The sequence below is a fragment of the Prionailurus viverrinus genome, chromosome A1 (genome assembly GCF_022837055.1).
Source record: "Prionailurus viverrinus isolate Anna chromosome A1, UM_Priviv_1.0, whole genome shotgun sequence".
Classification (NCBI taxonomy): Eukaryota; Metazoa; Chordata; class Mammalia; order Carnivora; family Felidae; genus Prionailurus; species Prionailurus viverrinus.
The window spans coordinates 75,947,312-76,019,400 of NC_062561.1; positions in this window are offsets into that span (position 1 = coordinate 75,947,312).

Genomic DNA, 72,089 nt, shown 5'->3' on the forward strand with positions numbered 1-72,089 from the left:
TTCTCTATGTTGTGTAACTTCTTCCCGTGCTTTGTCGTCCTGTTTACATGAAACTCACCACCACCTCAAGAAACATGCAAGCACTCATATTCAGTTTCGCAAAGATAAAATTAAGTAGATAATCAATGATGTCCAAGAATGTGTGCCAAGACTATCATTGTTATATGAATATTAAACAAGAATAAAACATTATTAATCATTATAAACAGAGCACCACCAGTGAGCAATTCCCTTTAATTTTCAGGCAGACACTTCTCATTTTCTAAAACTTGGTATTATTGACATGAAAAGTTTCCATGTTGCAAAACTCACAGCACATGGCATCTGTAAATAAAGAATATTTATCTTACTTATCTTACTTACTGATATCACATTTGTCCTTAAGGAGCGTATAATTTAGCTGGGATGACAAAAATAACAAACAGGATGCACAGCATGATATTAAAAAAAAAAAAAAAGAACGTGTTGTGAAATATTGGGTGACACAGCTCCTACCACGAAATTTGCAGCTGCTAATGAAGGAGGCAAAGAGGAACCGATGCCCCTGGAGGTGTGAGATGTGAATGGGCTGTCAAAAGATAGGATTTTGCTAAAGAGGGGGAACTGAAAATCCAAGGACAGAGGAAGTTGAAGCCACCTAAGTGTCAACCGTGTGTTAGGGATTAATGACTTGCTGAGAAGCAGCTAGATCATGGACAAATTCACTTCATTTTTTACAAGTGCATCAGGAACTTTCAAAATTCTTACAGGATTAGTAGGGTGGCTTTTACCCAGGTTAACTGGGTATTAGACGCCTTAAATGTATGATAGTCCAATTGGTGAGAACAGGGTCTTTCAGTATGTGAAGAGTTATAAAATTTCCATGACTAACTGATCCATGGAAGAGAATAGAAGGACTGAAGATCTTGAATCTCATCAGGTTCCAGGTAAATGAAAAAAATATAAATGGCACTAACTAGCCTATTTCAAAAATCATCTTTGTGTTCTCTTCTTCCTTAGTATTTATAGTTTTCAAACAATTTGTAGTTCTTTCTCAGGGCTGGGTCACCATGAGACCAGTATCTGTGGACATGAATTAAAAATACAGAAATTATTTCTCGGGGGGGCAAAAACCTTCTGAAGTGGCATTATTAGAAAATTTGGGGAAAATGAGTTGGTTTCAGCACTGTTTTCATCTTGCAAGACTAATCTTTGATTTTTGGCATCTTCACTCTGAGAGTTCTTAGACATTTCATCAATCCCAAAGAAAAGGAATTAATGGACTAGCTGTGGGATTGTGCTTAGAACCAAGTATTTTCTCTTCATTTTCTTCTGTATTTCTATGAAGTTAATTGTAATTAGTATGAGTTATAGTATTTATTCGAAATCAGAAGCTAACATTTCAGTATTTCATTAAAATCGTACAAATAGAGTAGCTGAATGATAGTAAGTTTTATCCTATTTTTTTAGAGCTCTTTGAATGAGTCACCGTTCTTATTCTTTCAGACACTCCTGGATGGAGTGGACGTACAAACGTCCAAATTCTTTCATCGTTAACTGCAGAAGGAAGACGTTCACTCTTATGTGTCCTTTCATTTTTACATGGAGCTTAAATGTCCCCCAGTTCCCCCCAGACTGGGTATACCGATGTTAGTATATTCACATTCACACATGTGAATATACCCTGTATTTACGTACTTGAATTTCTTTCCCCAAACGGCCGTTCTCAATTATTTTGGGGAGACCAAAGGTGTCTTATGAACAATTTATCCCCATTCCTCTCATTGCTGTGCACCCTAAATAGGCCCGATGGTGCTGTGTTCAGTTCAAACATTGCTGGAAGTTTGCTGTAGTCAATGAAAACAAACGAGCAAGTATTTCTTCTCCCCACTAAGCTTTACTGTGATGTTTGGTTCCCAAATCCTACTAAGTCGTCTTTAGCGTAATGCTGGTTTCCCTTCAATAAAACTAAAGAATAATGATAGAACAAATCAACTCAGTGACCTTAATGCACATGGATGTAATAACCTTGTCCCTACACACATGTGAATACATACACTTAGCCCTTCCTTCCTCCTAGATGGTGTTTTAATATCATATTCTGTCCTGCCAATCTCCCTTCTCTCTGAATGTGAAAGCCTTTCCCCAAGCAAAGGGATTTAAATTAGGTTATACCAGGATGGAAGTTTTCAATCTCAACAGCCAACACTAATCTAATCCATGTCAGGAATCATGCCTTTTATTGACTGTACTCAAATATCAAGAGAGATTGCAACTTTTTGAAAGTGAATCAGCATCTCCTAGTTTTTGAAGCATTGGTTAAATGTGTCCAGGTACAAATGTTCCTCATCCTTGAGGAAAATTATCTCCGTGCCAATGTCATGACCCATGTAACTGACTTATTCTTTGTTTTCTGTTTATATATGCAACCCAAAAAATCATAGCAAATGGCTATGTGCTGTTTTTACAATATCCAACCTGAAAAAAAAATAGGTTTGGACCTCAGGACCTACCTAGCCTGTCTTTGACAATGTTACTGTGGAACAATGTAGCATTTCACCTAATATTTCATTGCATTCCTTCAAGAATCATCTGCTAATCATCTCCTACAGTTGATCTGTGACAGTTGAGGCATTGTTTCTTTTCAGCCCCACTGTATCCATGTTACAATTTGGGCTAAAGGCATGTAACCTCATAACATCATGGGGAGAGCAGAGAAAAGTTATCTCTATTCATTCAGTCATTCATCTCTTCACTCTCGGTCCTGCACTTTATATGTTCTGGACATGATTACACGCATTTACATCTTTTGAGAGCAGAAAGAAGAAAATGAGAAGAAGGGACCTGGGAGACAGGGAGGCAACATGACCGGAACTGAGGCAGTATTTCCACAAATTTAAGCCAGTTTTGTAGACCTACTGATACCATTCATGAGTTCTCAATGATGCAGTGGAAGAATGAAGCAGGTACAACCACCGTCTTCATTTCACAGGTGAATAAACCAAAGTTTCGTGTGTTTTTGTACTCTTTCCCAAAGGCCGGCACGGCGGTGGAGCTCTGATTTGAGCCAAGAGTTATCTGACTCGTGAGAACTCTAGCTGAACTAATGAACATATGAATGAATGGCTTAAAAATGATTTTGTACTGGACACATCAGATTGTAAGCTCACTCAGACTTTTAGCAAATACATATTTTGGAATAGAGGCTGATAAATAGAAATGTGGATAGTATGTATTTTAAGCGAGGCAGGCTATGCGGTCTTTGTGATAATTACTCAACTCTGTGGTAGTTACTCAAAGTCCACCTTTGTAACAGGAAGCCAGGTATACACAAGCCGAAAACATGTGAATATGTGGCTATGTTTCCATATACACTTATTTACAAAAACAGTTGACTGCCAAGATGAATTTAGGAAACACCAGACAGATGACGAGGAAAAGTCATGCTAAGAATAGACTGTGAAGTCTCTATAGGTTACCATGGAAGCTCAGAACCGGTGTCTTTAAATTAGCCCTCCCATTTTTAGAACTTCCTTCAACCAGCCCAAGGGGGCCCTCTTTCCTTAAAATATGTGACTCAGGTGTTCCGTTCATAAATTTTTGGAACAAAATGGCTGCCTACGCTCTTGGCTTTCACTTGTCCAGGCTAATAAGAATTTTATAATGTCGAGGATTTTTTTTCTTTCTTCAGATCAAAAGACATTCGAGTCGGATGTATTTCTATCTTAATCCAACCCAAGTGTTAACCAAGCACCACTTTTAATAGTGAATACACTTACCATACAATATCCCACATCAAAAACCTTGGCAAAGCTCAAGCCGTTTTGAGACGACATAACAATTTACTGTGGTTCAGGACCTGACCTTCTACTGACACTTAGTTCACCAGAAGTCAGGTGTAGTAATATAGCCTTGGAACCCTTTGGGATGGTGGCCTCCGTGACAGCAAGACAAAGGAGTACTTACCCTATATGAAGCACTCACCTTTGAGACCCATCAGTTATAAATAGCCCAGTTGCTGCTTCAGTAGCTGGCTGGCAGCCAGGAGAGAGAGGAAAACAGATTGAGGTGAGCCACAGGGATACCATAAAGGTGGGCAGAAGGCTATCCAATATGAAAGAGACAAAGACATATAAACAAGGGCATTTAAGTGATTAAAGCAGGAGAAAAATCTTATATTGTTATTTTTCTATTAACCCGCTTGGTAATCCCACTTTCTCTCAACTGTACAACATCCTTCATACCCATGGAGAGAATTAACGAGAATTGGAGGAAGTAAGATATGAAGCCGATAGTAATAATACAACATGCTTTGGCAATGAATACCACCTTCTGTTTTTGGAATAGTAGCCGGGGGGATGTAGAGGAGAAGAAAGGAAACAGACAACCAGACACACAGTGGATCCCGAGGGCACAGGAAATGCTTAGTCAGTGCACATATGTTGCAGAATTTATGGGACATCTTTAAAAAGTAGCTAAGCCTTCCGCACATGTAACAGTGGCAACTCTAATGCGGATACCAGCGTCAGATAACACACAACCACGCTTCTTAAAAAAAACACTGTTTTAATCGGTTTTCCATTTTATCAAAAACAAAGCAAAAGGAATCGCATTACTCTTGAGGGTACAGATGTGTTTAAACTTTTCTTTGATGTTCTTTTATAGCTTAACTGTACAACGCATGAAAAAAAATACTGAGACATAAAAATATTTTTACTGGCCTGTATGAATAAATGGAAACCAACCTGTTGTGTATATAGCTTAGTTACTATTTCTTCCCAAATGAAATATTTTAAGATCAATCCGTTAGCGGCTTTCTTTGTGTACAAAATACAGTACTAGATTCTCCGGAGATATATGAAGAAATATGAAGACATCCTTCACAGAGTTTAGAATATGGTGGATTAGGATGTTTCTACCTTTAAACAATAACAAAGTGATAAAATGTAGAGCGTGGTTGATCTTGTGGTACTGGCCTGTGAGTTTAAGAATTAAGCCAGGCAACTCCAAAGAGAGGGTTTAACAACTGAGACGAGATTGTTGGCTCATAGACGGTTTTCCAAATTCATAGTGTTTAGCACGCTAGCAGTTGAAACGTGCTTATGTGCAACTTACGAGAATGACAGTTCAGAAGTTAATATTCCTTAGAGACTTACTGGTATTATCCAGAGATTTCTCAAATAGCAATAATTCCTTTTCCTTTCCTTGGAAAATAATTTATTTTCCTGTGGAGTGGTAATATTAAGGTATTCATTTAACTGATTCAAAACAATGCATGGTGTTGTATATACAAAATAATTTCTACATCTGAAATATCCTACATTTTCTGAAAATTCTACTTCTTCGAATGTCTTCTTCAATTAGTGTGAAATTCTTACTTTATAGTTTAGGAGAAGTGTTAACATGAATTGATCTACCCGTATTTACAGAGCTTAACTAATAGCAAAGAAAATACTGCATTTAACATTTTCTAATTTCTGTTGTAGAATTCTTTCTACCAACTGTATAAAGCGAACTTTCTTACACAGTGACAAGGTATTTTAGCATGTAATTTAGTAGGTAATTGTCCAAATTTCTCAGAAATGGAATATACAGAGGACCATCTTAACTGTCAATAAAAGGTGAAGTCATATATTGGGTTGTGACTCAGGTCTACTTAAAACATATGTATAGGGGCGCCTGGGTGGCTCAGTTGGTTGAGCGTCAGACTTCAGTTCAGGTCACGATCTCGCGGTCCGTGAGTTCAAACCCCGCGTCGGGCTCTGGGATGATGGCTCAGAGCCTGGAGCCTGCTTCCATTCTGTGTCTCCCCCTCTCTCTGCCCCTCCCCCGTTCATGCTCTGTCTCTCTCTGTCTCAAAAATAAATAAAACGTTAAAGAAAATTAAAAAAAATAAAACATATCTATAATCACAGAAGGGACTACATTTACATAAGATTTCAATTAATATGTAAGACCAGAACAATATGCGATGTTTTTTATACTCCGAATCTTCTGCTTTTTTTATGAATATCACTCTGTATATCCTGCTTTTCCTTTTATATATCTTTACAACCGTCTCCGTGTGACCATTATTCACTGATCATCAGACCATTCACATCAGCACCCCTCAAAACAAACAAACCCTTAGATGTAAACCTAACACAATATGAATAAGATCTGTATGAGGAAAATTGCAAAACTCTGATCAATGAAATCAAAGAAGACATGCATAAATGGGACGATATTTCATGATCTTGAAAAGGAAGGTTCAGCATTGTCAAGACATCAATTCTTTCGACTTGAACTATAGATTCAGTTCAGTCCCAATCAAAGTCCGAGCAAATTATTTTGCAGGTATCGGCAAAGTAATTCTGAAGTTTAGAGGCAACGATTAAAGAAAATAAAAATAAACAGAGCAGCCGACACAATATTGAAGGGAAGAACGACGTTGGAGCACTGACACCACCAACTTCATGACTTCCTGCAAAGCCACCATAGTAAAGACAGTGGGGTACAGGTGAAAAAAATAGATCGATGGAACATAATAAAAAGCCCAGAAATCGATCCCCATAAATGAAGTCAACTGCTCTCTGACCAAATGGCAAAGGCAACATAATGGAGAAAAGACAGTCTCTTCAACAAAGAGTGCTGCAACGAATGGACATCCGCATGCAAAACAAACAAACACGGTGTAGACATAGAACTACACCTTTCACAAAAATTAACTCAAAATGGGTCACAGACCTACGCGTAAAGTGGAAATTTATGAAACTACTAACACATGACATAGGAGGAAACCCAGACGGCCTGGGGTATGGTGATGAGTTTTTAGATATAACAAAGACACGATCCATGAAATTAAAAAAAAAGAATCGATTAATTGATACGCTGGACTTCATTAAATGAAAAACTTGTGCTCTGCAAAAGAAGTCGACGAATGAAAGGATAAGCCACCGACTGAGAGAAAATATTTTCAAAAGACACTAAAGAATTGCGATCCAAAATATACAAATAGCTCTTAAAACTCAACAATAGGAAATGATGCGATGTTTTTAAATGAACCAAAGCTCCGGACCCCTCACCACAGAAGGAATAAAGATGGCAAATTAAGCATATGGAAATATGCTCCATGACATAAGTAATCCTGGAAATTCAAATTCAAATGGCAATGAAGTACCACGACACATCTGTTAGAATGGCCAAAATCCGGAACACTGGTAACACCAAACGATGGTGAGGATGTGAAGCAAGAAAAACTCTCCTTCATTGCTCGTGAGAATGCAAACCAGCGCAGCTACATTAGAAGATATTTGGGGAGTTTCTCACAACTATACAGGCTCTTACCACATGAGCCAGCAATCATGCTCTTTGGTACTTGCCCAAAGGAGTTGAGGATATACAAAAATGTCCACACAGTAACCTGCACATGGATGTTTAGGGCAGCTTTATTCATGTTAGCTCAAACTTGAAAGCAACCAAGATGTCCTTCAGTAGGTGAATGGAGAAACAAATTGTGCTACATCCAGACAATGGAATATTATTCCACACTCAAACGCAGTGAGCCATCAAGACAGGGAAGGCACAGAAGAAGCTTAAATGCTTTTCACCAATGAAGCCAACGTGAAAGGCCACATATGGTATGATCCCAATTATGTGGCACTCTGGACAAAGTAAAATGATGGAGACAGTAAAAAAGATCAGTAGTTTCTGGGGTGCCTGGGTGGCTCGGTCAGTTAAGCATCCGACTTCAGCTCTGGTCATGATCTCACGGTTTGTGGGTTCGAGCCCCTTGTCGGGTTCTGGGCTGACAGCTCAGAGCCTGGAGCCTGCTTCTGATTCTGTGTCTCCCTCTCTCTCTCTGCTCCTGCCCTGCTTGCACTCTGTCTCTTTCTCTCTCTCAAAAATAAATAAACATTAAATTTTTCTTAATATAAAAAAAGAGATCAGTAGTTTCAGAAGCCACAAATAAGGAAAAATAGAAAATATCATAGTCATTTAAATACCTAAAGCAAGATAACAATGAGCATTTCAATCGGCGACAGTTGAGCACAAATTAGCAGTGAAATAAAAAAAAATTCTAAAAATAGTAGTAGGTCAACATAACTATAAGCATGGATATTTTATCTTGAAACACATTAGAGTCATAATACAGCTCAAGAGTCAACTACCACAGACGAAGTAGAGAGAACAGAAAATACACAGCGTATATTTATTTTTCTTTTATTTTTATTGTTAGCATGTTTTATTGTTACTAACATATTTTATTGTTAGCATTAATTGCTATTATTATTCTGTTAACTTAAAGTTGGCTGAAAATGCATCACGGCATTCATACGAGTATATGGTGTGGCTTCCAATTAGTAGGATGAAGTGGAGAGTGTGTAGGAACTAAGATGATATAGCATTGGGTCAGTATTTCCAGCGAAGGCAGCAGACAGGTTTGGGATTTGGACTAGGAAACGTAAGTGTGAAACAGAAACGTAGCAAGGATGGGGAGGGATTAGCCACTTGCCAGGTGTTTTCCAACAGAAACAAAGAACGGTTGTCATTATAAAAAAAAAAAAGACAATTAAAGACATGCTTTGTAGAAGGGCTTGGAACTCATCTGGGAGCATTGCACAGTCAGGAAATGTGTGCGCTTGCTGTGGAGGAAGGGACATGGCTTATTTTCCAATAAAATGCAGGCGACCTTTATTATGCAAAGGAACACCGCCTGTGCAAACCAGACTACAGCTGCACCAACTTCACGCACTCGGCATGAGAGTCCTGAAGGAAAAATACAGGAACAGCTGGACATGGTAACATTCGCCCAAATTAATGCAGCAAAGATTCTAGGTTGGGTGGGAGGAGCGAGGGGGCCTTCAAGCAGAAACGGGGAGAAATAAAGATAATAATTTGGGCTGAGGTGAGACAGAAAAGACAAAGGAAAACACATATAAGGAGATCAGCAGGGCAGAGAGGTAGGTTACAGAGAAAAGGACAAGGACACCTCAGCTGGGGGGATGGGGGCGGCTCTTGTCTATGGTCCCAGGTGAGGGAGACGAGGAGAAGAGAGCAGAGACAATGAGCAGAAGCCAAACCAAATGCAGGAGAAGAGCAGGACCAGAAGAACCTCCCTTCCCAACAGGTTAAATGCAGGAGGAGATAAACCAAAAGAAGTACGGAAAGAAACGAGGTGTCATTCAAGGGCACAAAGGTTAACCGAGACAAGTTCAAAAGGATGCCTGAAGAACTTACACAGAAGCACAAAGAAGGAATGATGTCCTGTATCAGAGGAGTCATCAGAGAATGGGTTCCATTCAGCTTCCATTGTGAGAAAGTAAATGAATTAAATTCATCAAAGTGACCAGAGGCGAAAACAAACTACAGTAAAAAACAAAACAAAACAAAACAAAAAACAGAAACAAAAAGCAAAACAAGAAACAAAGGGAGAGGAAAACAACATAAGAAAGGAAGGGGAATTCGAGGATGGGTGGAGAAAGAGGACAAATACAGTAACAGTTTGCACAGACAGGTGTGCTTTGTTTTGCTTTAGGTGTTCTGGGCTACAGTTTCCTCACATGTTAAGTGACCAGATGGGACTTCAGGGCGGCTGAGGTCTCCCTGTCCTCCAGCCTTCTGGGGGTTTGCCCTTCCATTCTGGCCATGCGCAATACGGAAGAAAGAGAAGGTCAAAGACACTGACTCTGGGTCTGAGGAAGGTCGTGTTCAACCAGTTCGGAAAAACATTTCAGTTTGAAATGCAAGGATTCAGATAGAAGTGAGAGAAATCTCTTTAGTGCTAAGGTGCAGGACGCTTTCCAGTGAAAAATAAGGGCATCTAGCCGCACAAAAGTTGGATTTATGACCTAGAATGGACATTTCAAAGGTTAGAAATCTGTAGGGGGAATTTGATGACTGGGGAGGAAATTTTCCCTGCCTTTTAGAAAAATTCAAGTAAACGTTAACTTTTAGAAAAATTAAGCCAACGTTCATGATAATGTCAGTCTGTTAGTATGTACCATAGAAGAAGGTGCACAGAGATATACACGTGAATCGTCTGAAATAGAATTATACCAAGTTGAAGTATACAGAAGAATCGACAGGGTGTATAGGAATGGAGGATAGTAAACTCTAAAGAGAAAAATATCACTTTTTCGGATCATGATATTGCAATAGCTAAAACTAATTTCACACAGTCCTGAAAATTTGGAAGTCATATGGAGGATGTTAAAAAAACTTCTGTGAGAACAGGAAGACATTTAAATTTTTAATATAATCAATGGGAGAGAAAACTTGCTTTCATTTTAAGATGTCGCTGGTTGCATAACTGGGTAAAACCTGCCATTAAATATAAGAAAAGAAATGGCAAAATAGATTCTTTGTTTTTGTATTTAGTGACATACTTTGCCTTAAAGCAAAGAACAAGAAACAGAAATAGGACTAGCAAAGAAGAAGCTAGGAGGGGAGAAATGAGAGATACCAAAACCCGAGCCAGCATAATAATTCAGGGACAGATTTGCAAGAAGAGCTTCCCTGTCCAGATACGTCTTACAGAGCAAGGAACAAAAGGATGTTGGTCAGGGGCGTAAGAGATGTACGGAAGGGGTGGCTAACAGAGCATAAGAATCCACAGCGTGAAAGGAAATGATGTGAGTTGGCATCCCAGCATCACTCAAAATGTAGAAGGGTCAGCTGGTGAATACAGGGAAGTTCTACCCCATTGTGGTGGCCTCATTTCAAGGAAATTTGAGAAAGATCTCAACCAACCACGGGTTCTGTTTGCCGAGGCATGTGAGAAAAAGGGCATTCTAAAACAAGAACTGCTCGTAATAGAGCTTCAAAAGGGGAGGGACCATTGGGGCGCCTCGGTGGCGCAATCGGTTAAGCGTCCGACTTCAGCCAGGTCACGATCTCGCGGTCCGTGAGATCGAGCCCCACGTCGGGCTCTGGGCTGATGGCTCAGAGCCTGGAGCCTGTTTCCGATTCTGTGTGTCCCTCTCTCTCTGCCCCTCCCCCGTTCATGCTCTGTCTCTCTCTGTCCCAAAAATAAATAAACGTTGAAAAAAAAAATTAAAAAAAAAAAAAGGGGAGGGACCATCAAAATGGACGCTGTAGATCATGAGTCTTGTTAACCACATAGAATGGTACTTACCTCTCACACATCCGCAGACCTAGTGAACTGTGTTATGGTGTAGATTCTTTGACCCCCGCTAGGAACTCGTTGGTATTATAGATGCAGTGTTATTACGGTTACGGTTATTGTTAGACGCTCAAATCCCTCATCTTGGGCGTATTGGAAACCCATCATGACCTATCCCATGTCTTTTAATGTGACTTCCTTAGATGTGGGGTTGGCTTTTTGTTTTGTTTTTGTTGTTGTTGTTGTTTAGTATTTCTTGCTTTTTGGTACATTTCCTGGAAGCATCACACATATTTTCTTCCCCAGACTGGAATCACCTTTCCTTTAAATAGTGCTGGTTCTTTTTGGTAGGGGGTACCCAGAGCGCACATTTCTGCTGGATTGCCCTTGACTCTCCAGTTCTTTAACCTTTCACAGAGCTAATAAAGACATAATTTAGGGGAAAAAAAAAGAATTCTTCCTGATATTTCCAACTGAATGGATTTTCTTGATTTAATCACTTAAATAATTATTTTCTCTGTGTGGATATATTACCCGCTCCACATGCAGCTAAGTTTATTCATTACGTTTGATACCAAATTTCTGTGGATATCAATTTTATTTTTGATTTGATTTGATTTTTTTTTGCATTACAAAAAAATTATGTGCTATCATGGTCAAAATAAAAAAAAAAAATCTTTGGAGTAGTCTTGATTCAATTCCTATTAACTCAACGTTCTTCTCCATAACAAGCTTAAATTCCTTATCCTGGCGCTCGTAGCCAAGTTGGACCTAGTTAGCATTCCAGACTCATCCCTTATAACTCTATAACATAAGCTCTAGCTAAATTGGACTATGAATGATTTCAAATGTGCCAAGAACATATCCTACTTTGTGATTCTTCTTTAATGCTGATCCTTTTTTCTGGAATGCAGTTCCTGCTTCTGTCCATTTAAAAATTCTTGTTCTTTCTCCAAAGGCCATGATCCTTAACTCTTGGTAGACTATTATCACTGTTTAAATCCCCATTTTATGGCGTATGTATTTCTTTTGAAAAGTGTTGAGATGGCTTATAGCAATGATCTTTTGTAATATCCTGATGAGTAAAAAGTAGAGAAAAGAGGTGAAAATAATAGAAATACAACATTTCAGCAAAAACAAGAGTTAGTTTTATATGTAGGTATTTTGTCTTCTCAGATTGCAAGCACTTGGACTGTGGGACGTAGGACATACAAACGGTAGATGTTTGACAAATAAATAATGACTAAATGTCATGGCATGTTCCCAACATCCAGAGAACTTTGCACACAGCAGGTTCCAAATTTCCTTGTTGATTTTCTAGTACATGAAGAACTGTAAATAGTTACATTTTAAGTGATATTTAGGCCACTTTAGAACACAAGTTGTTAGATTGTGTGCAAACATTTCTTGAATGGCTTTTTAAATAATCTATTCCCATGGCGGTATTTTTGGTGCCTTAGATTGGAGTCTTCGAACAACACCTTAAGGAGTGAAGTATGTATAGGTTTCACTGGGGGATGGTTTTAGGAGCTGCACCGGTGAGGGAGGAAGACAAGCAGGTGTTGGGGTTGGGGGGGCAGGGGCTGACCCACCATGTGGTTCCACCTGTTCTATAGTAAGCTCTGAAGTTGGCATGCTTGATCAGCGTTATTGGAACTCACACATGGGTGCCAGACATGGACATCCCACATCAGCCAATCACTGGGTACGAGCCAACTCCATGAGGGAGGGCTTGACTCAGCCTCAGCTGCCCTGCCCTGCTCCCAATTGCCAGAGAAAGATTGAGCTGTGAGTCCTCAGCGGGCATATTCCCAACACATGAGCATTGGAAGCAGGAGCTTTGAAGATGGCATGTGGGCAAGGCACCATGGTAGCCACCACATACAATGTTTTTATCATGATGTTTGAGAAACAGTTCAATTTTATGCAATAATTTTTTAAGCCTGACATTTAAAGAGAGTCTGTAATGAACAACACTCGTTAGGCCTCCAAATGTGCCTGTGTGAGTATCTCTGTTCATGTTAATTATGTATGGTTTCTAAAGTTAAGAAGAGGGGTGCCTGGGTGGCTCAGTCGGTTAAGTGTCCGAATTTGGCTCAGTTCATGATCTCATCGTTTGCGGGTTCAAGCCCCACGTCGGGCTCTGTGCTGACAGCTTGGAACCTGGAGCCTGCTTCCTATTCTGTGTCTCCCTCTCTCTCTGCTCCTACCCCGCTCATGCTCTGTCTCTCTCTCTCTCTCCTTCAAAACTAAATTAAAAAATTTAAAAAATAAAAAAATAAATAAAATTAGAAAGAAAAAGACCAGAAAATGAATGGACGTCATTATAGTATTCTTATCATTGTTTGCTTTTACTATTTGGAAATACACATTATAAGTTGCTGGGAAAAGACCCTTTAGAAAAAGCCTTCTTACACCCCGTTCAGGGAGAAAAAAGCTATATAAATTCAAATAAAAGCAAATTAATTTTCTCACAGATGTTTTGTAATATAAATAAACCAACATGAGAGACAAGCATCATTTTCAAAGGTTTTTGAATTCTTTGGGGGAAACGAAGCATAACAAGCTTATTTTGAAACTGCTAAATATTAATCTTGTATCTCATTCTTTCCTTCAAATAAAGTACAGTAAGTTGCCATATTCTTGTCCTAATGTCTAATTTATTTAAACTTGTTTGTCATTGCATCCTCTAGTGAACCAAAATGTTTGCATACACTTGGAAGATAGCTGACGAAACACAGGACCACAGCAGCCTTTAGAACAGGATTTGTAGGGGCACCTGGTTGGCTCAGTCAGTTAAGCATCTGACTCGTGATTTCTGCTCAGGTCATGATCTCACAGTCCATGAGTTCGAGCCCCGCATCGAGCTCTGTGCTGACAGCTCGAAACCTGGATCCTGCTTCGGATTCTGTGTCTCCTCCCTCTCTCCCTGTCCCTCCATGACTCGTGCTCTCCCTCTCTCAAAAATAAATAAACATTAAAAAAAAAAAGAACGGGCTTTGTAGACATGGGCCACTCTCTTCCCTAGAGTTCTTAAAAATAGAATCCCAACGGTTTAGAACAAGTTTAATAAAATTCTGCCAGGGTGTAGAATATATCCTCATGTTTTGGCTCTCTGCACTCTCCCTGTAAAGAACAACCTCTTGATATTCTATTGAATTCTAAAAAAGAAAGAAAGAAAGAAAGAAAGAGAAAAATGTTTTGGCTTTGATTTGTATTTAATTTATTAGTGTACAAGGAGGTGTTAGTTTGTTTTAAAATGTTTTTAAGTAGATGTTTATTGCCAAAATATATTTCCCACTAGATTACTTCGGTCTAGAGGAGGCCACCTTCTGGTTTAAATTAAGGAGGAGGTACCCCTTGATTTCCTTTTTCATTTCGTAATTTTTGATTTCGATTGTAACGGTGATTTCTAGGATCCACAACATAAAGTTTATTCACCAAAAAGAAGTATATCATCAGAAAATCCAACTGATATGGTAGAGGACGACCTTGTTAACACACACCTAAAAGGAGTTTGTGTGTGTATGTGTGTGTGTGCGCACATGTGCTTAATACATGATCTTCATTTAGTCTGTGTTCTCTTTTCTTCATGTCCTACTTCTTATTTTCATTGTTTTGTGTAATGTGCCCAAGGCAGATGCTGGACATAGTGGTGACACAGAGGCTCAGAGTCACTGGAAATAGCGTGTTTCCGGATCTTGTATCACTTGCGATGATATCGGAATTTTAAATGAAATTTCAGAGTAAATACACCTCACACAGTCTTTCAAGCGTGTTTATTGTAAGTGTTTCAAACTGGCATTGGGTAAAAATACACGTTTTTCATAAAAAAGAGTTTTCGCCACCATGAAACATTTATAAAATATAAACAAGGACAAATGGCTACTTAATCAACCGAGTCAATGGACAATTTTGAATTGCAAGTGGAGAAAAGCAAGCTAGAGATTCTCACTTCCATAGTGGCTGATCCGTTTCATCATGATAATCATGAATAGGCTCACTTCATTCTAACACTTCCCTCTCACAAATATATTCATATCGGCCTCACTGCAAATGAATAAATAAAAATTGAGACTACGCATTGTGTTCCGCAGAGCTTGAAAACCCTAGAACTATGTTCAGTCTTATCTACTGTCTTTCGTTAACAAAAGTGTCTATCTAACCACCGTTTTTATTAGCGTATTTGAATGGCATATTGATCCTCATTTGATGTAAATTACGATATAATCACATAACAGACTTGAGTATAACCGATTGCAAGCAAATGAGAAGCACATGATGAGACAGAGCATGTGGATTTCAGTGCCCAGACCTTATGAACACATGTACATGTTCAGGAAAGCCCACTGGATAAAATTTATGTATTGCTAATGATTTTTATTGGCCCCTTGGCCCAAAGTGGTGGCAAGGTGCCCAGGAATTTGAAGGAATCCTGTTTTCGGTTAGTAGTCAGAATGCAAAGAGTAATAAAACTCAGAAAAGGCATGGTGAAAGCTAAAATGCATTTATCCAGGTACAACAAGTCCAGCCAACTCAGGACTGTGAGTCCTTCGCCTTTTTGTTCCCCTGAGGTTACGGAATTTTATTCTGTCAGGGTATCCTCGAGAAAGGATCGTTTTAACAAAGCGCTGCACAATCCATTTGTGTGTGTGTTTGTTTGTGCTGTGTGCCTGCACAGCGTCATAAAAGGACTAATTCGATCCACAGCCTTCTTTTTCCTGCTGAATGAATGATCTCTTATATTCCTGATGGAGTTCAGGCAAACCACTTTGCTTCTATTAAAAGCAGGCATTCGGATAATCCAAGAGTTACATATAATTGTGCACATGATCTCTCTCTTTAAAGGTAAGGGCAAATTTCCCATGGAATTGCATTCCACACAGCCACGGGAAAGAGATGATACAGTTACAGACGGCACAGTATTTTTTTTTTCAGGCCGCTTATTTGTACTTCTCATTACTAATTAAAAGCTTCATTTTCTTGTGATCATTCCTAGTTTGCAATATATAACATGCATTATGTTTGACTCTGATTCAAACAATTATTGGGAGTGTGGGTGGGTGTTTGGCAAACTTGAGTAGTACCTGGAAAACTGATAATATAATGATATTTTTAGAGGGATAATGATGTAATTATGTTAGAAAATAGAGTTGTAATTTAGAAATACGTAATTAGGTATATTAAATGAAACTATGTGTATCGGGGATATTTGCTTTAAGATAATCAACTGCAGGGATGCTTGGGTGGCTCAGTCCATTAAGCGACCAACTCTTGGTTTCGGCTCAGGTCATGGTCTCACTGTTCATGAGTTTGAGCCCCGTGTTGGGCTCTATGCTGACAGTGTGTAGCCTGCTTGGGATTCTCTCTCTCCCTCTCTCTCTGCCTGCTTCGGACTCTCTCTCTCTGTCTCTCTCTCTCTCATTCTCTCCCTGCCCTCCCCAACTTGTGCTGCCTCTCTTTCTCTCTCAAAATAAATAAACATTAAAAAATAATAATGAACTGGAAGTCAGGAGAGAGAAGAATGGTTATTGGTATACACCAAGCAAGATTAGCTCTGAGGAGATGTATTGGTCAGCGTTCTCCAAAGAACCTGAACTGAGAAGATATATAAAGATACATATATAAGGAGATTTATTACAGGAACTGGCTCACATGATTATGGAGACCAGGAAGTCCCAGCATCTGCCCTCTGCAAGCTGGAGACCCAGGAAGGCTAGTGGTGTAATTTAGTCTGCATCCAAAAGCCCGAACACCACAAGGGCTGTTGCTGTAATTTGTAATCTGAATCCAAAGGCCTAAGAACCAGAAGTGCTAATACTAGAGGCTAGAAGAGGACAGACCACCCAGTTCAAGAGAGAGCACATTCTTTTCATCCTCTGCCTCTTTTCAGGTCCTCAGTGTATTGGGTGATGCCCACTCACTTGGGTGAGGGCCATCTTCTTTTCTTTGAGTCTACTGACTCAAACGCTTATCTCGCAAAATCATCATCGCAGACACACCCAGAAGTGGCATTCTACCAGCTCTCCGGGCATCCCTTAGCCCAGTCAAGGTGGCACCAAAATGGTCCATCACACTAAACGTAGGGATTCGTATGGTGAATAATAGGTACATAGGGATTCGTATGGCACTCCCCTTACTTTGTATATATTTGACATTTTCATAGTAATGGCTATATTTTCCCTTTCTTTTTTTCAGTGTATTTATTTTTTTAATATTTTTAAGTTTTATTTATTTATTTTGAGAGAGAGCGAGCCTGTGAGCAGGAGAGGAGCAGAGAGAGAGAGAGAGAGAGAGAGAGAATCCCAAGCAGGCTCTACACCATCAGCACAGAGTCTGACACGGGGCTCAAACTCACGAACCGTGAGATCATGACCTGAGCTGAACTCAAGAGTCAGACCCTTAACCGACTGAGCCCCCCCCCCCCGGGGCCCCTTTTTCAGTGTATTTATAAGACAAGGAGGACTATTTGGTCATTAAGTGTTGCTGCAAGGCAGGTGTCCAGAAGTTTCAATCAATGCGTGAGATATTTTAGAGATTTCTAAGCTAACCTGGGCTGGCTTCCAAATACACAATCCAGTGGGTGGGGCACTTGTTTCTGAGCACAAGCTCAGAAGTTAGTGAGACAGGGAGCTGATGACCTTTGTTTCCAGAGATGTGTGAATTAAATCCGGTCCCTAACCAGAAGTTATAAAAGTATAGGAAAGCAGTGTCTGAGTAGAGAGGGTGGAAGAAAAGGCTGCTATGAAAAGCTAAGTAGGGAGTACTAGATGTTAGCAAAACTTGAGTATAAAAAGAGGACTCACATTTTGGTTAAAAGAAATATAAGGCACTCAGATATCCAGGCACATACTAGTCACAACAGAGCTAGAGGCTAGCATTCTCCACGCAGCCTGGATAGTATAATAACGACAACTGGGTAATACAATCCAATTCCTTGGTGGTGGAAATCACCTCAATATATCATCAGGTATAGTTAAGATTATCCCAGCGATTGTAAGGATTTGGACCCGTTGAATGAAATTCTCAATAGTCATAAATCTTTAGGCTCGTACAAGTAAAGGCTGTCCGTTTCTGTTCCTCTATGATATTTGTGAACTTGTCCTCGTTGTGTCCATTACTTCCGGGACCGTCCCGATCAATGACATGCCCCGTGGGAGAGCCAATGCGTTCGTTATGTGCAAGTGAATACATCGCATTCTTTTACTTATCGTTGCAACCCAATCAGGAATCGGAGAATAGCAATCAATGACTTGGGCAGTGGGCACAAATGAAAGCACATCCTAAATGCTTATTCAGTGAAATAGTCCTAACTACCTTACAAGTGAACCGTATGTGCCACACGGCAGAGAAGAAGAGAAGGGGGTCCCCAGGAGAGGGACATTGAACATATGGCTGTTATATCTTACCTAAGCAGGTAGGAATACAGTCACAGGAAATAAAAGCCAATATTAAAAAAAAAAATGAAGCATGCAAAATAAGGATGATAAAGCAGCAAACATGATAGTCATAAATTCCCAGAATCCAGTCGAATGTGCAGAAAATTTAATAAGCCTAGCCATTATCAAAAGTGCTGACAGTAAGCAGGGACGCAGCTCAGGTGTAGGGAGCCTTGAAGGGTGGGGGCAGAACTGTCAGTGCGCAGACGCAGACGCCGAGGCTCAAGCTGAGAACAATGACCTTTTAAAATAGATACAAATGACCTACTTAGAGGGCACTGAAAAGACCCAAGTTTAAAGGACTAATAAGAAAAGCTCAAACAGCAAATATGAAAACCCTGGAATTCTAGACAAAATCCTGTACCGCAGGATGAACAGTATCCACAGATGTGAACGCAGTTGGTATGTAGAAGAGCTAGAGAAGGAGGGAGGGAAGAAGGAATATCCCCCAAAGTAATAGTTCCAATTGTTTCTCAAGAAGCAAACCATTCATGGAGCACCTGAGTGGCTCAGACAGTTGAGGCTCTGACCTGGGCTCAGGTCATGATCTCACAGTTCGCGAGTTCAAGCTCCGTGTTGGGCTCTGTGCTGACAGCTTGGAGCCTAGAGCCTGCTTCAGATTCTGTATCTCCCTCTCTCTCTGCCTCACCCGCTTACTCTCTCTCTCTCTCTCTCTCTCAAAAAAGTAAGTAAAAAACATTTTAAAAATTTTAAAAAGAAATCAAACCATTCACTTAAAAATGAACAAACTACGGATGACACCTGAAGACGAGTTCTATCAAAAGCAGCATGACACAGGAACAAACATGGAGTCAGAGTGGCATAAGTTCTGTCCCCTAATCGGTGGGAGACAAGAAAAGCGCCTGGGTGGCTCCATCACTTGAGTAGCAGGCTTCGGCTCAGGTCATGATCTCACGGTTCATGGGTTCGAGCCCCACATCAGGCTCACCACTGTCAACACAGAACCCTCTTCAGATCCCCTCTCTGTCTTCCACTCGCCCACTCGTACTCTCTCTCTCTCTCTCTCTCTCTCTCTCTCAGATAAACATTTAAAAAATCTAATCCTTTTAGGAGGCTTTGTGTTATCATTGATAAGTGGGGAGAGTCATACTTCATCCCTCTCAATGGCCATGGGCCAATAAACAAGAGAATATCAAGGAATAGAAGTATCATATCAATGTTTGGTAATGTTTATCTCCGATATGTTTGAATCTCAGATAAACAGCAATGACATCGATTATGAAATATTTGTATGCATAGAGTCCATGTAATATTTGCTGAATTTGATAGCCAGTTTGTGTGTGTGTGTCTATGTGTGTGTGCAGGTATATATCTATATCTATATCTATATCTATATCTATATCTATATCTATATATTCAAAATTGAGATTTGTTTTGGCCAATGTTGAACCAAACAATTATATAACCATCAGGTAATTCCCACTTGGTCAGAAGCTCTGAGGTCTGTTCCTGCTTCACTCCCGCTTGTTAGTATGAAGACAGCCCAAAGCAAGGTACTTAGCACACAGGGTGTAGTTATTTTTGGTAACTTATTAAACAAATGAATCATTTCCACCTTTATGTTTCAAAATTGCCGTGTTCATATTACCTTGTTACTTAGAGTCTGTGAACAAAATTAATAATTCAGATATGCCATTGATAGTTTATTATGTAAATTTAGACCCAGTCTAACGATAAGGTTTTGCAATTTATAAGTGTAAATAGTTATATACTATGTATGGGGGTTCCTTATACATTGAGTTGAAATTTGTTTAGCATTAATTCTGATGATTGCAAAGAGTGATAGCAATTTATGGCACATAATAAAGATGATTTTGCTTTTCAACACTGGTTAAATAATTCAGAACCGTGACGTATCTTCATTTCGTAAGGATCAACATTTGTCAAATAAGAACCTCTAAAATATATGCAATTAATAGGAGGGAAGATTATCCATTCCCTTTTTTATATACAATTCAGCCCAGTTGGAATGTGAACATATAATGCAAATGGACACAGATCAAAGTCATATAAGAATTAGGGCATATAAACCGATGAAGTCGTGCTCTTATCCTGAAATTCCTAATACAGTAGTAAGTCCTGTAACTAAATAGAACATTTTCAGATAAAATTAGAAACTGAAAGATGATGCTGAGTATTCAAAGACTCTGATCATATTCTTGCTTGTGCTAGGAACACCTTTGACACGTCCCACCATGCAGGGTGTCTCATTTGACATTCCTAGTGTTTCTTAATCTCCTTGTATTTTTTTTTACACGGAGGGTTGTATGCCCGTGAGTTGTATGCCCAACTGGATTGCAACCTCCTGGATGACAGTTATTAAGTTAATATTCTTTTGACTTTTCAACAATGCTCTCAGGTAGTAGATGCTAACTAAAAAAAAAAAAAAGCTAATTGAATATAAATAAAACCATTAAAATTAGCAAATACAAGGGCACCTGGGTGACTCAATCAGGTAAGCCTCTGACTCTTGATCTCAGCTCAGGTCATGGTTCATGGGATCGAGCCCTGCGTTGGGCTCTGCACTGACAGTGTGGACCCTGCTTAGGATTCCCTCTCTCTCTCTCTCTCTCTCTCTGCTCTTCCCTTGATTGTGCCCTCCCTCAAAATACATAAAGCAAATATGCACATATACTATGCTATATATCAAAACCATTATGGTTACAGTAAACACCATTTCTCCATTGACTATTACTACATTTTAACATAAGCACCTTGGACAAGAGCATGGCCACAAAGCGATACAGTTGCCTCAAAAGGGTACAGCAGCCAATTTCCCGATTAAGGATAAGGTGACAATATACACAGCCTTTTAGGAAATTAGACAGATCAGTGAATGCTGATTTCTCCCGTGTCAGTGTTCCTCTGTTCTACCCGGTGCGGCAGACTCCTGTCTCTGGTCAAGACAGGACTGGGCAGAGGAACCTATGGCAAGGATACAGACCTGGGGACTATAATCTGGGAACCTTACCCTAGAGGTGTGCCGCCACTGAATGGTGGCCTATATCCTCAGCCGGGCTGGACGGAAGTGCATAGCACAGGGGGAAAATGAGAGTGGCTTGTCAAAGATGAGTAGAGTAGAAAGCAATCAGAGAGAAAGGAGACGCCAGGTACACGTGGAGGGGAAGGGGGGCTCACTGAAGGGGTTGACACCATCTAAGAGCACAGGTAGGCTAGAATTACTCACGCGGATTATACCCAGGGGAAGACTCACTCAAAGGCGCAATTCAGAGATGAGTAAGCACAGGGTGTATTTTACTGTGGTTTGTTTTCTCTTAAGTGAGTCCCGCTCTTTAAGAGTAAAAGGAAAGAAAAAAAAAAAACACCTAGGGTTTGTCACAATGATAGGCACATGCATGTGTCGGTGTCATGTGTCATTGATTCTTGTGTGTTACACAGCAAGAAGCACATTCCAAAAAGTTGATGGGCAAGTTGATGGGCATTTCTTCAAATGCTCAGAATTTGCCTGACGATCATCCTTCACCATCTTCAGCGCCTGCATCATCAAACTCTCCTCGGCCGTTTCCACATATTCTTCAAGAAAACATTGTTTTCTTTTGTGGGGCAAAATTACACTGCACAGCTTACAGTGAGGATCAATGACCGCATGAAAAATGCACTCAGAAATGGGTGGCTTGTCACATTACTGTGCAAAGTTCATCGCTTTCTATGAAAAGCGATCCCAATTTCACAGCCAGGACCAACCATCAACCATTATTAGCAATACATAAAAAGAGTCGGGAAGGACATCAAGGATGTAGCTAGCGATAGGGGCGCCTGGGTGGCTCAGTTGGTTGGGCGTCCGACTTTAGCTCGGGTCATGATCTCACAGCTTGTGAGTTCGAACCCGCGTCGGGCTCTGTGCTGACAGCTCGGAGCCTGGAGCTGGCTTCCGATTCTGTGTCTCCCTCTTTCTCTGCCCTTCTCCTGCTCGTGCTCTGACTCTCTCTCTCTCTCAAAAATAAATAAAACATTTATAAAAAAATTAAAAAATTACTTGAAAAAAAAGGAATGTAGCGATAGTTACTGAAATCGCAAAGGCAATGTATGATCTCAGTCTTGGACAGGAAGACTTGACTTGGGAGGGGCTGGCATGCTGGCGTGGCCTTATATGCTGACAAACAGCAAACAGGGAAGGCGAGAGGAGCTAAATAGTTATTATAGTGCCATTTCACACTTTTATTCTTGCTTTTATGTAAGTGTCATAATGTACTTTACATATCCTAACACTGGAAAGCATCCTAATGCAGCTGTGGAGCAGGGACAGCTTCACAGACCTTTGCATTATTACTCGCGAGTCATCAGCCAAAGCATTATGAAAAATTACTATCATGTTTCTCCATAGCCTTTATTAAGCATTTATGACAACTTTAAAAATCATATAATGTTTCATTTACCCTTTTACTGCAAAGTACATTAATATCACTTTCAATATGAGGACAATGAGGTACAGGGTTACAGCTATTTAGGGTTTAATTTAGCAGGTGCAGAAGGAACAGGACAGTCTCATTTCCTAAGCCAAGCAACCAAAACACTTTCCTCCAACCTAGTTATTATCTTTCCTATCCCTACAGATTTTGGAGATGCGCTTCAATAGCCCCCACAGAAGAGTCATTCCATATGCAGTAAGGTCAGGTGACGTGCATAACGTGCTACAGATTTTTCCTGTCTTTCTATAAACTAGTTACTCCTGTAGGTCAAAAAGTCGGCCATGTCTAGAAATGACCTCTTGATCTAGAGCCGTAACCAGCAGAAAACACATCTCTTACATCGTTGTCCCCAGTTGCACATTTTCTACTAGACTTCCATCCAGTGATTCAATCTTTGCATTGTGTGGATGAAAATACTAGCCTGGTGTCAACACCATGTTGAATCAAGGAGGAAGAGAAAGACTCGAGATCTTTCTGTCATTGTTACCAAGAAAATATTCCACAAGAAATTTATATGCCTACTACTGGTCCGTAGTAGGTATATATTAAAGATATAATTACATTTCTCACAAGAGGCAGGATTTGCCCTGGAGGACTCTGCCAAGATTCTAGAGTCTGGATGTAAACCAAGAACCTGGCATACCCCAATAGGGTAATATTCACCTTATAAAATAAAATTTATGTATTTACTTAATTATGCCATATGAATGTCCCTTCAAATTCATGGCCAGAGTTCAATTCAACTAAATTTCTTTGGGATGAGTGTACTTTTCAAGCTGAATGAAATAATTTACTGATTTTCCAATCACAAATGAATCAAAAATCGATTAAATGTACATGAACCTTTTGACACCGATGGTTAAGAAAGAGGCAGCAATAAAGCATTTCTAGATTTAATCAATATATTTCTTCAGCTGGTATTGAAAGAAGAAAGCATCAAGGCACAGTTAAAATCAATAATGTGAAACCCTTTTAATATGTAGGAAAGTCACTAGCCATTCTTATTGTTACTGATTCCAGACCTAATGATGAGGCTAAAATAAAAAACAAAAAAAACCAGCCTGTTGTGACATTTCCTTCCTTTGAAGTTCTGAAAATCAGGGATAATTTTGACTTCCAATTTAGTCACTATGTCCAGAGAACTGTTAATGAGGATTAATGACACTAGGATTTTCTTGGAAAAAAATACACATGCATATACACATACACATATACATGTACATGTGCATTAATTTTGTTAATAAGAAGTCAAAACAAAAAAGAAGAGTTTGTTACTGTTGTTTTGCAGTTCTTTTCTTTCTTCTTTTTTTGTTTTCCTTTCCAAAATACCATGGAATACTTCCCGTGGCCTGGATTCCCACCTCTTGACGATCCCATATGAATGGCGGCACCAGAGACAACTATTTAGATTTAGGATTTGAAAATAACAGCCTCCCTGGGACAACTTCTTTCTCTCCATCACCTTCTGCTCCTCCTCTTCCTCCTTGTTGTTCTTCTTTTGAATAATAACGAGTGGATTGACTAAAGATCCATCATTATTGACCAGAATGTGTTCACGAGAGGTGGAAGAATTAAATATTTTATACAACAATAAAACCAGGGAGACTGAATTTCCAGGGGGAGGTCATGGAGAGAGGACCAGGAAATGAAGACAAAAGGAATCTGGAGAGAGAATAAAGTGGTCCACCCAGAGATTATAAAATCTGTCAGCAGAAAAATTTAGGAATTCCTTATGTGGCACTTGCTGCGTTTAAGATAGGAGTCTGTGCTCTACCCGTGACGTGCCATGTTGAATAGTGGGACAGTGGCCATGGAAGCAGATAGATGCAGATTCCCAAGGAACAAGGAGACTCTCTCCTCTATTTTGAAGACTTACTGCCTGAGTTGTAGGGAAAGAAGTTGGGATTGCATGGATCAGCCGGAGCATGTGGAAGGGATTAGAGCAAATGTTATTTGAATTTCAAAGGATGGGATATTACAGTTGACATTAGAATTATATATAGGGAAAGATCACTTCTTAGATATTGGCTTTATAAGAAAAATCTAAAGCAAAGATCATCATGCTGAATTATTAAAATTTACGCAGAATGATTATTGATATTTTTATGGCTCGAGCTCACTATTTTCATTTGCTAATGTGCCATAGCTGGACATTTATTAATTTGGGGAGTGATTTTGTATTGTTGCTTCTAAAGGCAACTAGCGCAAACATATGTGATTTTTTAACTGGTAGAAAATTCTGTCATATGAATATATATGAATATTTTCTGTCCATCCGCAGTTGAGTGTTGATAGTATGGCAGTGCATTTGAGGTGATGCTGTTGTTGATATAATATTTTCCTGTCAACGTCCAGTGTTTATGTTGTTATGTGTAAGTCCTGTGTTGCTTTCCGCTTATCAAAGGCAAAGGATATCATGGTCTATCTGTTTTATGTTTATTTATTTATTTTTGAGAGAGACAGAGACAGCGTGAGCAGGGGAGGGGCAGTGAGAGAGGGAGAGAGAAAGTATCTCAAGCAGGCTTCATGTTGTCAGCACAGAGCCTGATGTGGGGCTCAAACTCATGAAACCATGAGATCCTCACCTAAGCCAAAACCAAGAATCAGATGCTTAACTGAATGAGCTACCCAGGCACCCCAATCATGGCCTGTATTTATTTTTTTAATTTTTTCAATTTTGTTTATTTTTGAGAGAGAGAGAGAGAGAGAGGGAGGGAGGGAAGGAGTGGGAGAGAGAACAAGGTAAGGACAGAGAGAGGGAGGAGAAAGGATTCCAATCAGGCTCCACACCGTCAGTGCAGAGCCCAAAGTGGGGCTGGAACCCATGAACTGTGAGATCATGACCTGAGTTGAAATCAAGAGTTGACTCTTAACCCACTGAGCCACCCAGGCACCCCAGGGTCTATCTATTTTTGGAGGAGACTTCTCCATTATTATTCTTTTTTCAATCTTGCTCTGTGTCTTTGTCTCTTTCCCAAACTTTTCCTCTATTTTTCTGTTTTTTTTTTCTCTCTCTCTATAAAATACTCTCTATGTATCCTAGTGGATGAAAATAAGACCTGGTATTTTTATCTTTACAATTACCCTGTGCTCCTGTCCAAAGCTCTAAACTATATATCACTCTCCTTAAGACTTTCAGTAGCCTTTTCCAGTGGTCATTGATCGATAAGGTACAGAGGTTGAAACATATTGGGAGTCTGTGGTGGTAAGTCAGCTGATAGAACTGATAGAACTGATAGAAATAACTTAGCTGTTAGTATCCTGGTTCTGCGGCTGAAGCCACAAACACTCAGGTTGAGTAACTTGCCTGAAGTCACATAGTTAATAAGTAAAAGAATTTATGGTTGATTCCAAAACTCACTATAAGAATATGCATTTGAGGGGGCGCCTGGGGCTCAGTTGGTTGAGTGCCCATCTCTTGATTTCGGCTCGGGTCATGATCCCAAGGTTGTAGGACTGAGCCCCCGTGCCAGGCCAGGCTGAGCGTAGAGTCTGCTTAAGACGCTTGCTCCCCTCCCCCTCTGCCTTTACCCCGTCCCCTGCTTGTGTTCTCTGTCTCTATCAATCAATCAACAGACAAATAAGTAAGTATGCATTTGACTACACCGGCACCTTTAATAATTATTCAGACACCTATGTATCAGAGAATCTGAGTGAATTTCCCAAGGTCACACAGCTACTTAACAAATATGTGTCTGTGTTCAAAAATTATCATGAAGCAAATTTCTGTTTTGTAATTGGTGAACAATTTCCTCAATTAGGAAGTGTTAATGCCGTTCACAGTCAAAGGGTGATGTACATACGTGTGCATGTGAACATGTGTTTTCAGAATACCTTGCTGCTGATCTGCCCACCCACCCCCATGAGTGAAGGACAGCCCCAGGAGTGAGGGCAAGAAAACCGTGCTCAACGCATTATCTCAGTCGCATTATTAACATGATTACATATACATACAGTTATATGTATATAAATATCATATATTGTAAAATGCTATGTGTAATTTACATGTATACAAAATATTTTCCCTGAGAAACGAAAAGATGCCTTTAGGAGGCAAAAATAAGTTTACATTTGATGGCATGCCACAATATTAATGGGAAGGAAGTTTAGGGGAAAAATATTTGACATCTTAAGGAACACTTTAATAGGGTTGATTTCTCGTTAGAGAGAAACAGCCACCGGAGAAGCCTGAAGCTATTTTATCTATTTTTTTTTCTTCTTTAGATGATTTTGGGCCCAGTGTCATCTTCCTGTTTAGTGGGCCAAAGAATGGAGTTGGTACGTCTCTGGTTTAGGTCAGGGATCAACAAAATACGGCCCCGGGACCAAATCCAGAACCCATCTATTTCTGTATATAAACTTTTACTGGAGCACAGCCAAGCTAATTCGTTTGCATATTGTCTACGGCTGGCTTCCTGCTACAAAGTAGGGTTGGGTAGCTGTGACAGAGACCACATGGCCTGCAAAGCCATAAATATTTACTACCTGGCCCTTTACAGAAAATGCTTGCCAAACTCTGGTTAAGCTTTCGCAACTCAAGAAATAGGGTCTCCTGTTTCCCTTCTGAAGCCAAATGCTGGGACCAGTGATGTGAAATGGCGTAAGACCCAGCGTCCCCATCTGTGGGTAGGTTATACTGCTCAACGGCACATTGATGTTGCCTTTTACTTTGCCATGCATAACGTTTTATTAATAGAACACTTTAGCAAGTACATTTAAAATGATGGCAGATACATTTTATTTCCTTAGCTCTCGGTAACACGATAGCATCAGCCTTCATATATATGCATGAAGATACGTAGAGATACAGATATTGATCAGTTCGGCTAAAGGTTTTGAAGGGGTTCTTGTCCTTCGTCTCATCTATATGCTACACTGTATAAATGGGATTATTAACTAATCTCAGCCTTATGGATAAAATCCAGCTACTTTTGCCCCTGTGTTGGAAAATGTATATACCCAAAGGGACAAATAGTTGGATTACAAAACTCTAACAAGATGAAGGTTGTATGATAGGATATAGAAATAAAGAATTGGACTCTCGGCCAATTAAAAGAAATGGACTCTTGAAACAGACAGGGCAATAAATATACATCACAGCAGGCCCACATACTGCCACTGAATTAAGATTTTCTTCGATGTTTACTGCCAGATGCAAAATTTACGAATGGAATCAGCCTAGATGGAAAAAAATCATGAATGGAAAATGAAACAGCACTTCCTCTGTTCTGCCCTCTTCCCACTTCCACTGTGGGCAGGAGTAAATCAACAGTATTTTTGAAATGTATGTCGAGTGTTGGCAAAATAGCACTAATATCCTTGAGTTTGGGGGTGAGCCTAAGGGGTCCTCGGGTTCCAAATTCTATCCTGGCTAATGATGGCGAAGAGTTTTTGGTGGAAGGAATTTTCAAAATCATGGCTATTATTCCCAGAAGTCAATTACATGTGGTAGTGATTCTTTCAGTAACAGAGTGAGCGCATCTCTTTTGGCATGGTAAATGCATGCAAATGCACCCAGATTCTTTTTTCTCCTGAGTAGAGAAAAAAACTCACCTGGAGCTCCTTTCTTACATACTTCTTTTCTCCTCTGCAGTTTCAGATGAGAACGTAAGTGCCGAGGATGGGTAGGATGACGTGTGTGCACGCACACGTCTTGGCGGCAGGAGGAGTGAGTTTGGGATACGCATAGCCAACCTGTGCACCATCGGGAAGAGAGGCCATCTGCTTCTCAGACTGTCCACCGTTGAAGCGAAATGATGCCATCCTTCTCCCAGGGCTGAGAAAAAGTTGAGAAACTTGGCAAGTGTTTTATGGAAGGGCTAGAAGAGGCATCAACGTGCAAGATTTTGGTTTGAGAATGTCAATCGGCAGGTACCGGGAAAGAGGGGTCACGTCGAGATGACCCCATACGCCTTTCGATCTGACTGTTCTCTCTCTGAGCACTCACCCCAATCATACAGAGCTTACTGCCGTCCTCTATATGTGACAGGCAATTTCTGGTCTCTTTGCTGTGTACAAGCTGGTCTTTTGACCTGGAGTACCTTCTCTGAACATGCCTAAAGCCATGTCCACTAGCGTGACATGACCATGATTTAATGTGAGTAGCAGAAGCCTGGGCACAGCATCAACAGGAAACAGAAGGGGTGCCACTGATGGGACTTGATCATGACTTTAGGATTTAATATGCTGAAGAAAACGGTTCCTGATTACCTCTCATAACTCCACTCCTCTGATGGCTTTTCCATCTCCATAAATGGCACCTGTATTTTTCCAGTTCCCCACGTGAACATCTGGGGTCAGATTTGACTCCTCTTTTCTGCCAAAGTCACACACCACCCCAAAATACATCCTGTTCATTCTGTTTTCAAAAGACATCCAGAATCTGACCACCTCTTGAAACTCTAGCCGTGATGACTCTGGTTCTGGTTCTGGCAAGTGCCCCCTAGCCAAGCTCCTGGCTGGTGCACTGGTCCCCTGGCCATCTCTGCTCATTTTGGAATTTGGATCTTTCTACCACTTGTCCCAGAACCACCCGACGTGTCTCTATCTCACTCAGAACAAAGTTTTTCTGTGATGTAAGAGACTTTACTCCTGCCCTGTTATCTGTGCATCGCTAGTTAATTTATTTTCCACTTTTCTCCCCATGGCTCACTCCAAGTGTATGTTTGAAATTAAGCTTTGGACATTATCACAGTCCAAATATCTCAGCATGCATCTTCAAAGAACATCCTCGAAAAATATTGCAATGCTATTATCTCATTTAAAAACAATTAATCTTGTACTGTATAATACGCATTCCCTATCTGAATTCCATCCACTGTTTATCTCTTATAGCACATTTCAAGGCCACGATTTGCTTCATAGCATTTTTAAAACCAATATTTGATCAAACGTTGCTCATAGCACTTGGTTCTCGTGTCTGTTCTTTTGATCCAGACCTGAACCCCCACGAATTTTCCTATCATATTACGCTAACTCATCAAAGCAGCTATTTTATAGAAAAAAATGGTATTGTGAATTCCTCTGAGACCATGGAATTATTAAATTAATCCCTCTAAATTCTAAACATCCTAAACACTGGGAGTTTATTTGAGAATTTTAGAAAGGATCCTGAGCACATTGGCTTTTTTTTTTTATCCTTCATATGACATCACATCAGCTATCACACAGTCTCCTAGAGCTTTATGATTAGTAATGCCATGTTTGAACAGGGATATTTTGACAGGTAGTATAATCTTTATTTTACATAACAAGATGCCATGGTTTAGAAAACATGCATCACATATTATGTGTCTTAACCTCTGTTGCTACCTTTAAAAAATATGCATCCTTATGACAATAGACACATTGAGTTGTTGTCGAGAAAAAGAAATACTTCAGGAGTCTTTCAAACATGACTTTAGATTTGGCCTCAAGAAAGGCAAAGTGAAACCCAAGATGGCAAGATGAAAATAACGTCTTCTACAGGCTCCATTATAAGGAACCGGTAGCTAGAATGTATCATGTGATAAATGTTGAGTATGGATGTTCGCACTTCATTTCATCTTTAAAATATTTATCAGGAAAGGGGCACCTGGGTGGCTCCTTCAGTTAAGCATCCGACTTCAGCTTAGGTCATGATCTCACGGTCCATGAGTTCAAGCCCCGCGTCGGGCTCCATGCTGACAGCTTAGAGCCTGGAGCCTGCTTTGGATTCTGTGTCTCCCTCTCTCTCTGACCCTCCCCCATTCATGCTCTGTCTCTCTCTGTCTCAAAACTGAATAAACGTTAAAAAAATTAAAATATTTATCAGGAAAGTAATCCCATTATATTTATCTTATCAATAATTACAAAATTGACAGATGAGTTTACAAAACAAAGCATAGATAATTGTTAAAACAATGAAATATTATTTCCAACCCATTTAATATGTCTTAGGACCATAGATAGATAGATGTTCCATGTTTTATGTACGTGTAGGTGTGTGTGTGTGCATGTATGTGTTTGTGTCCACAAGTTAGAATAGCGTTCCTGGATATTCAGAGTATTGCATTTATAATTACAAAAAAAATTTTTTTGACAATAAACATTTCTGGAAAATAGTGGTAGTCCTCCTTTGACTTGTGTATTGGTTTTTGAAAATCAATTTGTAAATTTATCATTTAGCCCCCAAGTCTGGTTCCTATTGTTAAAGGCCATTTTACACACAGAAGTTCTATTGCTTGAGCAGGTGGAGAGACAGATGCCGTGGTCCCCTCTTCTCCCTGGGGACGCGGCTGCCCCACGAAGCCCACATTCGCAGTGTCCCTTCTAACGCCACAGCCTCTGCTCTGGGCAAGTGCACATCCTTCTTGGATTCTCTGGGCTCTTTGAAGTTGGAGACTCTGGCTTACACCTTTGTTGCTGCGTATCTCACACAGTCTTGGTGACTTTGTGTGTCCAAGTATAACATAATCCCCCGTGCTTCTTTTAATTCATCCTTCTGTCCTTGAAGTAAACAACGCGATTTCTTTAAAATTCATTAGTATTAAAACATCTTCGATTACTGGCAGCTAATGGAAATACTTGGAAGCTCGGGCATTCACGTGTGTGTGTGTATATGTGTGTGTGTGTGTGTGTGTGTGTGTATCGCTGTTGTTGTTGGGGTAGATGTGGGTACTTACTGTGGTTCCTTAATTTCAGAGATCCGAGATGAAAACAGCCATGGTAGGGAGTGATGGTCGATGTAGAAGAATATTTTATTTTAATTTTTTTAATGTTTTTATTTATTTTTGAGACAGAGACAGAGCATGAGCAGGGGAGGAGCAGAGAGAGAGGGAGACACAGACTCTGAAACAGGTTCCAGGCTCTGAGCTGTCAGCACAGAGCCCGACGCGGGGCTCGAACTCACGGACCGCAAGATCAGGACCTGAGCCGAAGTCGGAGGCTCAACCGACTGAGCCACCCAGGTGCCCCGAAGAATATTTTAGATAACAAAAAGCATTCAAATTTTTCTTGCACCTTTTGACAGAAGTAGGCTACACGGTTAGCACAGTACTGAAGACACTCTGGGAACCACCTTTTAAAAAGTTTGAGACCAGCAAGGTCTTTGTGTCTATTGTAGTGGCTTAAGCAGGGTAGATATTCAACACATATTTGGGGTAACTACAACGCGTTTGGGTGGATATTAAAAAAAAACCTTGCAATCTTGGTTGCCTGTGGTGTAGTGGAATCTCATACCTGATTTTTCTCCATTAAGAATCTTCCTTTGTGGCAGGCTGTATGTCAATTGTGGCAAACAGGTTACCATTCTGTGGTCAGCCTGAAATTTTAACCCAAACCTCTGTTACCAAGACACTGCTCCACCAGAAAACCAATTAATGTCCCTCAAAAACATAAATTTTATATTTAAAATATATTCAGAAATTTGCATCGAGACAATGACATACATCTAGATGCATATAATTTATCACTATTTACCTAAGTAGTTTTTGAGGTTTATGTTTGTGGCCAACATCACACTTTTGTTCCTACTGCAAAACCACTTTTAAACGTTTGTGTATAGACCAAAACGAGGGTCCTGGAAGCCACTTTGTCCCACAGGCCTGGAACGTCCTTCTTTCCCTGAGAGGTCCCAACTCACAGGCAGCAAAGTAGAATCTTGCGTAAGGAGTAGCGGGCACCCGGAAGCCATTTTGTTGACTCTCTTCCTCTTTCTGGAAGCTCCAGGTAGAGCTGCCTGAGAAACTTTCTGGCCTCTCAGGTAGCAACAGTAATGACTGGTGGGAGGCCCCCATACTTAGATAAACCAACACGACAGGTCATTTCATTATCTCCCCGTCAGAAAATACCCTTACTTATGTCAGAAGCTTCTCATGCAGACCACTGTTTAGTGACATGTAGTAAATAAACATCGTCTTGTTGGTAAATCAATACATACTTTCAAAAACAATTATAGAACGTATTTGGGGAACTATTCAGAAAAATGAATACAAATTAAATATTACCTGTAAGTAGGAAACTATTGCTAATTTGACTCGCTGTGCTATCGGCGTTTTGATTACAGAAGAGAACGTCCTGAGTTACAGGATAGCCAAGCTGAACTGCGTAAAGATGAGACATCCTGATAATTTTAGTCTATTTTCACATGGTTGTGTGTCCACACACATGCACAGATTACGCAAAAACAAAGATAAAAATGTTAATGATTGTTGGATCTGGATGGTGAATATCCGGGTGTTTATTATACTATTACTCAAACTCTTTAATACGTTAGGATTTTTTCTTAAAGACTTAGAACAAAACAGATGAGAAAAAAAGCACAGAACTGCTTTTATAAACCAACAATAAAGTGATGCCTAAGGCTGTCCTAGTTAATTTGAAAATTAAAGAATTCTGTATTAATTTTTTAGTTCAAGTTTATATCATTCTTTTAAAATTTCAATTCTGTTTGTGGTTTACAGTACCTATAATACATTAATATAGGGTGCATTTAAATAGTTTCTATGAGGAAATATACATATAAAGAGTATATTTGATAATAAATTATGGGAAACTATTTGATTTTGCTGTACCACAATTCACAATATATGGCTACTTCAGGTCCCAAATGAATAATTTTCTAAAAAAAACATTTTCTGTGATGCGTTACCCTCAGAATGCTAAAATTTTCGACAATAAATAATTGCAAAAGTCATTATAGGGAAAAGAAAGGGAAAATATGCCCTACCCACACAATCAAAAAAGATTATGGCTTAAAGAATGAAAAGATAAATTCTATGTGATGGGTGGCTACAAACTTATAAGTGGGAATTGTTTGAAAGGACGGTAGGAATATAACACATGCAGATTTCGTTCTGTGTTGGGATTAATATGACTTGAATGTGGTCGGGCACCATGATGTTAGAGACCAGAAAAACAGTTAATACTGAATTTAGGAGGAAATGGAGCCCGGTGGAATGGGTGAAGATTTTCTTTTCAGGAATTCAAAGAGGTGACATTTTCCTTGCAGTAATTTCGTGAAATGCTTTGGTGCTTCAACATATATATAATGGGCAGATTCTGAAACGAATTCATAATGGTAAAAGGTTATAAAGTAATTGCCCTTAAGAACTCGTGTAATTTGCAAATGCAGGACCGTATTTGGAAGGTAGGAGGTGGTGTTTCTGGTGTGCATTGGGAGGGGGTATTCTAGTTTCACAGGATCCATAGTAGATTTGGGGGACGCAAGAGCAACCCAGATGCATGAAAGCACCGGGCCAGTGGGTGGAGAGACAGCTTCCCCAGAGGCTCAAATGCCTTCCCAACTCCAGTCACACTCTGCACAATTTCTCCTTCCTGTTAAATTCTTAGCTGACCCCTGAAATCTCTGATCGCCTGATCAAGGATAAAAAGGTAAATTCATTCTAGCTGCAGTCACAGACGCTTTATGTGCTGCACAAGCAAACTTTCCTTAAAATTAGCCGACAAAACCGTAGGAAGATTGGGACCTGACTGTTTTAAGAATACCTTCTCAAGTAGTTCAGAGGGTTCCTAATTTTATTACCAGTGCTTAAGTGAAGACGTGCTCTGTGATATCTCTTCATCTTGGTTTTTCAACCACAAGAACAGTTTTTCTGTCTCAGGGATGTTGAGTTGAGGCATTCAGTGCATTCAGGTTTTTATTCCCCACATTTGGAAGAATTTCAACTATACAGACAGCTTTGTCTAGTTTGACAATCTTACTTCCCAGTAACATAACTGATACACTTTAAACACAGAGTTACCATGATTAAAAAAAAAAAAAAAAACTGATGTGTAATCTTTTCCTACAATTAGCTCAATTTAATTCAAGTATCACTCTCCCTTAAAGACAGTTGGCTAATTCTATAAGTCCCCATTTAGAACTGCTTACTCAACTGAACTGCAATGTGCATATCAGCTGCTGCCGGGTAGGTGAACTTTATCTTCCCCTCATTTGGCTAAAGCATATGGTGCCTTCTTTGTTTTGAAATAAAATAGCACTGGGCATTCCTTCCTTGCCCATTAGAGTCTTGGAAATACGTATATAATTCTGGCTTGGTTTAAGAATTTCATAAGCAGTGATGAAATCAGAGTTTATTATAACTGGCCATATTATAACTGCCCTATTTAAGACGCGAAACTTATATTTAAGAATTATTATGCACAGTGGCAACATAGTAATACTGACTTTATTAGCTCATGGATTGCTACGTACAATGAGTTGTATAAAACGTTGATTTTGCTCCTGCTGACATTGTTTCCACCCTGCAGTAATGTGAGCTGTAGCAAATCACATATAACAATCTGTGGGTCTCCGAAGCTCGGCCTTTTCTTTCTCTTGCAAACACACTTTAAAAACTGGTGCATTTTGCAAGATGGAGAGCACATGTCAGCATTTTAGGCAGCTTAAGCAAGGTAACCACTAGTGTGGATAAATCGGAGGGTCGGTTTCTTAAATAGATGGCTGTGCTAAAAGTACAGACGTTTCGTTAACAATTGATTTCATCTCTTAGATGGAATGTGATAACGGAGAAAAGAGAAGGATGCAAAGGACAAAGAAAAACGGAGAGCCATATAAATGGAAAACCATCACAGATATTTGGAAGAAACTTCATGGCCTGAACCCTAGGAATAATTGGGGCCCGTCCTTTATGATGAAACGATACCCAAGTTGATCTGTCTGACCGAGCTTGCTTTCTAAGGGAACAGGAAGTTCCCCAAGCAGCCCTCTGCAATTCTTGATGGTGTCAGTTTTGATGGAAAACAAGCAAACCGTGGCCAGTTACAGTGACATGTGGGAAAGCCCTGTTTAAACACACCAAAGTCACATATTGAGGTAATAGAACCTTAAAGAAAGGTGGTTTTAATAAAGAATTCTTTTTATACTGGACACATTTGTTTAGATTTATATTCTGTAGACTCTGATGACAACTCAATACTGATTGCTCCAGACCTCTGTATTAATAAGATTTAATATAGTAAAGTTTCCAGAAATGTGTTTTTTGAAATATTATGAGTCAGGAAATATTCCTCTGAAGCTGAATCTCATCAACAGATTTTATGAGTTTGAACTCAAAGAATTATATATAGTTTCTAAGAAAAAAAAGGACCCCAAAGCAAGCAAATTAGTTAACTAGTTCGTATGCATGACAGATACGTAGTCTAGAATGCAATACATCTTCCAGGAAACTTTTGAAGTCACATTTTTGGAGTTAAGAGTAGAACAGAATCCATTCTGTTTGCAGATGTATTACATTGCAATTGCCAAAGGTCTCAGGCCGAAATATTCGTTCTTTTAAAACGCACTACAGATTTAGAAATTTTAAATAGGCCTCTTAGATCATTCAAAAGAGGTGAAAAATTACATGTTGGAAATACAAAGAATTCAGTATGTATGCGGTAACTTGATTTAACAATGAGGATAAATTTCCCATAGAGTAAAATCATTTTAGGATGTTTTCATAAGGAAGGCTTGATGCTAATATAATTATTTTATGATCAGAAAAGAACATTTGGAATAGATATATTTGGGGAAAAACCTATCTTTTGTGATTAATGTGGTTATTTCACTTGCTCTGAGGCAATTTATCCCTTCTATATTTTAATTTCAGTGCTTCTTTCCAAATTTTAGAGAAACCATCTTATATTACCTATGAATTTATTTAATTTTTAAAATGCCAAATAGGGATAAGCTCTTTTTATAATGTGAATTTAAGCATTTTATCTTAAGCATATTTAAGAATTTAATGTGAATAAAAACAGAAAACCTTGATAAAGTCCTGAGATAATTATATTTCCATTTGAAATCTCATATGACGACATCGGGATAATTCAAGTGTGTTTAGATGCATGCATGCAACCGTTGGAATATTCATTGGCACTAGCCTCGAGTCCTGTCTTTCCAAAAGGAATTTTACATGCAAATGAACAAAAACCAACTAAAACCAAAATTAATCCTCAAATACTGCATCCAACCTCGTTAGAAATATTCTCATCTCTCTCACCATAATACATCATAATGACATTATTCTTTTCTTTGAGTGCAGAATCCTCTCAAGATAATGATATTGCTCTAGGCAACACTTCCAAGTTTGATCACTTGACAATTAATCACATCACAGTTTCTTTTTATTTAATACTAATGGTGCACCTATTGATTTGCCTTAATACCTAATGATGCATGAAAAATGTGTACGATCAAATGTCATTCTGGATCCGGGTCCAACAATAGTCAATTTAATAAAGGCATTTATACAATCAGCTCCTTAATATGATGTAGCTGTAAAGCATAAGTACTTAAAAGTAAGGCCATTTTCCAAATTTCAACCAATTTGGCAGGATCATCAAAATTGACATCGTTAAAAACAAAAACCACAACCGTATTCAACGAAACATAAACATACGAAAACAGATACGATAACATATTTAGCATAACATGGAGTAAACTGTTTAAAAAGTAAATGTTTTTATCGACTGCGAAAAATACTGAGCCCAATACAAGAGGTTCTTCTATAACAACAACAAAAATAATTTCCAATGAACTTGTAATTGTCAATGTGATATCACACCGAAAACTTTGGTTGACATATTGATATTTTCTATCTTAAATTCCTTTGATTTATATAAAAACGCAGGAGATTTTCTGACACTCTGTCATTGTAATAAGGATGTGTATTTCAAAGAGTATTATGTTTGTCAAGGGAAAATGCTGCATAACAGAATCAATAGTAGCAATATAACTTCCAAACCAGATTCCTCTAAGGAAAAGCTTCTGGAAAAGTTTTTATTATAATTGATGCACTCTGGTGTTAGGAGTAGAATTTTCCAGCTGAAAAATGTCTCTCACGGTTCATAGTCAGCCCAAGAATCTGGCTGATGTCGACCACCCACTTAAGGAGCAGAGACCTGGGAAATTGTTAATTACTGATCCCTTTCCTTGGAAGCCTTGAAGTTAACATTTTGATACCTGCTACATCCTCTCGATCATCATGCTGTTTATATATCAGCAGCTTTCCCTTTGATCATTCTCCTCATTATCTGATCCATTATAAACGGTTTTGCTCGACTATCTACCAGAATCCCAATGTGATCACATGACCCCTGCTCAAACTCTTTCAACATTGTGACGTTTTCACATCAGTAGTTGAGTCATATTTCTTCCCGAAATATTTCTATGTCTTTATTATTATACTATCTTCCGCATCATTCCTACTTCGTTCCCTATCCTTTTATTTCTGCTTGCCATTCCTCAGCCAGGTAGAAATACGATGTAACAAAATTATGAGGTTCTTATGAGCAGAGCAGAATAGAAGTACCTTCTCTGTCTTTTACAGTTCTGACAATGGTGGAAGAATAATGCATTCTGTCCTCACTTTGGTGTGTAAGGGCTAAATCAATATTTGGATGCATGGCTACCTTAACTGAGTCAACGAGCAGTGTGCATGCTGTACCTGAATCTTCATACGGGGGTTTTAAGTGTTCCTTCTTGCTAATTTATTAAAAGGAGTACCCAAAATATTATGAGGTTGGATTGGTCGAAGCCTATATTTTCTGGAATCTTGTGATTCTAAGCTTTTACAATGTGTGCTCTTTATACAAGGGGAAAAATCCCACCCCATCATCATCATTATCACACACAAATGTATATTGTTGACGAGCAAGGTTGGTTCAATATTTGAGAATTAATCAATATAATGTAGAAGAGAAAAATCATTTCATCATGTCAGTTGGTGCAGAAGAAGTTGACAAGTTCAGTCCCATTCATGATAAAAACTGTCACAAAAATAACAATAGAAGGCAACTTATTTAACTTGATAAAGAGACTCTACAAAAAACTTACAGCTAACATTATACTTAATGATGAAATAATGAAATATTTGTCTCCCCCCCCCAAAAAAAATGAAGAAGTCAAGGATTCCACTCATCATATTTATTCAATACAGTGCTGGAAGTTCTAAATAGTGCAGGCAGTAAGATAAGAAAGGAAATAAAACGCATTGGGATTAGAAAGCAAAAAACACAGTTGTCCCTATTTAGGAATGACATAATTGCCTTGGTAGAAAATTCTATGGAGTCTACAATAAACATTTTATTTATTTATTTTTTACATTTATTTATTTTTGAGAGACAGAAAGAGACAAAGCATGATCAGGGGAGGGGCAGAGAGAGAGGGAGACACAGAATCGGAAGCAGGCTCCAAGCTCCGAGCTGTCAGCACAGAGGCCAATGCGGGGCTCGAACCCACAAACTGTGAGATCACGACCTGAGCCTAAATTGGACACTCAACTGACTGAGCCAGCCAAGTGCCCCTACAATAAACTTTTAAAGCTAAGAAGTGAATTCATCAAAGTTACAGACTCATAAATACATAGAACAAACTGGTGGTTGTCAGAAGGGGGGCTCGGGGGTAAGAGGGACTAGATGAATGAAGGGGATGCAGGCTCCCAATGATGGAATGAACAAGTCACAGGGGTGAAAGGCACAGCATAGGGAATGGAGTCAGTGGTGTTGCACAATGCTGTATGGTGACAGGTGGTAGAAATACTTGTGGTGAGCACAGCATCACATACAGAATCACTATGTTGTACACCTGCAGCTAACATAACATTGGGTCAACGATTCTTCAATTAAAAACAAGAGGTAGATGGGGCGCCTGGGTGGCGCGGTCGGTTAAGTGTCCGACTTCAGCCAGGTCACGATCTCGCGGTCCGTGAGTTCGAGCCCCGCGTCGGGCTCTGGGCTGATGGCTCAGAGCCTGGAGCCTGTTTCCGATTCTGTGTCTCCCTCTCTCTCTGCCCCTCCCCCATTCATGCTCTGTCTCTCTCTGTCCCAAAAATAAATAAACGTTGAAAAAAAAAAAAAAAAAAAAAAAAAAAAAAAAAAACAAGAGGTAGACATAAAAAAAATCTCTTATAGGTATACTAGCAATGAACAGCATTACACTAAACTTACAACCACAGTACCATTTGCAATCACTCTAAAACAGTGAATATTTCAATGCAAGTCTAACCAGCATTCTCAGGTAAAAGAAATTTAGGAGATTGAAATAAATGGAGAAGTACACCATGCTTGTAGATTGGAAGATTCAGCATAATAATGATGTCGATGCTCCCAAAATTTATATGCAATTTTAATGCGATTTCTGTCAAAATCCCTAGCGATATTTTTCACAGACATAGTCATGATCGTATAAAATTCATCTGGAAAGACATTCTTATGAACTAGAGTGATACCACTTTGAAAGGAAAGAATAAAGTGAGTAGAGACAGTCTACTCAACTTCAAGACTTATTGCATAGATATAGTAATCAATGCTGTGGTATTGACAGAGGGATATGGATCAACAGAACAGAATACAAAGCCCAGAAACAGGCACACAGAAATTTACCAAGGAATTTTTGACAAAGGCATGAAAACAGATCAATGGAGAAAAGACAGCCCTTTTAAAATATTTTTTAAACTTTCATTTATGTTTGGAAAACAGAGAGAGACAGCATGAAAGGGGGAGGAGCACAGAGAGAGACAGACACAGAATCTAAAGCAGGTGCCAGGCTCTGAGGTGTCAGCACAGAGCCCCACGCAGGGCTGGAACCCACGAACTGCAAGATCATGACCTGAGCCAAATTTGGACGCTTAACTGACTGAGCCACCCAGGCGCCCCAAAGATGGCCTTTTTTACAAATGGTGTTAGAACAGTAGAACATCTGTAGGCATACACGTGAACACACACACACACACACACACACACACACACACACAGCTTCAACCAAACCCTCACATCTTAAACAAAAAGTAACTCAAAATGAATCATGGACCAAAACCCAGATTGTAAAAGTGTAGAACTTTTTTTTTTGATTTATTGATTTATTTTGAGTGAGAAAGAAAGTGCTCAAGGGCAGAGAGAGAGAGGGAGAGAGGGAGAATCCCAAGCAGGCTCCGCACCATCAGCACAGAGCCCAATGCGGGGCTCGAACTCACAGACCGCGAGATCATGACCTGAGCTGAAATCAAGAGTTGGATGAATAACCCACTGAGACACCCAGATGCCCCCAAATGTAGAACTTCTAACAAAAAATACAGAATAAATTCTTTGAGATTTAGGGCAAGGCAGAAAGTGGAGACCTAACAGCAGAAACACAACCCATAAGAGCAGACATTATTAAATTGAACTTGATTAAAAAATAGTTTGCTCTGAGAAAGACTCCTTTAACAGAATAAAAAGCTACAGGGAAAAAAGATGTGACTATACGCTTCCCTAAAAAAGGCACAGGGATAGGAAAAGAGCACGTGAGGTGATGATCACCTCGATTAGCCGTTCAGCAAATGCAAATTAAAACCACAATGAAATGCCATCACGCAGCCATCAGAATGGCTAACATAAAAATTAATGAAAACACCAAATGCTGGTGAGGAAGGTAGGAAACTATATAACTCACCGTCCCATGGCTTGTGGGTATGTAAACGAGGACAGCAACTCTAGACAACAGCTTCACGGTTAAAAAAAAAAATGCAAATATCATACAAGCTAGAAATTGTACTCCTGGGCATTTTCCCTAGAGAAGCACAGACTTTTGTTCACCAAAAACCTGTGCAGACACGTTTCTAGCAGCTTGATTCATTATAGCCTAAAACTAGAAACACCTCATACCTTGAATGAATGAAAGCTAAAAAAAAAAAAAAAACAAAAAACAAAAAAACACAAGAAAACAAACAAAAACTCGTGCAGCCATGTGACTGAATAGAATTGAGTAGAAACAGCCTATTGATGGATGTACAAACCTGGATGAATTCACAGAAAATTATGCTGAGTGGAAAAAAAGCAATTGCAGAGGGGTATAACTGTATCCACGTGTACATAACATTCTTGAAATGACAATTTTATAGGAGTGGTACGCAGGCGATTGATTTCCAGGGATTGGAGACAAGGATGGGAGCAGTGTGATAAGGCTGCAGAAGAAAGTATAAGGGAGACTTATGGTGATGTGCATATTTGTCTATTGATTCAGTCAAGGTTAATATCCTGATGTGATACATATATAGTCCGATAAGACGTGCCCATTGGTGGTAGCTGGGTAAAGGGTAAATTGGATATCCATATTAATTCTTAAAACTACGTGTGAATCTGGGGCGCCTGGGTGGCTCAGTTGGTTAAGTTTCCGACTTCAGCTCAGGTCATGATCTCCCAGTCTGTGAGTTTGAGCCCCGTGTCGGGCTCTGTGCCGACGGCTCGGAGCCTGGAGCCTGCTTCAGATTCTGTGTCTCCTTCTCTCTCTGCACCTCCCCTGTTTGTGCTCTCTCTCTCTCTCAAAAATAAACAAACATTAAAAGAAAAAAAAAAACTGCATGTGAATCCATAATTATCTCAAAATAAAGTATTTAACTAAAAAACATGACAATGCTATTTTAATATCTGACGTAGAAACATAGTTTTTCATGTTTGTAGGTGTGGTAATTATATTGTTTCTGTTTCTTTGAGATTTTCTGTCATTTAGAGATACATTCTAAAAAAAATTAACTGGCAAATGATATCTAGTATTTGCTTCAAAATTAGTTGGGAGTGTGGGGGTGAGGGCCGAGATCAGGTTAAGTGGGAGCTACAGATTAGGAGGCAAGCATGTGGTGATGCACACAATATGATTGGGGAGTTAACCAAAAAGGTGGAATTCGGTAGAAAATCGTGGAGTTTGTTTTTAGACGTATGTTACACTTTGGTATTGCCAGGATTCCTTTTATAAAAGTCTATTTGTTGTCAGAGAGAGACAGAGAGAGAGAACACAAGTGGGGAGGAGGGAGGGAGAGGGAGAGAGAGAATCCCCAGCAGGCTCCTCACCCTCCAGGCAGAGCCAGACGTGAGACCATGACCTGAGTAAAATCACCCGTTGGAGACTTAACTGACTGAGCCACCCAGGAGCCCCAGTAGTGCAAGGATTCTTGGTCAGTTTTGTTGCCGTGGTTGTTGCTATTCCATGGAACCGTTGGGCGGTCTGGGAAAGCTCTGATTAATTGGCATAATGCGTATAAATATCTAGGATTACGAAGAAAGCCAATTGTATTGAAACGCAGTTGTCAAAACATTAAACATAAATCCAGTAATGTGCACACTTTTATAAGGCATTAAGTGATTTGACATTTAAAGTATAGGAGGTTAAAGTTATATTTTATTTTTAAATGAGATCTCTGTGCGAATGCTGATATCCATCAGCCTGAATGTGAATATTAAAGTGTCAGTGCTTTGACCCACCTCCTTCCGTATGTTGTTCAGGAGATAATGGTAGAGAGGGAATAACACATAGCAGTATAACAAGGACTGGCCTCTACACCATACAGGGCAGGGCTTTCAAATTCAGAACACACCAATGGTGGGCTAACTGGGTCCCACGATGGGTTGGGGGCATGACTGCCACGGTCAAGTGCAGGAATATGGTACATACTCTACATTCCAGAATATAGTGATGGGTTATTTACTAAAGTAATAACAATGTAGTAACTATTTTAAAAGATATTTTAATCCTTTTGCTTCAATCATCTTTTTTTTAAATTTTTTTAAACATTTATTTATCTTCAAGAGAAAGATAGAGAGTCCGAGCAGTGAGGGGCAGAGAGAGAGGGAGACACAGAATCCGAAGCAGGCTCCGGGCTCCGAGCCATCAGCACAGAGCCCAACGCGGGGCTCGAACCCATGGACTGTGAGATCATGACCTGAGCTGAAGTCGGACACCCAACCTACTGAGCCACCCAGGCGCCCCTGCAATCATCTTTTATAGGGAAACATCTGTGCTATATGGTGTCAGACTTATGGGGATTGCTAATATTACAATGACCTATGAAACACACTGACGATTTTAAAAAGCGACCAACTTCACTAGAGGTTAATGTAAATAAAGATGCCAATTTTTCCCATCTCACCAGATTTCCATACAGGGACCTTAGGTGGGTCTCAAAAAAATTTTTTTTTAATTAAAGAAGTTAGTACCAAGACTTAACTGAAGTTTAGGGAAAGGGTAAGACATAAATAGATTCAGAGACTTTCGATATACAGGAAGATAATAAACTTGGAGTTAATGGTGCCCCTAAAGGAAGAGGGATTTTGAGAAAATAGAAGGGAAATGGTCCCTTTGAATTACGCCTATAGTAAGGTGATACAAGAAAGAAGACAATTCTATTTGCCATGAAAGATATATGAGACAGAGGAACAGAGGCTCAGAGAAAAAGTCCAGAAGAGCTTTGGAACATAGTATCTAATTCAGTCAAAGGGCAACCTGGCTGAGATTAATATGGTCCAGCTGATTATTCCAACATTCATATTATCAACCGTGGAGAAATGTTAGCTTACTGGTCAGGTGACATTTTGTGGAACATGCTGCTTAAAGTATTCAGTAGGATCAGGGCACGTGGGTGGCTCAGTTGGTTAAGTGGCTGACTTTGGCTCGGGTCATGATCTCTCAGTCCGTGAGTTCGAGCCCCGCATCGGGCTCTGTGCTGACAGCTCAGAGCCTGGAGCCTGTTTCGGATTCTGTGTCTCCCTCTCTCTGACCCTCCCCCGTTCATGCTCTGTCTCTCCCTGTCTCAAAAATAAATAAACGTTAAAATAAAAAAAAAGTATTCAGTAGGCTGAATTCTTTTTTTTTTTTTTTGTAATTTTTTAATGTTTATTTTTGAGACACACACACACACACACACACACACACACACAGAGTGTGAGTGGGGGAGGGGCAGAGAGAGAAGGAGACGCAGAATCCGAAGCAGGCTCCAGGCTCCGAGCTGTCAGCACAGAGCCCAACGCGGGGCTCGAACACAGGAACCATGAGATCATGACCTAAGCCAAAGTCGGACGCTTAACCGAATGAGCCACCCAGTTGCCCCAGAATTCTTTTTTTTTTTTAATGTTTATTTTTGAGAGAGAGAGGGAGAGAACAGGGGAGGGTCAGAGAAAGAGAGGGAGACAGAGGATCTGAAGCAGACTGTGCACTGAAAGCAGAGAGGCAGACCTGGGGCTCGAACTCATGAACCGTGATAACATGACTTGAGCCCAAGTCAGACGCTCGACCAACTGGGCCACCCAGGCATCTCTCCATAGGCAGAATTCTAATGATGTGTTCTGCAATCTCATCACCTGGTTGTTTAATCAAACACTAATCTAGATATTACTGTGAAGGGTCTGTTCAGATGTAATTAAAGTTACTATATAATGACCTGAAAATAAGGTGATTATCCTGGATCCTTATGCACTTAATGCATAAGGACCCCGGTTGAATCACTTGAGCCCTTTAAAAGCAAAAGCATTTGGGGGCGCCTGGGTGGTGCAGTCGGTTAAGCGTCCGACTTCAGCCAGGTCACGATCTCACGGTCCGTGAGTTCGAGCCCCGCGTCAGGCTCTGGGCTGATGGCTCAGAGCCTGGAGCCTGTTTCCGATTCTGTGTCTCCCTCTCTCTCTCTGCCCCTTCCCCATTCATGCTCTGTCTCTCTCTGTCCCAAAAATAAATAAACGTTGAAAAAAAATTAAAAAAAATAAATAAATAAAAGTAAAAGCATTTCTCCAGTTGGAATCAGAGATGTGTGGCTGAACAGGTAGGCAGAGAGAGGGCGCTCAGAAAGATCTGAAGTGTAAGACAAACTCAGCCTCCCATTGTTGGCTTGAAGACTGAGGAAGCAGGCCATTGGCCAAGGAAAGTGGTAATTCTCCAGAACTGAGAACCATCCATGTCCAATAGCCAGCAACCTCAACTCTACCACCCCATGGAACTAAATTCTGCAAACAACCTGAGTAAGTTTGGAGGTGGAGCCTCCTGTGACTGCTCCAGAAAGGAACACAGCCCTGAAGACACCTTGATTTGACCTTGTGAACCGCAAGCCACTGTGCTTAGACTTCTGACCCACAGAACTATGAGGACGTAGATGGGTGTTGTTGTTTATCTACAACAAACAGAAGCAGGATGTTAGATGCTTATGCGCAGGGTTGACATATATGGTCCATAGCCCCAGTCATCGGATCACACGAAAGCATTCACACAACAATGACAGGTTCCAGAGGCACGAATGGGGAACAGAACACTTGACACGTGTCTTTGTTTAACAATTCACTAATAGCCTCGGATTCCTAGCAACGACCCAGGACAGGGTGGGAAGCCACCGGTGTCATTAGAATTAGTTTCAAATCCTTTCTCTCCGGTCCTTGATTCATCACCCCCTAAATCGCTAGCTTGAGCAAAATATCTCAGTGTTGACATTGCCATCATGAATTATTACAGGACAGAGAATGTTTTCAAACAAAACTGTACTGGGGTGCCTGGGTGGCTCAGTCAGTTGAGCACCCAACTTCGGCTCAGGTCATGATCTTACGGTTCATGGGTAGGAGCCCTTCATCGGGCTCTGTGCAGACAGCTCAGAGCCTGGAGCCTGCTTCGGATTCTGTGTCTCCCTCTCTCTCTGCCCCTCCCCTGCTCACTCTCTGTCTCTCTCTCTCAAAGATAAATAAATATTTCAAAAAGAATTAAAACAAAACTGCACTGATATCTAAGTCATTCCTTATTGTTCTTCAAACTTAAATTCATTTTATTTCTATGCTGATTCTAAGTACCTAAGAAAACCCTAACTGGTATCTGTCTTATCTTATAGATCAGAAAACACATGGTAAATTTTTGGCAAAACCATTTACGATCGTTGAGTCATGTTTTTATATTGCTATTACTTTGTAAATGCAATTATAGCACGAACACCTTTTAAACTTTGTTTTGTCTGCCCATTGCTAATAAAGGTGATGCCTTCAAATCAAATACTCTATCAACATCATTTTGATGCACCATCAAGGTATAAAGTAATATGGTGGCCGGTTTCTATTTCCTTGGTGGTATTTACTATGTTTTGCAAGGTATTTTCATAACCATGGAAGGAAAATGAAATTGCAGTTTGGGAGTTTAGAACTTAATTGAAGAATAGAAAGCGATCATCACTTCCAATTTGCTACCTCTAATGTAGATCAGAGGTTAGCTACACAGTATAATGAAATTAATTTACAAATGCAACATTTCCTTTATACTCAGATTTCTGCTCCAAATTAGACAAAGGTGACAAAAAAAGGATGAGTTTCTCTAGCACTGAAGGGTTTGAATAAGTGGATTCATTTGTAGGGTGACCAACATTGAATGAAGGGCTAACAAAAAAGTCCAACAAAACACAAGGCGTACAGAAAGATGAATAATAAAATAAAAAGGCAAGGATAAAGCCAATTTAGATGCTCTTTTATATGATACATTTCAGAGGATCTTTCTCATGTTTGTCTTTTTAACCAATAAATTTCTCTTTCACCCTAGAGAGTTACCCATGGAGACAGAATACAGAATACGTGATAATTTCTAAGTACGATTTACCAAAGTTAAAATGACACATACAAACAGGGAGCCTTTGTCAAAGATGTATTTAAGCTTCTTAATGAAGGCATCAGCAGGATGGTAAATTTGAGGGATTGAATAAATATTGCCATTGAAAGAAAGAAGGTTGGAATAGGATTACCAAGATAGATACAAAAACTTGTTACCGCACCACTATGAAGCCACACCCTTTGTGATTGTCCATCTTCCCAGGCAGAAATGTACGAAAGATATCTACAAGTCAACATGCAGCGTTCCACGGTCTTGGCCCGCATCCCTGACACCTACTAAAGCAAACAGAAGTTCCTTCCCCAAGGGAATGAAATAAACCCAGTGTGAGTCCATCAGGTGATGGTCCAGTGCCACACTGAAATGACGGGTTATCCTGTTGAGTTATTTCCAAACTTTGGGTATTTTTTCTTAACCTTAGGACATGCAACTTAAAGTTTTTGGGGTCTTCTGACCTGAAAATGATGCTACTGGGCCATAAGGAGGATACAGCCTTAGCCCAAGTCTACTCAGACTGAGGGTTTGCTGCTGATGAATTTCGTGTGTCGGGATCATTTTCTTGGGCAGAGGGACACCGCCAAGGTGGCTGGATAAGACATCCCTCCCAACACACACCTGTAGCAACAACAATTTGACATTCATCCATGGAAAAATCGCCTTTGTTGGACCTTTGGGATGGAGCACCAAACTCCAAGGGCCCTGGGAGGAGTCTGTCCACCGTGTGGGGGTGGTGATAGGCACTGAACCTGGGTCCCAGCTGTGGTCGTTGACCTGGTCCCAGCACCGTCTCCAGCACCTCATGGCGACGGCCTGGGAGCCTGGAGGACACTGACAGACTGTCACACAATGACCGGCCCAGATTTCCAACAGAGAAGTCCCAATGCTGGATTGGAGCAACGCAAATTCAAGTTTGGATGCACAGAAGGGGGTAAGAGGACCACTTTGACTTTACTCTCATCACCAAGCCCTGGAGAAATTTAGTGTCCAGCGAGACCTTCTCCCTGGGGACTTCTCTTGGGTGGTGGAAGCTGAGTGTGTGGGTGAGCGTGGGGCTTCCCCAGCTGCAGGGTCACTGCCAAAGGGGGACACCTCCCTCTCACCCCATCCTCGGTCCTGAGACACAAGCTGCACAACACAGGGGCAGGAAGAGGCTGGGAGAACTGCGGACAGGCTCTACTGGGTGCTAGGGTGATGGATCCTGCCTGGTGCTCCAAGAAGTTTCCTTCCCCCGAGCTCCTGGGGACACTTTGCCTGTGGACACCCCCACTCCGCACCCCAGCCCTGTATGCCTGACCCACACACCGCACGCTGCACACACCTGGGCACCAGCTGTCTGTTCCAGTTCCTGACGGTGGCGACAGCAAGCTTTCACAGGTGGCTAGTAATCACCCCAGAAAGCCAACTCCTTCTGGAAGCCAGGGAGAGACTACAAGTCGCGCCTTAGTCCTGCACATGAATGCAAAAGGAGTGCCTTGTGGGATGGAGAGAAGGCATACTAGCACAAGAACTGGGTCCCAGAGGGAGCATGAAACATGGAGGTGACATACCCACCAAAGGCCCAAGAAAGTCTCAGAATCCTTAGCAGGGCTGGTGAAAGGTACGCTTTCCTGGTCAACTAGCAAAGACTACAGAGGCACCTGTTAATTGCAAGGCTTCAGAGAACCTGAAAATGTAAGGGGATATGGACCCACCAAAGGTTATAATGACCTCCTGGTAACCGAACCCAAAGACATGAGAGCTGAAGTTACAGGCTAAAGAAATCGACCCTTGTATCGATATAGAATAGCTTTTTTTTTTTCTTTTTTTGGTCTCATGTGACAGCTTTCAAGGTGCTTTGTTTTTCATTTCCTCCATTAATACCTTCGTTTGTCTGTAGTCGGTTTTTGTAGTGTTTCTTTTTTATTTTTCTCATTTCTTTTTGTGCTTAAAAAAATACATGCGGGAGAATGCAAATATGATTGTGGTTTATCTGACAATTACTAACTTCACACACATAGAACAGTTATTTAAATTCCTTGAGCTTCAGGAATTTCAGAAAATGAACAACAAAATTTCAGTTTTTGTGAGGAATCCATGAGATATCTATGGAGTGTCATTCATAGTACCTGGACAGAGTAGGTGTTCAATTGATATTCGTTCCTACCTTGTCCATTTCTATATAAAAGCCTGAGTGTATTATAAAAAATATGACAAGAATGTTGCTACGTACAGGTTCCTTAATTTGAAGACTCTTCAAATCAGGTTGTTTCATAACCCAAAGACTTGGAAATCTTTCTACACCCTGAATCTATTATCCAGTCTCAGAAAAATATATACATAGGTGAAAGGAACAAAGGAGGGAAGGTAGGAAGAATCAATACTGTGTTTCTTATTCTTTAGTGATCGTAAGACCTTAGGTCAGAGATCATGACTCACCCTTGATATTTCCGCGTACCTTCAACATCACACTATTTGTTTAATAAATATACGATGACACAACTGACAAATAAAAAGTTACTATTTCTAATGGAGTTCTTTAAAAATCAAATAAGGGGTGCCTGGGTGGCTCAGTCAGTCGAGTGTCAAATTCTTGGTCTCAGCTCAGGTCTTGAGTTCAGGCCCCGCGTCAGACTCTGTGCTAGGGTTGGAGCCTACTTCAAAAAAAGATCAAATGAAAATAAATATATTTAGTATTTTATCACCCGGAACTTTTTATCGTTGGGTACATCAGTGATGCCCACAATTACTCTTAGCCAATAAAAATACTCTCCTTTCAAATAATCATAGGAAAATTAATTTTTTACTTAATTTTACTTTTTACTTAGTTTACTTAAAACTAAGTAAAGACTTTCTTTGAAGTTTACTTACTTATTTTGAGAGAGTAAAACTTATTTTGAGAAAGTAAAAACTTTCTTTGAAGTTTACTTACTTATTTTGAGAGAGAGAGAGAGAGAGAGAGAGAGAGAGAGACAGAGAATGCAAGAGGGGCAGAGAGAGAAGGAGAGAGAGAGATTTCCAAGCAGGCTCCACACCATCAGTGCAGAGCCCTATGCCAGGCCTGAACTCGAGAACCGTGAGATCATGACTTGAGCCGAAATCAAGGGTTGGATACTCAATCTACGGAGCCACCCAGGTGCCCAGAACAAGTAACTTTTGCCAGTGTACTTTTATAGAGACGTTGTCTTCATGGGGTTACGAACCCTAGTAATAAGTATGGTAAATCCTACAATGATGAAGTAGAGAAGATTCCATTGTCTAGCCACTTTTTAGATGACTGAGTCCTTATACCCCGTAGAGCTCAGTAAATGTCCTTAAATTATTATTTTGTTGTTTGTTATATAATAAATAATAGTGTCAGTACCAGAAGGAGAATTTTGGCCTTTCTGTTGCTCATCTGCAATTCAGCCCCCACTGAGGCTCACATGGGCATTTAGCACCTTTGTTTATTCCTCTGAATGACACGGAACTGCTCGGCCTGCTGGCCCGTCACATTAGGAACTATTAAAAGTCACTCTTGTCCACGAGGCAGGTTCATCCCAGAGTAGCTGGGAAGTGAAACACAAAGTTAAATTACCCGCATTCATCTCTCACTGTGTGTTCCCTGTGATGGATTTTGGTTTCACTCAAGCAATCTTTTGGACTTCCATGGGGGAAAGAAGGGCATAATAAATGCAAAGATCGGAGGAAGTTGTAAACTTGCTAACTACAAATGGAGTCAGCATGCTTGATGACGAGAATACAAGCTGTTAAGTCAGGCATATTTGGTCTGGACGATGGCTCCGAGCATTTTGGCCAGTTACACACCTCTCTTAGGCCTCACTTTCCCCATCTTTCAAATGGGAAAAGTAAAAGTAAATGATTTATAAGGATATCGTGACAATTCAGGTAATACCAGTAAAAGGCTTGGAACAGTGGCTGCCACAGAGTAAATACATATTATATATATTGTATATTATGGTCATTACATATGTGTTATATATTATATATCACATATACTATATATATTACAGTTATTACATATATATTATATGTTACATATTGCATATATTATACATATTACAGTTATTGTACATATAATATATACTATAGTTATTACATATATATAATTATATACTATATATTACAGTTATTATACACACATACACACACACACATATGTATACACACACACACACACACACACACATGTAGTTTTTTAAAGTCATATACCTTGTTCATCATCCAAGATTCTAAGTAGCGGTCCACTTGGATGCCAACTTCAGTTTCCCTCTTAGACAAGAGTGTCCACAAATTCTCTGCCCTTCTTATCACATCCTCAACCTGCTATACAGCAGCCCTCTTAACGAAATAACAGACATAGAAACAATGTTCCTAGGTGGGTAGCTTCGATTTCTGAATGGGTCCATTCTGAAAGTTTCTTCTCCACATAAAAAACATCACACATTTGGGAACGTTAAAAAAAAATCACACCGTTTCTTTTAGGTAACAATATGCTACATTTGGAAACATAACTTGCACATAAACACAAACTTCACTGAGAATCACAAAAACGTACTACAATGGAAAGATCAACGGATTCCATGTAGAGGGAGCCTATCAAGTATGTTCCACACTGGGATTCATGGAGGTGACAGTGTTTTGAGTAATGATTTCACGGAGACAATAGGCATAAATCTGTTCCCATGGGGATTATTGATAGGCCAGGACTCTCCCAGACAACCGGAGTGCAAGGTTCTCTTACATACGAAGGAAGGAGACCTGGGTTTGGGGCCAGGTTTGCATGGCCTAGAAGTGTCACTTGATTTTAAGGCGTGACAAATTTCTAGCCTCCTGCCTCATCAATGGACGGATGGAAGACTGAGTCAGCAATCCATCAGAACCTTCCCGGCCCTCCTTCTGCGATAGAAAGGTGTGTGTGCCTCCTCCCTGAAGACAACTGACAAGCCTGAAGTGCTCACAATAGAACCGTATGAAAGGCACATCCGTCCCAATTCTAAAAACACAAATACCAGACAAGGGAGATGTTGGAATCAAGAGAAAGGGAATGTGGCTGAGGCCAAGGCTGAGTGGGACGGGTCTTCTGGAGGACCAGCAGGTGGAAAGGAACCTCTTGCGAGCTGTTGGAAGAATTCCCGCTCCCGCTGACGCCCGGGTGAGGTCACAGGCGTCAGGTGACAGGACCTCAGAGGGGAAAGGGGTGCCAAACAACACCCTCCTGCCTTTCTGTCTCTTGCTTTCCAATTAATTACCCAAATCCCTCCTTCTGTCACCTTGGAGGGAGGCATGTGCAAGCAGATGGAGAAACTAGTGCGTTGTTTGTATCTATATTCTAATCTACAGTCACGTTTTATATTTACTCGTTGATAATGACCAATGGAAGCCCGGCTTCTGAAGCAAAAGAAGCTACATATAATTAGGAAAACATGCATATTTATAGATCTCGGTGTCGTGCACATTTTATACAGTCTTAGTCTTTGGGTCTCAAATGTTTCCTCAGAGAGAAATTTGGGGGATATTTCTTCTAATCATGGCTCCTCACATTTAATTTCTGTCCTCTTTCTTCAAAAACTCACCAGAATCGAAATTACATGCTTATTTAGTGCTAGTCTGTCTCCATTAGACTATAAGCTCCATGAAGTCGGAGAATATGATCTGTGATCAGCTCAAAGCAGGTAGTAGAGACTCAATTAACATGGGCTGAGTAAATGAACACGATCAAATATTAGTTAAGTGGATGAATATCTAGTGTGAAATTAACAGAGAGTCAGGAGAAGTAGAATTCTAATAAAATTTGAAATACGGGTTATAACAATGAAATAGGGAGAGGCTATCCCTGAAGGGGAAATTTAGACTGAATTCTTGTACGTAGCTAATTAGGATATGGGGGTTGGACCAAAGAAAAGATGACAAAAATCAAATTTGCATTCATTCCACTCTTAAAAATTTCAAGAACCTGTTTGCCATTGTCAGATCTCGGATACAGCCAGAGAATGTGGAATGTAGGCTCTCCCAACATTAATGTGAACATATCCTTTTCTTTATTTTTATTTTTTATTTTTTTAATAAATTTTTTGAACATTTATTTATTTTTGACACAGAGAGAGAGACACACACAACATGAGCAGAGGAGGGGCAGAGAGAGTGGGAGACACAGAATTCGAAGCAGCCTCCAGGCTCTGAGCTGTCAGCACAGAGCCCGACTTGGGGCTCGAACTCACAGGCTGTGAGATCATGACCTGAGCTGAAGTCAGTTGCTCGGCCGGCTGAGCCACCCAGGTGCCCCATGAACATATCTTTTTCAAAAGCTTTGAATTGGACTTACTGGCAGGTTTTCTCACTGTAATGGGCAGGCAGAGCTTGTGATCAGGCCGCTGAAACTTAAAAAAGTGGTGGAAAGCAGAGAACTAAGTCAGTTCTTGGCAGTGGGTGAAATGTTTAAGAACAAGGAAGAGAGAAGGTGGAACAGACAGAACCATGGGCGAGGCCTTCATTTGGTGGTGAGGTTGGAATCTGTGTTACCAGTGAAGAATATGGAAGGGAGCAGATCAAGGATACAGATGCATTACGTGGGCTCCTGGGGTGTGTGTGTCTGTGTGTGTGTGTGTGTGTGCGTGCCCGAGTGTGTTGGTGTTTTATTTATTTTTTTTTGGTTATTTTTTAAGTTTATTTATGTATTTTGAGAATGACAGAGACAACATGAGTAGGGGAGGGGAAGAGAGAGAGGGAGAGAGTGAGAATCCCAAGCAGGCTCCATGCTGTCATGGAGCCCATCGCAGGGCTTGATGTCACAAACCATGAGACCATGATCTGAACCGAAATCAAGAGTCGGATGCTTAATTAACTGGGCCACCCAGGCACCCCTAGTTTTTTTTTTTTTTTTTTTTTTTTTTTAAGAAAGGGACAGGCAGAACAGAGTCGCCGGAGCCAAACGCAGACGAGAGGCCCACGGAAGAGGGTAGGAAGGGCGGCGAGGCGGTGCGCGCTCCACGGACTGGCGGGAAGGAGCCGGGGCGGAGGGGCGGCTCGCCGGCCAAGCAGAGCCCCCAAGTCGGGCTTGCAAAAGCGGAGGGGCCGGGCGGACTGTGTTCCGACAGCAAGCGCGACTTAGCGTCTGGGAGGTCAGAAATTAACAGCTCTGCTCGGAAAGCGGGAAGGCTGGAGGACAAAGGGAGGGAGAGCTGCTGAGCCCCCTGACAACAGAGCTCAGTTTGGTGGGGAACAAAGGCGCTCGCCAGCGCCATTTCCCCCGCCCATCCCCCAGCCGAAATCCCAAAGGGAACCGGTTCCTGCCAGGGAACTTGCTCGCTCCGCGCAAACACCCAACTCTGCGCTTCTGCGGAGCCAAACCTCCGGCAGCGGATCTGACTCCCTCCCGCTGCCACAGGGCCCCTCCTGAAGTGGATCACCTAAGGAGAAGCGATCTAAGCCTGCCCCTCCTGCCCCCGAGCACCTTGCCTACCCACCCCAGCTAATACGCCAGATCCCCAGCATCACAAGCCTGGCAGGGTGCAAGTAGCCCAGACGAGCCACACCACCCCACAGTGAATCCCGCCCCTAGGAGAGGGGAAGAGAAGGCACACACCAGTCTGACTGTGGCCCCAGCGGTGGGCTGGGGGCAGACATCAGGTCTGACTGCGGCCCCGCCCACCAACTCCAGGTATACACCACAGCACAGGGGAAGTGCCCTGCAGGTCCTCACCACGCCAGGGACTATCCAAAATGACCAAGCGGAAGAACTCCCCTCAGAAGAATCTCCAGGAAATAACAACAGCTAATGAGCTGATCAAAAAGGATTTAAATAATATAACAGAAAGTGAATTTAGAATAATAGTCATAAAATTAATTGCTGGGCTTGAAAACAGTATACAGGACAGCAGAGAATCTCTTGCTACAGAGATCAAGGGACTAAGGAACAGTCACGAGGAGCTGAAAAACGCTTTAAACGAAATGCATAACAAAATGGAAACCACCACAGCTCGGCTTGAAGAGGCAGAGGAGAGAATAGGTGAACTAGAAGATAAAGTTATGGAAAAAGAGGAAGCTGAGAAAAAGAGAGATAAAAAAATCCAGGAGTATGAGGGGAAAATTAGAGAATTAAGTGATACACTAAAAAGAAATAATATACGCATAATTGGTATCCCAGAGGAGGAAGAGAGAGGGAAAGGTGCTGAAGGGGTACTTGAAGAAATCATAGCTGAGAACTTCCCTGAACTGGGGAAGGAAAAAGGCATTGAAATCCAAGAGGCACAGAGAACTCCCTTCAGACGTAACTTGAATCGATCTTCTGCACGACATATCATAGTGAAACTGGCAAAATACAAGGATAAAGAGAAAATTCTGAAAGCAGCAAGGGGTAAACGTGCCCTCACATATAAAGGGAGACCTATAAGACTCGTGACTGATCTCTCTTTTGAAACTTGGCAGGCCAGAAAGAATTGGCAAGAGATTTTCAGGGTGCTAGACAGAAAAAATATGCAGCCAAGAATCCTTTATCCAGCAAGTCTGTCATTTAGAATAGAAGGAGAGATAAAGGTCTTCCCAAACAAACAAAAACTGAAGGAATTTGTCACCACTAAACCAGCCCTACAAGAGATCCTAAGGGGGACCCTGTGAGACAAAGTCCCAGAGACATCACTATAAGCATAAAACATACAGACATCACAATGACTCTAAACCCGTATCTTTCTATAATAACACTGAATGTAAATGGATTAAATGCGCCAACCAAAAGACATAGGGTATCAGAATGGATAAAAAAACAAGACCCATCTATTTGCTGTCTACAAGAGACTCATTTTAGACCGGAGGACACCTTTAGATTGAGAGTGAGGGGATGGAGAACTATTTATCATGCGACTGGAAGCCAAAAGAAAGCTGGAGTAGCCATACTTATATCAGACAAACTAGACTTTAAATTAAAGGCTGTAACAAGAGATGAAGAAGGACATTATATAATAGTTACAGGGTCTATCCATCAGGAAGAGCTAACAATTATCAATGTCTATGCACCGAATACCGGAGCCCCCAAATATATAAAACAATTACTCATAAACATAAGCAACCTTATTGATAAGAATGTGGTAATTGCAGGGGACTTTAATACACCACTTACAGAAATGGATAGATCAACTAGACACACGGTCAATAAAGAAACAAGGGCCCTGAATGAGACATTGGATGAGATGGACTTGACAGATATATTTAGAACTCTGCATCCCAAAGCAACAGAATATACTTTCTTCTCGAGTGCACATGGAACATTCTCCAAGATAGATCATATACTGGGTCACAAAATAGCCCTTCATAAGTTTACAAGAATTGAAATTATACCATGCTTACTTTCAGACCACAATGCCATGAAGCTTGAAATCAACCACAGGAAAAAGTCTGGAAAACCTCCAAAAGCATGGAGGTTAAAGAACACCCTACTAACGAATGAGTGGGTCAACCAGGCAATTAGAGAAGAAATTAAAAAATATATGGAAACAAACGAAAATGAAAATACAACAATCCAAACGCTTTGGGACGCAGCAAAGGCAGTCCTGAGAGGAAAATACATTGCAATCCAGGCCTATCTCAAGAAACAAGAAAAATCCCAAATACAAAATCTAACAGCACACCTAAAGGAACTAGAAGCAGAACAGCAAAGGCAGCCTAAGCCCAGCAGAAGAAGAGAAATAATAAAGATCAGAGCAGAAATAAACAATATAGAAACTAAAAAAACTGTAGAGCAGATCAACGAAACCAAGAGTTGGTTTTTTGAAAAAATAAACAAAATTGACAAACCTCTAGCCAGGCTTCTCAAAAAGAAAAGGGAGATGACCCAAATAGATAAAATCATGAATGAAAATGGAACTATTACAACCAATCCCTCAGAGATACAAACAATTATCAGGGAATACTATGAAAACTTATATGCCAACAAATTGGACAACCTGGAAGAAATGGACAAATTCCTGAACACCCACACGCTTCCAAAACTCAATCAGGAGGAAATAGAAAGCTTGAACAGACCCATAACCAGCGAAGAAATTGAATCGGTTATCAAAAATCTCCCAACAAATAAGAGTCCAGGACCAGATGGCTTCCCAGGGGAGTTCTACCAGACGTTTAAAGCAGAGATAATACCTATCCTTCTCAAGCTATTCCAAGAAATAGAAAGGGAAGGAAAACTTCCAGACTCATTCTATGAAGCCAGTATTACTTTGATTCCTAAACCAGACAGAGACCCAGTAAAAAAAGAGAACTACAGGCCAATATCCCTGATGAATATGGATGCAAAAATTCTCAATAAGATACTAGCAAATCGAATTCAACAGCATATAAAAAGAATTATTCACCATGATCAAGTGGGATTCATTCCTGGGATGCAGGGCTGGTTCAACATTCGCAAATCAATCAACGTGATACATCACATTAACAAAAAAAGAGAGAAGAACCATATGATCCTGTCAATCGATGCAGAAAAGGCCTTCGACAAAATCCAGCACCCTTTCTTAATAAAAACCCTTGAGAAAGTCGGGATAGAAGGAACATACTTAAAGATCATAAAAGCCATTTATGAAAAGCCCACAGCTAACATCATCCTCAACGGGGAAAAACTGAAAGCTTTTTCCCTGAGATCAGGAACACGACAAGGATGCCCACTCTCACCGCTGCTGTTTAACATAGTGCTGGAAGTTCTAGCATCAGCAATCAGACAACAAAAGGAAATCAAAGGCATCAAAATTGGCAAAGATGAAGTCAAGCTTTCGCTTTTTGCAGATGACATGATATTGTACATGGAAGATCCGATAGACTCCACCAAAAGTCTGCTGGAACTGATACAGGAATTCAGCAAAGTTGCAGGCTACAAAATCAATGTACAGAAATCAGTTGCATTCTTATACACTAACAATGAAGCAGCAGAAAGACAAATAAAGAAGCTGATCCCATTCACAATTGCACCAAGAAGCATAAAATACCTAGGAATAAATCTAACCAAAGATGTAAAGGATCTGTATGCTGAAAACTATAGAAAGCTTCTGAAGGAAATTGAAGAAGATTTGAAGAAATGGAAAGACATTCCCTGCTCATGGATTGGAAAAATAAATATTGTCAGAATGTCAATACTACCCAGGGCTATCTACACATTCAATGCAATCCCAATCAAAATTGCACCAGCATTCTTCTCGAAACTAGAACAAGCCATCCTAAAATTCATATGGAACCACAAAAGGCCCCGAATAGCCAAAGGAATTTTGAAGAGGAAGACCAAAGCAGGAGGCATCACAATCCCAGACTTTAGCCTCTACTACAAAGCTGTCATCATCAAGACAGCATGGTATTGGCGCCAGGACAGACACATAGACCAATGGAATAGAATAGAAACCCCAGAACTAGACCCACAAACGTATGGCCAACTCATCTTTGACAAAGCAGGAAAGAACATCCAATGGAAAAAAGACAGCCTCTTTAACAAATGGTGCTGGGAGAACTGGACAGCAACATGCAGAAGGTTGAAACTAGACCACTTTCTCACACCATTCACAAAAATAAACTCAAAATGGATAAAGGACCTAAATGTGAGACAGGAAACCATCAAAACCTTAGAGGAGAAAGCAGGAAAAGACCTCTCTGACCTCAGCCGTAGCAATCTCTTGCTCGACACATCCCCAAAGGCAAGGGAATTAAAAGCAAAAGTGAATTACTGGGACCTTATGAAGATAAAAAGCTTCTGCACAGCAAAGGAAACAACCAACAAAACTAAAAGGCAACCAACGGAATGGGAAAAGATATTTGCAAATGACATATCGGACAAAGGGCTAGTATCCAAAATCTATAAAGAGCTCACCAAACTCCACACCCGAAAAACAAATAACCCAGTGAAGAAATGGGCAGAAAACATGAATAGACACTTCTCTAAAGAAGACATCCGGATGGCCAACAGACACATGAAAAGATGTTCAGCGTCGCTCCTTATCAGGGAAATACAAATCAAAACCACACTCAGGTATCACCTCACGCCAGTCAGAGTGGCCAAAATGAACAAATCAGGAGACTATAGATGCTGGAGAGGATGTGGAGAAACGGGAACCCTCTTGCACTGTTGGTGGGAATGCAAATTGGTGCAGCCGCTCTGGAAAGCAGTGTGGAGGTTCCTCAGAAAATTAAAAATAGACCTACCCTATGACCCAGCAATAGCACTGCTAGGAATTTATCCAAGGGATACAGGAGCACTGATGCATAGGGCCACTTGTACCCCAATGTTCATAGCAGCACTCTCAACAATAGCCAAATTATGGAAAGAGCCTAAATGTCCATCAACTGATGAATGGATAAAGAAATTGTGGTTTATATACACAATGGAATATTACATGGCAATGAGAAAAAATGAAATATGGCCTTTTGTAGCATCGTGGATGGAACTGGAGAGTGTGATGCTAAGTGAAATAAGCCATACAGAGAAAGACAGATACCATATGGTCTCACTCTTATGTGGATCCTGAGAAACTTCACAGGAACCCATGGGGGAGGGGAAGGAAAAAAAAAAAAAAAAAAGAGGTTAGAATGGGAGAGAGCCAAAGCATAAGAGACTTAAAAACTGAGAACAAACTGAGGGTTGATGGGGGGTGGGAGGGAGGAGAGGGTGGGTGATGGGTATTGAGGAGGGCACCTTTTGGGATGAGCACTGGGTGTTGTATGGAAACCAATTTGTCAATAAATTTCAGAAAAAAAAAAAAGAAAATATAAAAAAAAAAAAAAAAAAATAAAAACACATAAACAGTTCAATGTGAAAAAAAAAAAAAAAAAAAAAAAAAAAAAAAAAAAAAAGAAAGGGACAAGTAGTGATTTGAAATACTGCGTATTATTTGCAGGAAAAAAAAAAAAAGAGGAAGAATCCAGTTAAGGAGTCAAAAATTTAGAAGGTTAGAAGGCTCTCTGAGAAAATGTTTTTAGTCACCCCAAATTAAAAGTCACATTACACGGGATTGTTACAGGAAACAGGTGGCAAATAAATTGAGTCAATTAAAAAAAAAAGAGTTCTCTTTGGCTGTGACTGGAAAGGAGATGCATTGTCAATTTAAGTGGGGTCGATGGGATTACTTTCTAAATTCTTATTTGAATTAAATGTGCTCAAAAGCCCAGCAGAACAACCTGGCCGCAGGGCAGGAAAGATGCTGTGGGCTCACCGCTTTGCTGAGCTGCGATGCACAGCCTCACATGTTTGAAATGGACAACCACTCTGGGACCGCAATTTATAACATCGAAGTCACTTGTCACACACTGTAAAATAATGCTTTCTCGGGACATATCCAGACTATATTTTAATGAGATGCGTCTTAAGCTCGGCTTCTCACGCTGGGTAGCTTACGGTTGGAAAGATGCATCTTCAGCAAAACCCGGGATGGCGAGTAACTTGTTCTGCGAGTGTTTTGCAAGACCAGAAACCATTTCTTTTTTTTTTTTTTTAATTTTTTTTAAATTTAATGTTTATTTATTTTTGAGACAGAGAGAGACACAGCATGAACGGGGGAGGGGCAGAGAGAGAGGGAGACACAGAATCGGAAGCAGGCTCCAGGCTCTGAGCCATCAGCCCAGAGCCCGACGCGGGGCTCGAACTCACGGACCGCGAGCCAGAAACCATTTCTAATAAATTTTAACTGGACCCAGGAGCGATGTCTTGCAATACGAGTAGAAGGTGGGGCTGAACGTCACATGATCACCACCGGAGCCAATGGTTCTTGAGATTTGGAGTGCTTTGGATTATAAACTTGTCTCTGGAATGAATTACGCTCGCAGACCAAGGTTTTACTGTATTTCGAATCTGAAAATAGACAACGCAGAGGGAAGATCTTGACTACCTGTCGGAGCCCTCCAAAAAAAGCAGATGGCGTCATGGAATAAAATTTTCAAGCCGCTTCTTTTGAGATGGAGGGGGGGAAGGGGGAGAGGGGGTTCTCTGTGAAGACAGGTGCACACCCTTCTGCTAACACAGCACTACCACCCACCGCTGGGAGAGGGGGAAGGCGGAGGTTGGGGGAGAGTCAGTGGGGAGACTGCACTGTGGTCTGGACACCTGCACAGGGAGGAGGGGGAAATGGATTGGGGGGAGGAGCCTCCACCCCCAGTGCAGCTCTGAGACAGCCTTGGCCCATCTGAGGGGGGACAGGAAGGGCCTGACTGTAGGACACCTTGATGCTCAGTAGCAGCTGGGAGATGTCTGGGCCAGGGCTGGCTTCAGCATGGAAACCTCAGTGGGTCCCTAATGTGCGGCATCTGGAACCTCTCAGGAAAATGCATTCCTCACACAAGGAGCAGCTTACCCCACAGCTGCCACCAAAGGAAAGGAAGAGCCTCTCTCCTACTCACTTCCATCATGGCGGCCAGGATATCTCCGGGTTCTTTGTAAAACACCAGGTTGGACAAAGCCAAGCAAGCAGAACCGTCCAGTCCTGCAGTGCTATGAACAAGGGAAAGGCATACGCGTTTATCTCTAAAATGAAACTATCCTTCCTCTACTAAGTTGAAGTGAGTTTGTCACAGACGAGCCGTGACAAGCCCTGGATGTCCTCTCTCTGACTACCACCGCCCCCCACCCCCAACACACACACAGAGAAATTTTTCTGAAGAGCTTTTTTTTTTAATTACAACTTCTGTGACATTTTTAGCAATTGTTCCACTGACCTGGTTGGAAACCCCGTGCGGACCCCAGTCCCACGTGATACAAGCATTTCGTTTCGGAAACGAGAAGTCAGGAAGACAGTGGGAAACCTTCCAAGATACTTAACATCAGGTTCCAGACTTCTCTGGAGGCGAGAAAAGGAAACAAAGCAAACCACACAAGAGGAAAGAAATGCTACATTCAGTTGTTTAAAAAAAAAAAAAACCTGTAAAGTGGCTGTTGCTTACAGTGGTGGTTGTGTCTGTGTGTGTTTGCCCACTAGTACTGTGTCACCAGTGTGTCGCTTGGATGGAACATGATGGCCATTTTGAATTACAAGTGGTCTTTTTTTTTTTCTTGCCCCACATGTTTTTTCTTTTCAAAGTGAAGGCTTCCCGTCCAATGGCCAACCGAATATTTGGAGTAGGGAGAAGGAAATCATCGGAGGGCACCTCATCTTGTGTGACAGCCCCCAGGCGCTGTTTCCTCCTGCACACTTGCAGAAAGCCGGTTTTGGTTAGCACCCAATTGTAGCTGCGGGTAATTGGCACACCGGTCCCCACACCCCTCTGCTAACACAATCCTGCCTCCCACCGCCGCGCCCCTACACAGGTTTGAATTGCTGTGACCCCGACGAAAGGGAAAGTGGCGAACAGATAGGAGCAAACAGGGTTGTGGCAAATAATGCCCGAGCCAGCTGGCCTCGGGTTTGTTCGTCGCCACGGGGTCAGGGACCTTCTATGGTCTTAATAAACAGAATCAACTAGCTTCATATGTAGTTTGGCACTAATCTGTGGCCTATGGCATCATTTCCTGGGGTTTAGTACGATATTAATAAAAAGGCCTATTCCAGATTAAGCACAAATCAATGCTGTACTATAAAACAGTTTTAATTTTTGCTTAAAAAAAGCGATATAGGGATAGTGCTGTTTGTGGCATTGACTTGAATACCTGTGCAACCAGTTTCAGGTGAGATTCGCTTCATGGGTCACTTCCCTACTCGTTTATTCCCTTCAAAGCATTTCTTTTTCTGAAAGTATGAAGTTGAACACTGCATGCCGCAGTAAATCCAGGTTTTAGCCCTTGGCTTTGAAACACACTGAACTCATTACATTTGTTTGTGCAGGCTCTCTTAATCTGTTGTGACAACAAATTAGACTCTGATTTAAATTAAAGCAAATTGCAAAATAATTAGAAGTGTTTTTCTTTCTTTTCCCCTCTTCCTTCTCCGGCCCTAACATCCATCACCTGGAGTTCAATCAGTTGCTGCGAGGAATGTACTCTTCTTTTCATTCAGGATTATCTTTGGGAAGTTTTAATAGAAACAAGTTTTTGTTAAGTTTACGTTCAGAGCATAGCAAGACAGCTACTAAAATAGAAAGAAAATCACTGTTCCTTTTTACTGAAGGTGTGTTTTCTACGTGTGCCCCCAGTTGTGGTCTTTGCCTATATCGTGAAGTGGGATTGGGGTAAGACGCATCCTATGAAATAACTGGGTAGAAGATAGGATGAGATCCACAAAAGCACTCTGGTACCTTGTTCCCCCTGGTGCAAAATGTCGATTTCCCTCAAGTGTGTCTAACTTCAAACTTCAGACCATGAACTTATTGAAACTGCTGAAGATGCGTTACTACATGTTCTGTATCGTTTAGGCTTGCAAATGGAAATAGCAATAGGGGCCATGCTCGAGAGGCAAGTTGTGGAGTCCCATCACCCAAACCCTTCCACCTCCCCCCTCCCTGCATGCCTCCCTCACCCTGCACCCCCACCCCACTCCCTCTGCCCACCAGAGCCCGGCAGGGAGGCCGCCATTGGTGGTGCCATGGAAGAATGCTTCACCAGTGACGAGCCGAATTCTGGAAGAAGTGCTCATCCCTTTCTCTGAGGCCCATGCTTGGGAAAAGCACAGCCTGAATATACGGAGTGTTCTGGATTAGTGGGGAAGTTCCAGCAGCTACCGAATTGCCCCTGGGACACAAGCATCGGAGGAGCAAATTCATTCCCAGCAGTCAGGAGATCATGTAACTACAAAATCAGCCACCCACACCACACTAATCATTTAACATCAGTATGACAATCATTTCATTATTATAAGCATCCGTCTATAAATTGAGGAAACAATAACCTATAAAGGGTCTTCAAATGGACCACCGTTTTTACTCCGTAGATGGGTCTAACTCCACAAAATTTATCATTTCCTTCCTAAAAACGTGGTGAGCATGAGGACACGTGCCCAAGAAAAAGACAACTAGAAAGCAAGGTTCGTGTCCCAAATTAGAAAGCTTACGGACTGCGGCGCAGTAAAGCTTGGAGCTACACGCTGGAAACACGTTTTGCAAACTCCTTTAAAGCAAATTAGTGATGATGATAGCAGAACACGAAGGTTCTGGAGCTCGTCTGTGTAATTAACTTGTCTTACTTTAGAAAGTATGCGCACACCATAAGGTAAAACGCGTTCCTGAAATACAAACACATTAGGAGTTCATTGAATTTTATCCCTGGCTTCCTGAACCGAAAGATAAATGTAATTTTGCCAGTGATAACAGGCGCAGTGGAAAGAACGGTTATCACATCTTTATTCCAAGGCCGTCCCTCCTCTGCTATCTTTCAAGGGGTACACATTTAAGTACTCGAGAAGAAGAGGGATATGGATATTTACATAAAAATTAAGTCATTTGGAAAAGAAGTGGAGGAATAAATTTCTATTTTAATTTTCACTGCTCCCATTTTTATTTGTACTCTTGTAAGAGGTTTCAGTCCTCTTTTATAATAATTCGTTTCAGGAATTGTGTGTTTTGGGAAATGTTATTGTCTGGTGTTGTTGTCTGGGTTTATGTGGTTTTCTTATACATGATTGGAATTACTGTTCAGTGATACCCTGATAAAAAAAATTAAAAAAAAAAAAACCTTCCTGACATAACACTCATAAAAGCAATAAAGTTCTGAGGATTGAAAATGGAAAGACTTCATCTCCAGGGTCCACATCAAAATTGGATTAGCATATCTCTAATTAGGAACTTTTACCTACTGTCTCTAACAAGGTAGATCAGATTCAGAGAAGAGAGCTCCCCTCCCACAGCAGTGGGAAAGGTCCACCAGCAACAGTCCTCACAGAAAAGAAGGCCATCTAGCACTGGTTTGATCTCCAATTCCTTGAAGACAATTCCATGGTTAGTTTGCTTGGAACACAGTTCACCCCCATTCAGATTCCTTCAATATGAGGATGCCTCCAGAGCAAGGAAAGTCTTATTTCATTTCCTATACTCCATTATTCCCAAGGCTGATCTGGCTTAGATGTTCTCTCGCTTTTTCTAGACCTCCTTCCATCTGAACTCCATATCTTTTTACGTAGATCCATGAGCACCATGGATATTTTCTTCCAGGAACCCAGAAATCCAGAGGGGACACGGTCATGTGCCTCCCAGATACTTTATACTATTATCCTTTCTCACTCTATCACTGAGATTTTCTGAAGCTAATGTCTAAACTCAGGCATTACTACTAAGGAAGTTGCCACTGATCTTGGGGTCCACACATGTTCCCAGAATTGAAGGGAATGACGTTGACCTCTTGCATGGACTTGCTTATCGAGGTCCTCCTCTGTGGAACCATCGGATGGGTCTGAAGTGCTCCTCAGTCTACCATCCCATTTGCTTGGAGGGTCTAAGGAGCAAGAATTGTTCAAATTATGCCATGGGAGTGTACCCTTAGCTGTGTAGCTTGTGAGTGAATGCGGCACCTTGATTGACTGGAATCAGCTGAATGTCAAACACACAGCAAAGGGGTTTTCCTAACGCCCCAGTAGTGGTTCCTGTATCTACATGGCACACTGGAATGGCAGTCCCATATCTGACATATTGTCCACAGTGGTGAGACACTATTGTAATCCATGACTAGAGACTAGCTGTCCGAATGGGTCCATTTCACACACCCACATGGGGCCTATGTCTCAGGGTATGTGGCTTAATCTGCCATGTTGTATGGTGTGGGATCCTGGCATGAGTCCCAAAACTGTGCAGCATCCTTGGTTTCCATTTCTTCTAGGGTGAGTCCTCATGATTTGGCCCATTCTTGCATCTGAGGTGGTCATCATGCCCCATGGGTGGTAGACCCAATGGGCAAGCATGGCGGTTTGTGCAGCATAGGCTTGATCAGCTCGTGAGTTCCATTCACATTCCCTTTGGAGTGGTCTCCTTCCCATTCACAAGTTGCTGCCAGGGACTTCATACCAATAGAGGAGAGCCTTAATGGTCCAATCACTGATCTTCTGGTCACCAAATATGGCTAGCCTGTTTTCAATAGCTACAGCTCTAGATGTGTAGCAGAGAGGTGCTGGTGAGTGTTTTTCACAGCTGTCACTACCACATGGAGTTAGGTCCATTGGATAGGTCATCCTTGTCTCTTCAAACCCAAAATGTGGCCAATCCTGGATAGATATCTGTAGCAGCCCAGTGGGCTCCATCATCTTTGGGATTCATGGATCCATCCATGAACGAAGCCATATAATCATCTGGAATGTCTTCAAACCCTGAACCCACTTGGCAAAGGGAGGGGTGAGAGCACAGGCCATTTAACCCCCTCCAGAAAAGCAACCACTTGTTCATGGAGTCAGCTGATTCCCTGGGGCCCTGTTCAGGCTCAGTCTTGAATGTACCATTTCCATTTAATGACGCAGCTTTGCAGAGCCTGCCTCTCTCTTCTCAGTAGGATTAGTGAGAATTCACATGAGGACGGACAGCTCAGGTCTTAGGGTCACATATGGTGCATCAGCGGTCCTGTGTGCTGTTTCCAATAGGGCCCGATACCAGGTGCAGAGCTGCTATTGGAAGTGGGTGTATCTGGTGGCCACTTCAGGTAATTTACATGTCCACAATCAAGAGGTGCACTCACCCTGGTTACAGCCCTTTGCCACAGGCTCCAAACCACTTGCATAGGGGTCACTGAGACCTGTAATTCCAACAATACTTGCAGCCTTCATTAACCCCAATGGGAAGGCTGTGCCATCGCACTTTTTAAGGCCTCTAACACCTGCCGTTGTTGAATGGGGTGCAATTCAAAGGTGATTGGCCCTGATGACTGTAGGTAAACTGGATTAAAGGGGCCAAATAATACCTACAGGTGGTATATGTTGTCTCCAATAGTCCTACAGTCTTCCTGGCTGTGAGTCTCTATCTTGTTGGCAGAGGCTGCTGTGGACAGTGAAACCTCTGTTTAACTTTATTAGCAGTAGTCCTCTGACTACCAGTCCCGGTGGTCTCCAGCAACTAACTGTACTTGCCGAGCAGGTCCCGGGATCTCTGCAGGGTTGAGGCAGCTAATGTCATAGTTCGGTGACCTCGTACAGTACCTGGTCCCTTTGTTTCTTAATCAGGCTAACAATGAGAATGTCATCGACATAGTGGATGACGAGTACTTCTGGAGATAAGTGTGCTTGTTGTAGATCGCGGCATATTGGGGGGGAGTTAAGTTATCTCTGCAGAAGCTCAGCACAACGATCTCCCAGGCCTTTCCACGGGAACGCAAGTTGGTCTTCTTCACCTTTGTTTGGCAAAGAGATCAAGAAAAAGACATTAACTAGATCAATAACAGTGCGCCAGTCTCCTGTGTAGGCCTCTACTGCTTTGGTGATGGCAATGATGCCAGGTGCCTCAGTGGCCAATGGCGGTATCTCATCATTCAATCAGTGGTTGTCCATGGTCAGCGAGCCAGATGCTGGGTGGTTCACTATGACGATGTGACAGCCTTCCGGTCTGCTGCAAGTCCTGAATTAACAAAGTAGATATTGTCCACCGGATGGTGGGAAATGCTGCTTTCGTTGAGTCATTTACCAGGTTGTGGGTGGTGAGTGAGAGTGTTGCACCCCAGGGTATGGCTCTAAAACTTTGCGGTGAGGGGGCACACACCCCTGAGGCTGTGGTGAAGTTTGTCCTGCAAACAGCTGAAACGTCACTACCTGTAACACCCTCAGCTGTGAGAACCACCATCACCAATGCCACCAATGGCCTAGAGGGCCCCACCCACAAGCATGTGCAGACTTGTCCACCATGGGTCCTCACATTTGTCCTAAAATCACACAATGCCACCAGCTTTCCCTGTGGAGGTCTGAGTTTATTTTCACTTGGTTACCAGTGTCCAACAGCCCCATCAGAGTCTGAATTCCCAGTTTTTCCTATAATCATAGGAGTACAGGGCCACCAGTTCACCACCAGGTTCCCCCCTTCACCACTCTTTCTGCAGGGCAGCCTTGGCCCCTTGTCAGGTGTGGTCAAGGAACTGAGGGCTGCTCTGAAGGACTGGAGACATCTTTCCAGTGCCATCAGTCTTCCTCCTCTTGTTCGTTTGTGACTTTGACTTTACGATGTTGTCAGAGATCTTCTCTGGGAACCCCATCAACTTCTGCGTTGTGTATTCCATTTCAGTGGCCAGGGCTACATTCCTCTGTGCATTGGCTCTGACCCATCCTTTCTTTTCACTCCATCGTTCTTCAAGTTCTCTTTCCGGTCCTTCGGATGCAGCTCCCCATTTCCAGGCTTCCATCTATTCATGCCTGCCCGGGTGATGAAGCCTGAGGCCATCTTCCCATTTCCACTACAAAGTGATATCATTCAGTGGAGCTTCTTGACCCCTCCCCCCATGGTCATTCCAGGACACATGAATAGAGAAAGTGGGATCTTTCTTCAAGGAGACCCTGCTGGTTACATACCTCCAGGGCTGTCTGTCACATGAATGGATCATCTGTATCCCCAGGGGCTGGGTCATAGAGCCAGCTGTCCATGACTTTACCTGAAGAGAACTTATGGCCTCATGAATGGTTTTCCAGGGGATATCACTCATAGGCAAGTCCTCCTCGGTTGGGAATAGAGCTCTCATGCTTGCTGCAACCCGATCAAGAGTGGTATGAATTTATCTCTGTCTCTGTCCTTTTAGTTGTCTTGTTTAACGTGGGCCAAAAAGTACAGCAGCAGGGGGTCAATGGCTGTGACCAAGGGAGTGCCCTGTGGCTCCCCCAGACTGTCCACTGGGCCTCCGACCTTTTGATCTAAGGTGCCCCTTCACTGAACAAGTACACCGGTGAACTCACAGCGGACTCCTCTGGCTTTTGTTCCTATCTGTTCAGTTTTGATACTTCACTCTCAGAGAAGGACACCATTTCAATAATGAAAAGTTACCTTTTCAATAATGCCATCAGTGCCTTTGCACTAGGTGAAAACATGTCTTAGTTGAGGCTCCCAAGCAACCTGACTGGAAGGAGCTCTCTGCATGAAGGCCCCTGAATTGCCTGAGTTGTGTCCTCCAGCCTCTAGGACACTGTTGGAGCTTTCAGGCAGCATGAAGATGGCCAAGAGCCAGAGAATAGTTTCCTTTTCCTTACCCTTTCTAGAAACCCCTCTCACATCTCCACCCTCATCCATGGTACCAGCTCATTCCAGCTGACACAGAGATTATCTCTACCTTACCTATTCTTGTGTGCTCAGAGGGAGGTCAGCACCTCAGTCAGCCTGTCACCCTCTGGGGAGCCAACTCCATCCTGCGGTGGCTGGATTGATGAACCCTTGTGCCTCTACCATGTCCTGATGTGCCTTGTTGGCGACCTTGCTCGCTACACCAAGCTACTGAGCAAGTGACACGTGTTACTCCCAATGGGGGAGAAGCCCTACCTCATGGACACTAGCAAGAAGCCTAACAATGCTCGCTACCGGAAGCAGTAATCCCAGGATGACAAAATAATCCATGGGATGCAGGTGCTGGAGTCACCAAGAAAGCTACAACTCACGCAGGCACTGGATGGAAAAATGCTTTCTCACACAAAGACACAGAGCAAGGTCAGCTCCAATAGTGGCCAGTGGGATTTGTCCTGTAGCTGACACACAGGGATATTCTCTAAGTACCTCTTACGCTGTAGGTAAAGGACCCTACTCCTTCCCTGCAGGGAACGTATACGACAGTGGGGGTGGCCAATGGCAGCTGTGAGTGCTCTTTGTCTCCCGTTAAGGAAACCATCTGGGTCCAAGGCCACTTTTCTGACGCCACGCAAGGGATGAGAAGCGACACACCCCACGTTTCCCCACAGTGTGGATATGCCACATTTTGGATGCCCATTCCTCAGTTGTTGGCCATTTGGGTTGTTTTTGCATATCTGTTAAAAACAATGCTGTTATGAACATTAATGTCCAAGTTTTGTGGGAAAATGCATGTTCCACACTCTTAGTGCAGACCAGGAGCGGAATTGCTGGGGCTTGTAGTCATTGTATGTTTAAACTTCTGAGACACTGCTCAACTTAGCTCTTATGTTTAGATCTTTGATCCATTTTGAGTTAATTTTTATGTAGAGTCTGAAACAGCACAATTTCATGGAAAAAGCTGTTCTTTTTTTTAAAGTTTGTTTATTTTGAGACAGAGAGAAAGTGCGAGTGGGGGAGGGGCAGAGAGAGAGAGGGAGAGAGAGAGAGAGAGAGAGAGAGAGAGACTGAGAATATTAAGCAGGCTCCACACTGTCAGCGTGGAGCCCGACGCAGGGCTCAAATTCACGAACTGTGAGATCACGACCTGAGCCAAAGTCAAACACTTAACCAACTGAGCCACCCAGGCGTCCCAATGAAAAAACTGTTCTTATCTTATTGAGTAGTCTTGGAGTCAATGTTGAAATCAGGTGACCATAATGTGAGTTAATTTGCATAGTCTGAATCCGAATCCATTGATCTGTATGCCTATGTTTACGCCACTAAACACATCATTTGATTACTATTGCTTTCCAGGTAGTTTTGAAATTGGAAAGGGTGATATTCTTCTTTTTCAACGTTTCTTTTGATGATTCATTGTCTTTTGCATTTCCATATGGGGTTTTAGGATTAGTTTGTGAATTTCTGCAGAAAAGGCAGTTGGGATTTTGATAGGGATTGTAATGAATTTGTAGAACAATTTATGGATTGGTGTCATCAGTACAGTATGAGGTCTTCCGATCTAGGAGTAGAGCGTGGCTTTCCACTTACTTATATTTTCAATTTCTTTCAACAAAGTTTTGCAGTTTTCAATGTATGTCTTGCATTTATTCTTGATTATTTGATTGTTTTTATGTTAATATTATAACTTCAGAGCTTTCTATACTTGAAATCACTTCACCTGCAAATAGAAATACTTTGAATTCTTTCTTTCTGATCTGGATGCTTTTTATTTCTTTCTCTTCCCTGATTGACCAGGCTGAGATTTTCAGTCCAACATTGCATAGTGGTGGTGAGAAAAGACATCCTTGTCCTGTTGGTACTATTAGCAGGAAAGCTTTGTTTTTACAGCATTAAGTATTACGTTAAGTTAAGTTAGTTGAGTAAAACTCAGTTTTCATACATGCCTTTGATCAAGCTGACGGGGTTCCTTTCTATTCCTGGTTCTAGCCTTAGTTTCTATTCCTGGAGTCGTTTTATCCAGTCAAATGATTTTTCTGCCTCAATTGAGATGACCAAGTATTTTGTTTTCTCCATTCTGTTATATGGCGTATTGTGTTGATCAATGTTTATATGTCAAGCCAATATTCATTTCTGGGATAAATTTTACTTGGCCATGATGCATAATCCTCTTTTTGAAGTTTATTTTTATTTATTTTTAGAGAGATAGAAAGCAAGCAGTGGAGGGACAGAGAGAGAGGGAGACAGAATCCCAAGCAGGCTCTGTGCTGACAGCTGACAGCACAGAGCCCGGCGTGGGACTCGAACTCAAGAACCGTGAGATCATGACCTGAGCCGAAATCAAGAGTTGGACGCTTAACCAGCTGAGCCACCCAGGCACCCCAATAATCCTTTTTAATATATGCAATCGTTTCTTTAAAAAATTTTTAATGTTTACTTATTTTTGAAGGAGAGAGAGACAGAGCATGGGGCAGGGAAGGGACAGAGAGAGAGGGAGACACAGAATCCAAAACGGGCTCCAGGCTCTGAGCCGTCAGCACAGAGCCCACCACGAAGCTCGAACTCATGAACCATGAGATCATGACCCGAGCCGAAGTCCAATGCTTAATTGACTGAGCCACCGAGATGCCCCTATATGCAGTCCTTTTAAAATATCCCTTCCTCCCGGATTTGGTTTACTAGTACTTTGGTGCAGACTTTTGTGTGTATATTAACAACAAGCATTGGTCTGTGGATTCCTTTTCTCGTGAAGTCACAGT